General features: G+C 56.3%; 1 protein-coding gene across 3 annotated transcripts; it reads left to right on the plus strand.

Annotated features, from left to right (window-relative positions):
- The first annotated feature begins 835 nt into the window (after nt 1–835).
- On the plus strand, nt 836–33,192 carry NTN3 (netrin 3). 3 transcript variants are annotated; one of them, XM_051780875.1, is made up of 7 exons: nt 836–865; nt 10,079–11,077; nt 17,774–17,962; nt 24,207–24,356; nt 25,304–25,357; nt 31,427–31,501; nt 31,738–33,192. In XM_051780875.1, the coding sequence occupies exons 2-7, from the start codon at nt 10,108–10,110 to the stop codon at nt 32,064–32,066; spliced, it is 1,767 nt and encodes a 588-aa protein (XP_051636835.1). In that variant the 5' UTR covers nt 836–865; nt 10,079–10,107; the 3' UTR covers nt 32,067–33,192. The 3 variants fall into 3 exon arrangements, with proteins under 3 accessions (XP_051636835.1, XP_051636816.1, XP_051636826.1); XM_051780856.1 differs by having other exon boundaries at nt 855–1,376; XM_051780866.1 differs by lacking the exon at nt 836–865 and having other exon boundaries at nt 10,005–11,077.
- The last annotated feature ends 36,718 nt before the right edge of the window (nt 33,193–69,910 follow it).

Genomic DNA, 69,910 nt, shown 5'->3' on the forward strand with positions numbered 1-69,910 from the left:
GGGAGCTTTGAACATAACGGGTGAACACTGTGCTGGCACGTTGCCCTTCTCCCCACCGCCAGTGCTGTCCTCAGTCCTCACATCCACTGCCACAGCATCTACAATGTGGGGGCTGCAGGGCTGTGAACACGACCGCAGTGAAGGAGGGGATCCAGGTCCGGGTTTTCTGCTCTCCTCCATCGCCTCACACAAACTGATTAAATTAGTTTCACCTTTTTCCTGCCCCACTCGCAGGTGGCCTGGGGATGGCGGGGCAGCCCCCCTGGGGCAGCCCAGAGGCAGCTGTGCTGGGCACGGAAGTGCCCCATTTCTCTCCCCCCCCCCCCCCCCGAAAATCAGAGACCAAGGGCGGCCCTGGTGCAGCAGCGCGTGAAAAGCCCCCGCACTACGGGATGGATTGGAGACTCCAGCCTCCTCCATAAGAAGAGCTGCTCCCGCCTGGTAAATCCCTCATTTGCTTTGGGAAACCAAGGGAGGATAACCGGCTGCCTCCCTTGCGGCACCGCTGAGCCTTCGGCGCGGTGGGCTACGCCCCGCAGCCCCCCGCACACCGCAGGGATGGACCCGCGGCGGGCTCGGCGAACTCCCGGGGTGCGGCGGGGCCGCCCGGGCGGCAGGTGGGACCGCGGCCACCGGGACCCCCGCGGTGGTGCCCGGCGGGGAGGGCTTCCCGGCGGTGGGGCGGCCACCGGGGCACCCGCGGGGAGGGCTCCCCGCTCCCCGCCCGGCCCAGCCCTGCCCGCTGGGCTGCCGGCGGGGCGGAGGGCGGAGGCAGGGCTGGCAGCGGCGGCGGGCGGCGCACACGCACACACCTCCCTGCATGTGATTAAATGGCTCGAAATCTGCTTCTGATTTCCTCGGGGAGGTGACTTTTCCCTTCTTTTCAACCCGGGATTTATTGGAGCCTTTTTACTCCGCTTCCAGGCGGCGGTGGGGGCTCAGTTTCTCCAATTCTTGCTTTTCTTTTCTTTTTTCTTTTTTTTCCTAAGGTTTTATTTTTTGTTGTTGTTGTTTTCCCTTTCCTCTCCTCTTCGCCCTCCCCTGCCGCCTCCCCCCTCCCTCCCGCAGCCGAAGCAGCCGCGGGCGGTACGGCGGAGCGGGTGGGAGCGCGGCCGGCTGCGGGCACGGCGCTGGGACCCGCCCGCACCGCCGGGAGCAGCGCTCCCGCTTTCCACTATTTCGCCTTATTTTGCTCACACACACACACTTCCCTGGAAATTTTGTTATTATTGCTTTTTTCCCCCTTTTCTTTACTTTTTTCCTTTCTTCAGCCCCGGGAAGGGGCTGCCCCCGCCCGCTCCGCCGCGGCCCCGGCTCCTCTCGCCGCCGCTCCCGGACCTGCCGCCCGGACCGGCCCCGCTACCTGCCCGGCCGCGGTAAGCTGCGCTCCCAACTTCTCGGCGCTTCCTGCTCCCGCTCTCCTCCTCACCGCTCCCTCCCTCATTGCCTTTTATTCCTCCCTCTCCCCCCCGCACTCGCCCTCCCTTTATTTCCCTTTCCATCCTTTCACTGCCGAGAACGGGACCTCCCCGCAGCGGGGCCGCCCGCCCGCCGCCGAGCCCCGCTCCTGGCCCCGGGCAGCTCCGGCCGCGGCCGCTCCGCGCTCTGGCCCGGTTCGGACCGACCCGGCTCGCCGCGGCCGCCCCGCAGAGCTGGCGGGGCCGTGCGGGTGCTCGGCGCTGTACGAAGCCCCGCGGTGTCGCAGCCCCGGCCCCGCTGGATGCGGGCGCGGTGCGGGCAGCGGCGGGAGCGCTGCCAGGCCGCGCCTGCGATGCCAGCCCCGGCTGAGGGACACGGGGCGCACACGTGCTGCCCTGCCCGCAGCTCCCGCCGCAGGCCCTTCTCAGCCCGGGAGGGCTCCACCGCACAAAGCCACCTTGGCGGCCGGCATCGCCCTTGCCACCATCCCAGGCTTGGGGCTATCGTCGGTCCCTTCCCGGCACACGGAGAGGCCCCGCGGTGGCTCAGAGGGTGGGTTCCCTCTGGAAACAGCCCCTGCGTGATGGGCTCGGCTGCTCTGCAGTGCTGGGCCGAGCTGAGTGAGACCCTCGGCACCCCCAGCCCCCTGCCCTGGGCGACAGCCGGGGTGAGAGCAGCCTGGGCAGGGCACACGTGAGTGGGCGGCGGTGCGGAGAGAAGGGAGGCTGGGCTGCGTTTGGTAGGTTTGCGTTTGCTTTCTTCTCTGGGAGCTGCTGAACCCTCATTTCCTCAAAATGCCGTCCCACCCACAGCTTCCCCAGCCCACTGGAGAGTTGGGTGGGTGGAAATACCTTTCTTGGGATAAGGAGTAACTGGTGTGATGGGGGACGTGGTGCTTGGCAGTCTGCTGCCTCACCAAGCATGGTGGGTGAGGAAGGCCCCGTGGGCAGGGGCAGGAGCTCCTCTGGCAGTGCAGTGGTCCTGCTGGCTTGCTGCTCATCTGGGCAGCACTTGGGCATGGATGCTTCTCTCTCAGGGAGCTCACCCCACGAGTGTATGGGATGTGAGCTGGGCTGAGCATCCCCATCTCCATCTGTGCTGTTTTTGTTGGACTGTAGCTGGGCTGAGATGATACGGAGTGTAGACCAGGATGTGCAAACCCCACATGGCTGGAAATGCCACAGGTCCTTCTTCCCTGGCCAGGTTTTCTGTTGCTTGTCTCTGAGCCAGGAGAGGCTGGAGCTCTCTGTAACCGGTGCAGGGGGATGTGGCTTCAGCTGTGCTCTGAAAACATCCTCCAAGGTGTTTGGGTGGATGGAGGACAACTTTTTTTCCTCTCTTTCTGTAGTATCTCATTTACAAAACAGAGGGAGCTGCTGTGCTGCTCTATTTACCTGGTTGGAGCGGGCTGGTGAGGGGACAGGAGGTCCAGCAGGCCAAGGGTGGGCTTTGGGGATCCCAACACCCCTTCCTCCTCCACCTGTGTGTGGTAGGAGGAGGGCAAGGTGGGTCCCTGCAGAGAAGAGAGCAGGTGTAATGCCAGGTTGGGAAAGAACTGAGGTGTGTCTGCAGCCTGTGGAAAAGAGAAGCCAGGCCTATGGATGCTGAGCATGAGGAGCTCACCAAAAACGCAAGCTGCTAGGCGTCGAGGTTGAGGAGCATTTCCACTGTTCCCTGAGCACCAGAATATGATGCCTTCAGCCTGGGTCAGCCAGGACTGAGCTCCCACCTTGGTTGGCAGAGGTGTGCATCCAAGAGATGTTGCCCAGCCCTGAAGAAGGAGCTGAGCACCAGTGCAGACATTGGGGCACGTGTTGAGATGCCTTCAGCAGGGAAGCAGCCTGCCGTGCCGAGGGTGTCCGCAGCACCTCTGCCTCCTGTTCCCCCACCCTGTTAGTCAGGCCCCGCTCCATAAGGAAGCAATTATTTTGTGCCCCTTCGAGCCCCTCCCTGAGCCTGCGCAGGACACTCGTGCTCGGTATGGAAACGCGACAGATTTTCCATATTCCTCTTTGCCCCGTGATGTTTAAAAACGTACGTGACAGCTTCTTCCAAATGCTGCAGGCTTGGCTGGCACTCAAGTAATAACAGGCTGTGGGACACCAGGGGCATGAAATATCGTACCAATAGCCAGAGAAGAGGTGAAAAAAAACAGAGATGTCAAAGTGCAGCATGTTTCCGGCCCGTTGTCGTGAGCCATCCTCTGCCCAATGTGAGAGATCTTTCAAAGCTGGCCAAATGCTGTCATCTCTGAATACCATTTTAAATATTCATCCAGACTATTTTCAACATCTGTGCCCGGCATGTTGTGAAAAGGCAATGAGGGACATTATGGAAACCAGATCACTTTATTCCCATATGGAGTGGAAAGGGGTTGAAGCAATGAGGACTTCTAGACTGGGACTGCATGACTGGACTGCATGAGTTCCATGCATCTGCTGGAAGCAGTGGGAGGAAAATCCTCTGCACCTTGAAGGATGCTGCTGGGAGCACTCGACAGAGCCAAGCACCGTGGCAGGAGTGGGTGAAGGAGTTCAGAGAGCTGGGCTGCGATTAGAGTTGGGTAAAACAACAGGTCAAGCTGTAGTAGAGGTTAATAAACAGGGTAGAATAAAATCATAGAATACCCCGAGTTAGAAGGGATCCACAAGGATTATTAAGTCCAAATGCATCCAGACAGTGCTTGCTGTTCCTGCAAGGTCAAGGGCTCCAGATGCCTCCTTGAGCTGCTGTTGCACTGGAAGCATGAGATCTCCAGCTTGTACTGGCTGGGGGGGTACAAGTGTTGGAGCAAAATGATTTCAGCTCTGCATCATATGGGTGATACCCTGCTGAAGTCTCTCCTCCTGGCAGCAGGACCACCTCTACCCAGGACCAGTGGTGAGCAGAGAAGGCATGAGGGACTCAGCAGGGCACCCATGCTGGGTGCTGGTCCCTCCTTTCTGTGGTCAGTGTGGCTTATGAGTTAACAAAACTGATGAGCAAGGATGTGTCTGAGCATCCCACCTTTGACAGCTCCATGCACATGGCTGAGTAGCCTGGGGACTGTTTGCTTCATGGTGAAAATCTTTTTTTCTTTTATTTTTTGGTTGTTTTCAATAACCTTGGAAATTTGGGCTCCGTTTCTGCCTTTTGTAACATCAGGCTGCAACTAATTCAAGCCAGGCCAGATCCTGACCACAGGTATGCCAGTGTAAATTTGAATGGAGTCGCTTACGTCTTGGTTTGGCCTGATGTGAATGGAGTTACTTCGGGCCAATGCCAAAGGGCTGAGGTCAGAATCTGGCCCATCCTTTCCTGCAGTGTAATTTGTACACGTCTCCTGGCACCGCCGGGGTATCGTATGGCTTGTGTCATTCTGGCTCCGACCTGCCAGAGTGCGTTTCAGGATCTATCACCCCGAGTGCCTGCTGCAGGAAGACACTGCCGTGTAATTGCCCCTGTGAGCTGTGCCTTCGGGGGGCTGAAAGCCTGAGGGGCTGTGCAGAGAGGCCAGCTCTGTGGATGTGGGTCTGTGAGCGCTCAGGAGCTTCTGATGCTTAAATGTCAGAAGAGAGGAGAGAGTCTGTAAAGGAAAGTGAGGCATCTCCTCAGTGCCATTAGCCATGTCCCAAGTGGGCACTGGTTGCTCCATTAGTGGCTGGGAAGGCGATTAGCACTACCAGCTGCACTACATCCCTCCAGCCTCTCCCTGCCTCCGGAAAGCCGAGCCTGGACCAGCACCTTGGCTGCATGGGGTTTTTCCTTTCACTTTAAATACTTCTCGGTTGTGTTTTTATGTCCCAGAGACACATGGAATGATTTATCCATGACTGAAGCACAGTTTGGTCCTGATGCATTCTGCTTGTTGGGTGAGGGAATGAAGCTTCCCCTAGCTGGCATTGGCATGGTGGGTGAGGGACCTGGGTACCCAGGGCCCCCCCCCCAGCCCCCCAAGATGGGTCTTATTCATGGTCTGGGGCAGATCTGCAGGGGGTCACTCCCACAGCATGTGTGGCAAGGGAGTGCAGATGCCCTCATTAGGAAGGACCCATAATGAGGTGGAAAAGTGCAGAGTGTGGTAGCAGGTACATCCTGGTTAAGGGACATGCTCTCATCATTTTTGCCTGGTTACAGCTGCTCTGAGCACATCATTCCTCTTCTGCTTTGGGTCCCATCCCATTCCCCTAGTGCCCTCTTGCTCAGATGGCACCTGAGGTGCTGGTGGGCTTTACTGGGTACGCCACATCTTAGGGAGGATACAAGCACTTTGGATTTAGTTGTTGGACCCCCTTAAGTAGTCAGGTCCTTTGGTCCTTGCCCAGGAATCTGCCTGCTGCTCCACAGCTCTGCTGTGCAATGAGGAGCATGTTCATGCCCCATGTGGTTGCGTGGCTCTGTCCCTGTCCCATGCTGGTACCCAGGACCTCACCCCTGTGCACAGGGTGATGCAGCACCTTGTGGGGACCAGTTATTCCTATCTCAGCCAGTTCCAAGTAGGGCCACATGCTTTCCTCAGGTGATGCAAGTACCCCATGCACTGTACTGTCCTGGCCCAGAGCAGAAACCCATCCAGCTGGACCGTGTCAGCAGTATTGGTGAGAAAAATTGGGGGGAGCAGTGCAGGTCTCTGGCAGGAAGGAAGCACCATTCCCCTGTCATCCCTTGGGGCGTTCTGCCTCCCCTCCCAGGCAGTGCTGGCTGCTCAGCTTTAGTCACTGCCTGCCCTCTAAGCCCACATTTTCGCAAGGGCAGAGCACCATTCGCCTTCACCTCTGCTTTAATTAGAGAAGGCTGCTCTGGTGCAGAAAAGGTCCTGGGATCAAATCTGGCAAATAACCCCCTTCCCTCCCTGTCTCGTGTTGTTTCACTTAATCCTGTAATTACCTCGGCAAAGCTGCCACGGCCCCTGGTCTGCTGGGTGGTGACCCTGGGCCTGCCGTAAGCACCAGCATCTGTGTTGTGGGAAGTTTACTCTCCTTGCCCTGCCTCACCTGCTGCACTTGTCTTGTGCATTCTATTTTGGGGACCAAGCACCCACCCCATGGCTCAGCATCAAGAGACCTGGAGCTCCAGGCATGCATCTGTGCCCGGCATCACACTCAGCAGCCCTGCCTCCTGGAAAGACGATGGGAAAGGAACCCACAGTGGGCTGGAGCATCGCCCTGACAAGTCTCTCACGAGGCAGGAAAACGCTGCTGGTCGCTCTGGGAAGCGTGTGGCTGTAGGGAGAAGGGGTGTGGAGGCGTTGGATGTGGTAGCTAATTTTTTTTAAAGCACTTCTGAAGCACTCCGGCGGAGTGACTTCCTTCCAAGCCGCACGGCTGTTAGCATTCCCCGAGCAGAGGAGTGAGGAAATCGCCCACCTCAAAAATGCAGGCGCTTCTGGGGAGGAGCTGGGAGGGCGGCCGCTTCCTCGGGAAGGGTGAGCCCTGGCCCGCGGGTGCTGCTGGTGGCAGCGAGCCGACAGCCACAGGAGAGCCTCGCTGGGGACACCTTCGGGATGTTGTCACTGCAAAAGGCACTCCATCACTTATATCCCTCCTCGTGCCAGATCCAGGCGTATGCTAGGCTGGATTTGGCACCGAGGGGTCATCCCATTTCTCTCTGCTTAGTCAGCAGCGTCTCCATTTGAACTGAACCGGGGGCAGCAAAGATGGGAAGTGGAAAAGGGGGCACTTGGGGGCTGGGGAGAGAAATACCCACTCCCAGGCCTCTCTGGCAGCTTGCCGGCACTCCCAGGGTCATGCTGAATATGCATAAAAGGGAGCAGATTGCAGCTTGCCCTCCTCTCCGATACGGAGGTGAGGCCCACGGAGACCACCGGCCCTGGCTCTCTTTCAGTGGGATAATGGGGTGAGCTGAGCACGAAGCGTGCGTGCCTGTGTGTGGTCCTGGGGATGATAATGATTTCCATTCATGCCCTGCCTCTGCAGTGCCGAGGCACTGCTGGGTGAGCCTTGGCTCCCCGAGGGCTGCTCCCTGGCAGCAGAGCCCCCAGAAGTTTGGCATTGAATTGCAGGGACTTGGTAAGACTGGCAGGAGGGACAGAGCATCCCATCAGGGCAGGGAGGATGAGCAGCAGATGCTTGTGCCCCCCACATAACACAAAAACAGGGGTAACCCTGTCCTGGGTCCTAGACCTGCTGCCCCAGTGCTCATAGTTCCTTCACCTCTGGGCTCTCCCCTGGCCACCAAAGGTGCTGCTGCTGTCACTCTCCCCTGGCCAGGGGTTTCCCCACACCTTTGTGTCTTACTAGATAGGGAATTAGAAGGCCTTTACAGGTGGTATGCTTGAGCATGTCCCTAGCCCTGTCACCTTGCTGCCACATAGCAGAGGGGCAAAGGGTGGAGGAGACTCCTCCTTGGCAGGGTTTAGTAGGTGCCTTGTTCTATACATCCCGAGTCCCCCTGAAGTGGATGGATGCAGTTGCTGAGGCACCTCTGGAGGTTTCACCTCTCTCTTCTTGATGCAGATGTTTTCCTACAGGGTTGTCTCACACTACATGCTGCCCTAGGGGTGGTGGGATGGGAGGTGGTGGCAGCAGCACCCGACTGGGTCCCCTCTGTGGGGTGTGCTGTGGGATGGAGATGATGGGGGGGGACTGGCAGCATCACAGGGCTCAAGGTGCTGTGCTGGCCTCTGCAGGAATATGCACGGCCAGGTCTTGCTGGGCACTAAGCAGGGTCCATCAGCACTCTGCAGCCTCCTTTGCTGGGTGTGAGTACAGGAGCAGGACTCTCCTGGTGGGCTGGCAGGGGCTCTGGCTCACTGCCCACTGGTCCAGTTGGGATTGTGCTGTGGGATTAACCAGTTGCAGCCTTTGCTCAACAGTCCCTGGACAGGCAGATACCAGGGAGCTGGCAGCAACCATGGCTTCATCTCCTGCCCAGGAGGCAGCTGCCTGCAGTGGGGCTGAGGGTCCCTGTGGGCTGCCTGCACCAGGGGATGCTCCTCACTGCCTGGTGCTTGTGGCACGATGCCTCCTCTGCTTTGATGACTGCTGTGTCCCTGCAGTCTCCAATCCTGCAGCCACACTCCTCATGTAGGTTGTCAGTGCTCCAGGGACCAAATCCTTTGTCTTGCTGGCTGCCAAGTCACCGAACCATGGGCTGACATGCCCCCGAAAGGCTCTGCAGCACTGCCGTAAAGCGGGGACCACCAAGGGAGCTGACGATTATTCACCAGTGAGCATCAGCTTTTCCAACAACAGAGGATTAATCAGTGAGGAAACAGCATGGAAGTGGCAGAGGCAGGTTTTGTCCTGGGGATGATGTCCTAGGACAGGCCAAGACCCCTGTCCCTCTTGCCCCCTCGGCAGGCTCTGGCTGCTGGGCTGAGTGTGGCTGCGCAGGGAGGAGCTTCCTCTCATTTGTGGTTTGGCAGCCTGGAGAGGCAGCTTTCTTCCACAGTCATAGATCCTTTTTCTTTGCAAAATGGAATAACAAACAAAAAAAAGTCCTGAATCATTTGAAATGGGCTGTCCCTTGCAGCCTCCTTTGGCCAGAATGGGCAGCTGAATGGGCAGGAGCAGCATTGGGGCTGTAGGTGGGGGGCAGAACTGGGGATACTGGGCTGGGTTGTGCTTCTGGCACAGAGCTTCATTCCTCAAAGTGAAACACAAATCCCAAGTCATCCTGTAAGGATTTATTAGTGGAAGAGGGGACAATGAGGGGATTCCCTCCTCCTGCCTGACTATGGCATTGGCTGGTAGAGGCTGAAGAACTTGGCTTTGGCTCAGCACAACCCTATAGGATGGCAGGGCTGATGCCACCCACCCATCTGGGCAGCTCACGTGTCTGCCACCAGCTGCAGTACTCAGGGCCATTCTCTGGTGATTGCATGAGCCGTGGCCACTCACACGATGGGATGTGGCCAGTCTGCATCGTGTGGGATGTTCCTGCTGCAACCAGAGCTGGCAGAAGGGAATGTGACCTCCCATCCCTCTTCCACTCTTTGAGCCAGTGACACAGGAGATGGGGCACATCCCCTAGGATTACACAGGTAGCGTGGCAGAGGAATTTGGTGGGGATCCAGCCCCTGACTTGGAGAAACCACTGTGCCATGGCCAGCAAGGAAAGTGGTGCTGTGCCTAGGAGCCCCAGGCCTTCATCCCAACAAGCTCCTCCTGCCTTTTGCAAAATGTGCCTCCAAGGTGTTTTTACTGCTGTTCCTTTCTCCTGCACTGTCAGGAGTTGTTTTGTGCTGCAGTTGGATAACTTGGAGTTTGCAGCTCCTATTGCAGCTGGAAGGTCTCCCCAGCTATTCTCAACCACCAACCCTTGTCAACTGTGCAGTGACGGGGTCTCTGAAACTGTGTGTGACAGCCAGGGCTGCTGGCAGGCAGGAACATTCCTGTCACCCCAGGATGGTTTGTCAGAGGCCAGAGAAGGGCTGTACCCTGATTCCAACCTCCTCCATCCAAAGCTCACCTCCTTTCGCTGTTTCCCAGGGTATTGCACTCCTGCTGATGAGCAGTGAGAGATTGGTGTAGATAAGGCAGCACAAAGGGATCACCTCCCTGCCCCACTCCCAGCATGATGTATCAGTGAATGTGGGGTGGGAAGGTGGGCACAGGTGAAGGACCAGCCATGGGGGTGTTTCCCATCCCTTACCAGTCCCCCTAACATGGGCTCGTGACACTGCCAGTGCTATTCACTCTTGTTGCTCTTCCTCCAGGGAGGAGCCACTTCCCCCACCCCAGGAGGATGGAGATCCTGCAGCTCCTGCGCCTGCTCCTTACCACCGCCATGCTGGGCCTCTCCCAGACAGTGAACCCCTTTGTGGCCCAGCAGACCCCCCCAGACCCTTGCTACGATGAGAGCGGTGCTCCTCGCCGCTGCATCCCTGAATTTGTCAATGCTGCCTTCGGGAAGGAGGTCCAAGCCTCCAGCACGTGCGGGAAGCCCCCGACACGGCACTGCAATGCCTCAGACCCCCGCCGAGCCCACCCACCCGCCTACCTGACTGACCTCAACACTGCCTCCAACATGACGTGTTGGCGCTCGGAGACCCTCCACCACTCGCCCCAGAACGTCACCCTCACCCTCTCCCTCGGCAAAAAGTTTGAGGTGGTCTACGTTAGCCTCCAGTTCTGCTCGCCTCGGCCCGAGTCCACCGCCATCCTCAAGTCCATGGACTACGGCAAGACCTGGGTGCCGTACCAGTACTACTCCTCCCAGTGCCGCAAGATCTATGGCAAGCCCAGCAAAGCCACTGTCACCAAGCAGAACGAGCAGGAGGCCCTGTGCACCGACGGCCTCACCGACCTGTACCCGCTCACCGGCGGGCTCATCGCCTTCAGCACCCTCGACGGGCGACCCTCTGCCCAGGACTTCGACAGCAGCCCTGTGCTCCAGGACTGGGTGACGGCCACCGACATCCGCGTGGTCTTCAGCCGCCCGCACCTCTTCCGCGACCTGGGCAGCCGGGACGCCGGGGAGGAGGAGGGCGGGGGCACCAGCTCGACCCCTTACTACTACGCGGTGGGGGAGCTGCAGGTGGGCGGGCGCTGCAAGTGCAACGGGCACGCGGCGCGCTGCGTGAAGGACAAGGAGCAGAAGCTGGTGTGCGACTGCAAGCACAACACAGAGGGCCCCGAGTGCGACCGCTGCAAGCCCTTCCACTACGACCGGCCCTGGCAGCGCGCCAGCGCCCGCGAGGCCAATGAGTGTCTGGGTAAGGGGCTTTCAAATATTTTTTGTTTCCTGGGGCTCAAATGCTACAACAGGTCATTGGGGGAGGAATTGATGGGTGCTGAGCCAAAGCGATTGTGCTTGTCTGGAGACACTGGGGAGCATCCCCCTTGCCAGAGGATTGGGAAAGGCTCAGGGAGACCTCATTGCAGTTACAACTTCCTGGGGAGGGGCAGAGGAGGGGCAGGCCCTGAGCTCTGCTCTGGGGAGACCAGGGACAGCACCCAGGGAATGGCTGGAGCTGTGTCAGGGCAGGCTCAGGTTGGATCTCAGGAAAAGATTCTTCCCCCAGAGGGTGGTTGGGCACTGACCAGGCTCCCCAGGGCAGTGGGCACAGCCCCGAGGCTGCCAGAGCTCCAGGAGTGTTTGGATGATCCTCTGGGGCACAGGGTGGGACTCTTAGGGATGGGCCTGTGCAGGACTGAGGGTTGGACTCGATGATGCTGGTGGGTCCCTTCCAACTTGGCATATTCTGTGATTCAGTGAACCATTCACCCTCTCTTTGCTGCAGGTGTGGTTCAGCCATGAACCAAAGCACCAAAACCCTCCCAAAAATCACAGGTGTCTTTCAGCTGGTCAGTAAACCTTAGTTTGGGATGCCCCTCTGCAGTGTTTCCCTTGGGCAGCAAACCAATTGTCCCTGCGCCTGAGAGGCAACTGCAGTGTCCCCTTCAAGATGTGCTTGGGGACAGGGATCAGGCAGAAAAACCTGGCAGGGGGTGAGGAAATACTGGAGATATCCTAATTTGACATTTCATCCTTCATATTCACTCCGGTGTGGTGGTTTTAGCTTGTTTGTCCTTGCAAAGGTTTCCATGGGTTAAAAATATTGTCATCAAAATGAAACACTTCCAAAACATGAAACTGATGTCGCTTGGCTGTCCCACTTATGAATCTTTGTGGGATTTTGGTGGAGATTTTTTGCCTTTTTTTCCCGGTTTGGAATGGGGCAGGGGGATGCCAGAGTCCTGCGAAGGTCTGAGAGAGGGAGGAATAGCCTCTCACTCCTCCTGGACTGGAGCCTAGGTCTCAGGGGGTGGTGGGAGGATGGAGACAAGGGAAAGCTGTACCATTAATCAGCCTCTGAAAGGCTCAGTGATGTGCCAAAGGTCAGAAGGACTTGTTAGTATTTGTGATCGATGCCTTGTTGAGATCCCGGCTGTCTGCTTCAATATATACATGTTACAGCAGATTTCTTCTCAGAATGGCTGAAAAGGCAGTGGATTCAAAGCAAGTGCTAGAGCTGATGCTTTAAACCACCTCACACACTGTGGGAATGTATCAGCCCTTGTGTTTTCCCACTTGTCTCAGATGAGAGCTCGCAAAAATCCCTCCCTTGTGCACCCTGCCCAGGGCTGCTGCAGGTCGGGCAGGGGAGGCCTCCAGCAGGCACGTGAGCCCATGGAAACCCCTGGGACAGAAGGGAGACCTCGACCTTCTGGCTGCCTCCCTTGTGCCATCCCACACAACATCTGCCTCAGCACCACATCCTCCAGTAAAGCAGTGGGACAGCAGTGGAGGTTGCTCTGCCGGTACATATGGGGTTAAACCAGAGAGGGCTTGTTTTGGGGGAGCATCTGCAGGTTTTCTGTCCATCTCGTCCATGGCGAGGTGAGAGTCCCGCGTTGCAGAGTGTTTCTCTGAGCATCCTGCCCCCAGCTGCAGATCCCGTCCCCCCTCTGGCAGATGGGGCTGAAAAGATAAACGAGGGAGGGAAGAGGAGGCGGGAGCGCCGCGTGGTCCCTTCAGCCCTCCCCCCCCCGACAGCCCCGCACACAAAGAGCCTTCCCCGAGCTGCGTGTGAAAGTAGTTTTTTCCTGTTGATTCGCTCCCCTCTTTCTCCCTTTCCCCTCTCGGGCTTTGTACCCTCTCTGAAGGGACCTGAAAGAGTTTCTCCATCACCCGCCTCCGAAGGGCTTAGCGGCTGAAAGCTGGATTAGCTCCCCAAGCCTTCCCCTCTGTGCCTTTCAACAATGACATCTCCCCAGCCAGCACGAACAGACGCAGCAATTAGCACCAATTAAAAGGAGAGGCTGCCCGGGAAGTTCCCTTTGCTCAGCCTGGAGGCTGTTCCGGACTCTGTCCTGCGGTCGGGCATCGGTGATGTTGGCTCACGGTGGTGGAAGTCAGGCGTGGCTGGGGAGTGGGGAGGAGGAGGAGAAGGAGGGTGGGTGGATGCAGGAGCTTGGCAGCTGAGGGGCAGGATAGGGAGTTGCAGCACCCTGAAAGTGAGTGAGAATGGAGCCGTGGAGCTGGTACAGCTTCAGGTCATGTTGGGATGTGTCACCTCTCGACTCTGTGCTCCCCAGCACCCTGCCTGGGGGTTTGTCTCCCTCCAGGGCATGGGAGTCTGCCTGCTACAGCATGGGGACAAACAGATGTCCTATAGCATGGCACGATGCTAGGACATCCATTTCTTATTTCATCGGAATTTGTCTCTGGGAAATGCAGATATGAAACAGCCCAGTGCCACCTGAGGCCTGAGCATCGGCACAGGACACAACTCCACTGTGGCTGTGGCAGTTGTGGGGACATGGCTGTGTTAAGGGGGTCAGCGGGAGTTTGGCAAGCAGGCAGGTTTGGGAATGTCACAGCCAGGACAGTGGCAGTGGATTTGCCATGCTGCAGGCTTGGCAAGAGGGCACAGTGCTGCAGGGTGCATGGCCCTGTGCCTGGTGGTTACAGGGTGTGGCCATTGGGCCAAAGGCACTGGGGTTCTCCTGATACCCTGTAAGGGCTGCATGTCCCACAGGGAGCTTGTCCTGCTAATATTGGGATGCTCTGTGTGCCCTCTGGTGTACCCAGGGCAGGGAAAGAGGGACATGTGTCCCCCTCTGTGTGTCCCCCCCAGCTTTTAGCCCAGGACAGGCTCAGTGAAGGATAATCCAAGCAGGGAGGCTGGCAGGAGCAGGATCGCCAAATCCCGGGGACCCCCACGTGATGTAGCAGCTTTATCCTTGCAGACTCTCACCTCCTCCTCCCGGCCACCACTGCCGGTCCCGGCCTGCACCCGTGAGCTGCTGGGGACAGCCCTGTCACCCCCTCGACAGCCCGGCCCCCAAACACCCGGCCTGGGGAAGGAGGGGAAGCGGATTAGCACAAGGCAGCCACTGGAAGTAATTGATGCACTCGCTGGTGATGCGGGAGCTCTTGTTCCCTTTGTGGCCACCGCGGCGGGAGCACTCCCCGGAGCACCAGAATAATGCCTGGGCCTTGCTTTGATCCGGAGCCCCGGCGGGGAAGGGGCTGCGCTCTCCTGGGAAGACCTCGCTGGCTAGTGCTCCCTCCACTTTGGGCCGGGGGAATGTGGTGGTCCAGCCAGGATGCCAGTGCCTGAAAACACCAAACCCCAGAGCAGTGGTAGGATTTGGAGGATCACATGTAATTCCCCTGTGTCCTCTGCCCCTTCCTGTATGTGTTTGCCCCTTCCTTTGTGAGTTCCCCCAACGAGGTTCTCCATACCTGCTCCCCAGCAGACGTACTGGAAAGCCAGTGTGTTCCCAGCACCACCAGCCATGGTCCTTCCCTGGGGAGAGCAAGGGGAAGGCGATAGCTTTAGGAGGTGGGCAAGCAGACAGCATTCCTCTGCTGCCCCTGCCTGGGCACCTGCGTCCCATGGGGTGCGGTATCCCAGCAGATCTTGGGTGCAGGGGAAGGCAGCCACCCTGGCAGATGGGATTAACACTTCTTTAACCATCCTGAGTCCTGCTCCTCCCGGGATGGGGCAGGAGTGGCTCAGCCTTGCCCCTCGCAGCCCCTTGGGTAGGGCTCTCTCCTTCTGCTTCTCCTCCTGCTTCCTGGCAGCAGCAGAGTGAGCCCCGGGCCTTCTCTCCCAACACCTTCCCCAGGATGGAGGGGCAGTGTGGGTGGGAGGGAAGGGGCTCCTCTGGTCTGGGCTCCCATGCACAGAGTGGAGATGCAGCCTCAACCTGCCCTGTGTCCCAGCCAGGCTCTCCTCCAGCCAAAGCAGGGGCGTAGCTCGAATCTGCTGCGGGTTGGCAGCGGCAGCCAGTTTAGGGTTTCGCTGATCCAGCTGCCTTCCCTAATTATTCCCAGGGAACTTGTAGGGGCGGTGAGCCCCACTCCTGCCCTGTGGGCTCCATCGGCTGCCACACGTGTGGCGTGGTGAATGGCACTGCCTGTCCCGTGCCAGGGTCCGTCCCAAAGCGCCTCATGCCATCATTCCAGGCTCTCCATCCACAGCAGCCCAGAGGAGGAGAGGTTTTGGGGTGGCTGTGGCCTGGGCAGGGGTTCAGACATTATCAAAAGGGAGACAGAAGGTTGCTCCATTGCAAGGTGTCAACATTTAATTAGTCTATTATTGCAAATTATTAGATCTTGTGATTGTTTAATTGATCATATGATTGTTTAATTGGGCATACTGTACAAGGGCGGAAGCGAGCTGCCACATAATTAGCCCCAAACTGTGTAATTAAATTCTTATTAATACCCCAAACAGCAGGGAACATTCAAGCCTTTAATTAGTGATTAACGGGAGACAGACAGAGCTTGCAAATGCCTCAGCTTGAGGAACAGTGAGAGTATTTAGCCGGGTAAGGGGGACCCGTCTGCCCGATTAGCGCTGGATGGCTGCGCTGGGGGGTGAGGAGACGGTCACGCATGCTGCTGTGACCCTGTCCCTGGGTGGGGACAGCCACCCAATCCTGTATGGCCAAGCCCAGCCAGGTCCCCGTGTTGGCTGGCCAGTATGGCTCCAGAATCCTGCTAAGGTGGTGGCAGTTTGCCGACACCCGACCCACAGCTGCCTGAAGGAGAGGGGACGATGCTGGGCAGCAAGGGGAGGTTTCTTCTCTGAAACCCAGCTCCTGGTATGATCAGAGGATCTGCAGCATGTTCCCAGGGAAAGGTGGTCCTGGGGCTGCCCAGGACGTGCTGGGATCAGCGATGCCAGGAAAAGGCCCCAGCCAGTTACTCCCTCACCAATTAAACTGGAGGCAGAGAGGGACCTGCACCAAGGGTGGTGAATCATTTACCCAACTCTTCTCCTCCACTGCCCATCGCCTCCCTCTGGGCTGCCAGCCCCTCTCCTTCCCCAGAGGATGCTGGGGGCATTCCCAGAGGGACACAAAGCTGCCTTTTGGTGTGACCCAACTTGCCTTTCAGTGCTGCAAAGGGATAATATGGACCCTCTACTCCCAAAAATTGCTCCTTTGCCACAGTTCTGTGCAGCTGCCTCAGTTCAGCAGCAAAAACCACCTTGGCTTGTCCCTGTCCTGTTATCTGGAGGGTGCAAGAGCATCATGGATGTCAGGATACTTCATTGTGTCTCTTTTGGCCCTGACAAAGCCCGGCTGAGTGTCAGCATCCCCCGCTCAGCAGCATCCTGAACTGCCTGAGACTTTGGGCTGCATTTGCTTCTCTCCCTCAACGTACCACAACCCAGAATTTACCTCAAAAATCTTTGTTTTCCTCTAGCACCAGGGAAAAAAAAATAACTCAAAAGGCACAAGCCCCCAAAGGCACCTACAGCTGCACCCGGTGTTATTTTGATGCCTGCCATGTGATTTGTCACTAATCTCATACCACGGGGGGAGCTCCAGGGGCAGCCGAGGTTTGAGCGCGTGGTGCTGGCACCAACCTTCCGCTCCACTCAAGCCTCCAGAAAAGCTCTTTTTTACAGTTGGGGTTTGCTCCGGCTCTCTTCCCTTGGCATCTCTGTGGCCCGAGTGCCAAAGTGGGCAAGGGAGTGTTTGATCTGTGTGGGGTGAAGCTCCCACTGGCACTGCCGGCCGTGGGGAGGCAACTTCACACGGCCGCCAAGCCAGGCCTGGACAGTTAAATCCGGGCTGACACGTTAATGAATTTCACAGTACGCCTGGAAAAACTCTCACCCAACCTCAATTTACCGGCATGGGGAGGGGGCCGGGGCGGGGGGAGCAGCGCGCCGCGTTTTGCCGAAGGAAATCTTGTTCCCATTATCTTTTTGCAAGAGTGTTAAGTGGGAACGGGCAGTGCTTTGCCTTTTTATCTCGCACACGTGGAATCGGCTGGGGGGACCCTGTGCTTCCTGGGGCTAATTTGTGTGTGCACATGTAACAGTGTGCAGATGTTTCTGTGCACAGCTATACGTGTGGATGGCTGGGACTGTTTTGGTGCACGTCCATGTGCATGCACGTTCACATGTGCACGTTTGTGTGCACACACGTGTGTGTGAGCACACATGGCTTGCTAGGTGAGTTTCTTTGTGTATGTGCTCATGCACACAGGGCAGAGCCTTAAACACAGAGAATTCGGGGAGATGCTGTCACACACCCTGGCATGAGGTGGGTGGTCCTGCTGGAAGGCCGGGTGAGCTCTATCACCAAAGCCAGCTGCCAGGGAAGGGGCAGGGGGAACGGCGGGGCTGCAGGTGCCCAGCTGGCACTGCCAAACCCCCTGACTGCACCCCTCAATCCCACACTTGCCTGCCTTCAGCCAAATGGTGCCCTGTCCCTGCAGGTGCCCTTTCTGCTCTGCCCTGACCTCCTGGCACCGACCCTGTGGGGCGGTGGATGCTGCACATCGGGACGGCACTCTGGGACTGTGCTGTGCTGTGCTGTGCCCATCCTGCTCCCCAGCACAGCCTCCAGTTGCCATGGGGGGCACCAGGGCAGCTCCAGCCCACCCAGGGGGTCCCGGGTTTCACCTCCAGCCCTCACTCTCTGCCCTTCCCTTGCAGCCTGCAACTGCAACCTGCACGCCCGGCGCTGCCGCTTCAACATGGAGCTGTACAAGCTGTCGGGGCGCAAGAGCGGCGGCGTCTGCCTCAACTGCCGGCACAACACGGCGGGGCGGCACTGCCACTACTGCAAGGAGGGCTTCTACCGAGACCTCAGCAAGTCCATCACAGACCGCAAGGCCTGCAAAGGTGAGCTGGAGGGTCTCCATGTGGGCAGCAAGGGTGAGAGAATCTCTCTTGGCCTCCTTGTTCTCCCTGCCCATCCTTGGGATATCCCTTTGCTTGTAGCCCGGCAGATCACCTCCAGCTTCCACCACCCTGATGACCTCTGCCACCCCAAGGGCACCAGGGAGGGATGTTGCTTTGAGCCCAGCATGTTCTCGAGGGGTGGGGAGGATGACAGGCAGGGAGCTGCCAGGAGCCCATCCATCCCGGGAGGGTCCTGATGTAGTGGCAGTTTCCATCTCCATGGTCAGTGTTTGGAGAGATGCTGGGCAGGTGCTGAAGTCAGCATCTGACTAAATGTGCTGGAATCCTGTCTCTGATATGGATGTTGTCTGGGACATAGCCATGCTTGGAATGTGAGTTCCCTGCTCTGAAGGCCTGGGGATGTTGGCGGAGGTTCCATTGGACCACACAGGGTGCATTTCAGCTATGGGGTGGCTCTTGGGACCTGTTTGGGGGGGGATGCTGAACACCATGGTTCCTGGTAGCTGTCCTTGACCTGGCCAGGAGCCATGCTGGCTCCAAGCCATCAAGCTGCAGCTTGACCTCACAAGGTTCCCAGCCGGTGCCAAACATCATGGGACCTGCACTTCTCCTCTCTCTCCTCTAACTCCTGGCCAAGCCTGCCTGGTTCCTCTTCCCTGTCCCTGCTCAGCTCATCTGCAGAGCCTTTTTCAAAACAGTAGTTTCACCAAAGAATTTGAGGTAAGGAGATACCTTGCCTGTCCCCAAGGACTGGCAGGATCCAGACTGGAACATCAGAGTCGGCAGGAAGTCAGCCACAGCTGTTTAGATGCTGGGATTTCATCCCTGATCCCTATTTTTCCATCTTAGATTGCTAGTCCCTCCTGGAAGGGAGCACAGTGTCCCCTTCTGATTCCTCTCCGATGCGTTTTGCAGCTGTGTGGGCACTGGGCACCTTCGCTGCTGCAAGAACATGATGCTCATGTGTTTATGTAGGGCCTACAGGAAGTACTGGAGCTGGTTTCAGACCATTAACACTGTGGCTGCAGACCTGAATGGAAGGATTTGACTTTTGGGGTTCCCCTGTCACGTGCAGTAGTGCTGTTGGAGGTCTGGCTCAGCTGGGTTGGGATGCAATAGGTAAAGTCCTTCTGTCGCTTGTGCTGTGTGAGCCGCCCCAGGCTCTGCATCCTTGCTCATCCCAGGAGTGCTTGAGCTCGTCCCAGGGAGCGGGGCTGAGCAGCCACTGGTGGGAGGGGCCCTGCCTGCAGCCAGCTCCTTAGCAAACATTGAGCTAATCATTTCCAATCACCTGAGCAGCTGACCTGACAGGTCCCACCTCACAGCCCATGTCCCCAGGGACCACGTGCTGTTTCCACCCGGTGGCCTCAGCCAAGCCATGCCACAGGGGCATGGCAACCCCTGGAAGCACCGAGGGTTTCCCCTTGATGAAGCTTGTGTCAGGTGGCAGCCAGGCCAGGTGCCAGCATTCTTGGGGTGACACTTGAAGGGACTGGGAGAGAGGAAGAGGAGGAGGCAGGACAGGGCATGCATCCTGGCAATCTATGGAACAGCATCCAAGATCGTGTCCCATTCCTGGGAGGGGTCCTGGCTCTGGCTGAGGCCAGGGACGGATGGCAGAAGCCCTCAGCTCCTGCTGCAGCACCACCAGACTGGGGCAGCTGCAGCAAAACTCCCTTTTCCATGAGTGCTCAAGTGCTGGGGACTTGTGAGCTCACCCCCAATGGCACCGGGGCTTGGGAGGCACTGGGGTGGCTGTGCCTCACCCTTCAGCTTCTGTGGGCAGCACCTAACCTCCCACTCTTCCCCAAGGAGGAGTCTCTGCTCCTCTTTGGATTAGGGAGGTTTAGGCTGGATATTAGGAAAAGGTTCTTCCCTCAGAGGGTGGTTGGGCACTGAACAGGCTCCCCAGGGCAGTGGTGATGGCCCCAAAGGCTGCCAGAACTCAAGGAGCACTTGGACAATGCTCTCAGGCACATGGGGAGGTTGTTGAGGCTTTCCTGTGTAGGGTTAGGAGTTGTATTCAATGATCCTATTGGGTCCCTTCCAGCTCAGGATATTCTGTGATTTCTCCTACTTGTGCTCCAAAACTACCTGATACAATACTGACCAAAGTGGAAGCCCTGCAGGCATTTGCCTCCCCAGGGGCCCTGGGGACCCTGGTGCCACCTCCCTGGTCATTGAGGGCTCAGTTTCTGTTCCATACAGAAAAGAGAGCACTTACCAAAAAGTAATAATAGAAAAAAAAAACCAAAATTAATAAAGCAAGCTGGATTTGTCTGGGAGCAGGGAGGACTACTGGATACAGCACAAGTATAGGGGACCAGGGACACTGCAGGCACAGCATTTCCTACTCGGCTGTGGCTCAGGTCCCTCTGCTTGCAGGGCTGAGGATGGAGGAAGCATCCTCCATCCATGGCTGCTTCCGTCTGCCTGTATCCACCATTTGTCAGCACAAGGCCTGCTCCACCCCCCTCAGGGCAGGAATTGTGTAGCATTAAGGTGATGGAAAGCACCTCTGAACCGAGGTGGCTCCTCTGGATGGGACAGGGCAGGCAAAGCATCCCAGGATGCCCAGGAGTTAATGGGATGGGGTGAGGACAGATGCCACAGTGCAGGAGAAATGCCAACTGCCTGGGCTGAGGAGGGGCAGGGGAGTGGGGTGCTGTGGCAGGTCCCCCCTCCCAGACAAGCCTCCATCCCTGTGCCAAGCCACAGGCAGGTCTCTGCCAGCCTGGGCAGGGGGTGCTGTTTCCGGAGGGCTAGCAGGGTTTGCCCATGGTTTGGAAGTGCTGCAAAGGCTCAGCCGAGCCAGATGAACATGTGCACGGGGCCGACCCCCGCCACGGTGCATATGTTGAGGAGGATCTGGCAGTGAAGACGGTACCCTGGATCTGGGGAGCCAATTCCTGGCTCTGCCTCAGGGAACAAAGTTAATAATAAAATCCCTGATGCTTCTGCTACTTTGGCTGCCTCTCCTTCAGTAAAGCAGAGAGCATTTCCACCTCTTCCTTGTACTTATCCAGTGGTGGATCTGTTGGGATTTGGAGCTCTTTGGAGCAGGGTCCCAGGTGCTGGGAAGGGAGAGCTGTCACTGAGAGATATAGAAGTACACAGTGACAGAGATGTGACAACACAATTTGGGCTTGGTTTCTCCAAAGATGTGTCCCATACCTACAACTCAGGTATCTACACTCCTGCAAGAAAAAAAGAAAGAAAAGAAACAGCAAGGATCCTGACAACAGATGTTTAAAGCAGATGTGGAGCAGGTTGATGGGAATGGGGGGCTGTGGCTTTGAATGAAGGCTTTTGCACCTACCACAGCACTGGTCCAAGGCAGAAGCTGAGCATCACTGCAAAGGTGGATGCTCGTAGAATCACAGACTGGTTTGGGTTGGAAGGGACCTTGAAGATCATCTGGTTCCAACTCCCTGCCATGGGCAGGGACACCTTCCACTAGACCAGGTTGCAGATGGTCAGCTCATAACCAGGAGGCAAATCCCTAGCCCAGAGGCTATGAACCATTGCATCTTATTTCAGCAAACCCCAACTCATGTTACTAAATCCCTCTCCAATTGTGGTTTGTCTCTCCTGGGATGCAGCATCTTTGAAATAGGCACAAAAATACCAACTGCAGCTTGCCCAAGCCTGAGTCTAACTGAGCTGAGCCCTCAACCACCAGCGAGTGCTTCCCTCCCACCACTGGATGCTGCAAGACGGAAAAACTGGGAGGGTGGAAAAGGCAGAACAACCTACAGGATTAATTCAATGACGGTAATTGAAAAGTCAAATAAAGAATGCCTGTGCATTAATCCCAGTAATTTAAACAAAGCTGTAAACCGTGAGCTTTCTCCAATGAAAACCGGTGAAGCAGTAGCAGCTAAGCCTCAAGATGCAGAAATACCCTGAATATGAGGTGCAAGACATGCTTTCTGGCAAGCACGGCTCGATGAGTTAAGCTCCAAGCTAGTGACTTAATCCACCATTCAAGCTCCACGGGCCAGATCCTGGCAGCCGGAGGGCTGGGAGCAGCAGGGCTCGGTGTGTGGGCAGTGGTGTGGAGCTGCACCATGCCCCCGGTACCTGCCTTCCCTGGGGCCAGGAGGGGGTCCCTGGGCTGGCCCCCCTGCACAGGTCATGTCAGGATGAGGAAGGATGGAGATGCTCCAGCTGGAGCAGTGGGATGGGCCACACTGCAATGTAGGACTGCTGTGTTTTCACCCTGCCAACCCCCATGCCCCAGCAGCAGGACTGGGGAGAAAACTGGAAGGGTAAAAGCTGGAAAACTTGTGGGTTGAGATGAAAACAATTTAATAGGGAAAGCAAAAGAGGCACACACAAGCAAAGAAAAACAAGGAATTCTGCTTCGCACAGGCAGCAGGTGTTCAACCATCCCCAGGAGGGCAGGGCCTCATCCTGCATAGCAGTGACTTGGGAAGACAAACACCATCACTCCAAACCTCTCCTTCTGCCTTCTTCCCCCCCAGCCTCCTTCTTTTTCCCCTGACCATGATGTCATATGGTCTGGAATATCCCTTTGGTCAGTTTGGGTCACCTGTCCTGGCTATGTCTCCTCCCAGCCTCCCAGGCATTCCCAACTTCCTTGCCAGTGTGGCAGTATGAGAAGCAGAAAAGGCCTCGGCTCTGTGTAAACTCTGCCCAGCAATAACAAAAACATCTCAACCCCATTATCAACCCCATGTTCAGCACAAATCTAAAACTTTCTTCACAGGCACTGTGAAGAAAGTTAACTCTACCCCAGCCAAAACCAACACAGGGACCCACTGCTGCCTGGGACGCTCTTCCCATAGGAGCAGGAAGGAGCAGTGTATTTTTCTGGGACTATGGGAAATCTCTCCTCTACGGCAGGGCTAAGGGGCAGAGATTGGTCTGGCAGAAACCAAACTCATCCCCCAATGACACTGATCTGTTGTGGACTTAGAATGAGCAAAGCTGCCTTAATTACTAATCCAGGTAAAACATCCAGAGTCACTGAAATCCTCCTTCCACTGCATGAAGAGAGATGGGCTTAGATGAACTGGATCCTGATTGGGCTGAGATTTATGTCCCATCCATAAGCTTTGCACCAGGAACACACTGCTGGGGCCCAAGAAAACCCCTGTGTTTCCAACGGCCCCGCGTCATGCCAAGACTCCCTCGCTCGCTGCCATTTGTTATCACAGCTGAGCCCCAAAATATCCCTGTCAGAAAGACGTCCGCTTCCAGTCCCAGCCAAGATCTGATAAGGATGGAGCATCTGGTCCCCATTAGAGGCTGCTCGCTCTGGTTTCTGGCTGTGCAGGAGGGGGCCCGAGTGCCATGGTGCTCCCACCAATCCCATCTGGTGAAAATTAGAGAAACGATAACATCAGGGGGCTGCGGGGGCGGGTGGGGGAGATGTTTTTGTTTTGCTTTGAAATCACGTTCAACTCTTACACTGATGGAAGCTGAGATAACCTCCTCCAGCTTGTAGCCAGCCCAGCTCCAAGCAAACAGATGGGAAGGTCCTCTCCTGAGGGAGCATCTCCTTCCCACGTCCCTCCATGTAGACAACCTCAGTGTGTCTGTCCTCCAGTGTGGTGTGATGGAGAGCCACTTCGGCATTCTTCTGAGCGTGGAAACCCAACTTTCACCCACCTCAGGCATGGCTTGTCCCTAGAAAGGCTGTGTTAGAAAGACATGGGGTAATCCTTTGCCCAGGGTCTCCAGGAGTCAGGTGGGCATTGAGGCTCATGAGCTTGGGAAGCATTGAGAAGACCCACTTCATCCTAAACCCAAGACAAGGTCAATGTTTGTGTAAAAGCTCAGCGTTGGTTTAGCTCTATGGACTGAATAGCTCAGAGGTTGGGGAGCAAGTGGAGAAAATAGCTTTTACTGCTGCAATAGGAGCATTTCCCTGGGGTTGAGGTGAGAGAGCTGGTGGCTGCAGGCCCCTGTGGGAGTTGCAGTGTCTCCAGGGACTCATCCTGAGCATCCCTGTCAACAGGGCCATACCCTGGCCAACTGCTTTGTCTGCTCACACTCCTGCCTGTGCTGCTCACAGCACGTGGGGCCATGGTTGGTTCAGACCCACGGGTCAGTGCCAGCTCCAGCAGCTGCTTTCCAGTGGTGCACTGGAAGGGCCTCATTCTCCTCACCTCTCTCAGGGTTGCACCTTGGGTCCAGTTTGGGGTTTGTGTTTTGCATCCCCTCTCACATAATCTTTTCTCTCTCTCCCACCCAGCTTGTGACTGCCACCCTGTTGGTGCAGCCGGCAAGACCTGCAACCAGACCACGGGGCAGTGCCCCTGCAAGGATGGCGTGACTGGCCTCACCTGCAACCGCTGTGCCAAGGGCTACCAGCAGAGCCGCTCGCCCGTGGCCCCCTGCATCAGTGAGTACCCCGCACCCTGCCTAGCACTCGGGGACCCCCACAAGCACCAGGAGATGCTCCTTGGTCCCCCACCCCCATTGGATGGCTTGCAGTGGGTAGAGGCTCAGATAAGAGAGGGTCTGTCCTTATGGGTGTTCTCCAGGAGGTGGTTGAGGAGGATGGTGGGTCACTTTGTGGAGTGGCCTGTGCTTCACATTCCCTAGTGCAAGAGGCTCTGGAAGACCCCTTGGGTCAGTGCTTCCAGCCGGCTGAAACAGCTCTGCTGGGTCCCATCCTCTGCCACAGCAAGTGCTCTCCTCATGCGGCTGCGCCCGGAGCGCGGTCACGTCTGGGGCAGGGCCAGGGCCTGTGGGCAGCACAAAACCTTGTTTATAGTTGCAGTGGGTTTGAATTTGGCCCAAGTGGCAGAGGAACAACTTCCCACCCTGCTGCATTCACCGGGGCTGCTGGAGCAGTGACAGTGCGGGTGAGCTGGTGGAGTTGGCTCCTCTCCCTCTCTTCTTCCCCAGATTTAGGGTTAGGACAGAATTTCCACCAGTTTTTATTGCCAAGACTTCTCAGAAAGTGTTGTCTTTGCCCACATTTATCCCTGTGCTGGGCAGCCTGGAGCATGCTGAGATCAGCCAAGCATCTCTCCAATGTCTAAACTGAGTTCAGATGAGCTGAGCATCTGAGGAACATCCATCCCTGGAGCACACACCTCCACACAGCAACTTAGGGCTCATGAGGGTTGCAGCATCTCAGCCTGTCCCAGTTTACTGAACTCACTTTGGACATCTCCAGGTCTATTAGATGGCCTCTGATATTCAGGTCAGACTCATCCCATCATCTTTCATTTGTGACCCCCAAAACCCCCTTCTAGTCCATTTTCAGAGGGCTTTTTCCCAGTTGTCACCCCTAGAGTTGTGGACCTCTTTCCTTAAGACACCTCTTCCTTTCTTTTCCAGAGATCCCTGCCATCAACCCCACCTCCCTAGTCACCAGCACAGAGGCACCTGCAGGTAAGTGCTCCATGTCCCTGGCCAAGTCCATGGCCCCAGCCCTGCCCAGAGATCTGGGGACCCATCCCAACTCCTGTCCCTGGCACACCAGGGGGAAGGGCTGAGCTCTGGCAAACCATTTGGCAAAACATGAATAGTGAAAAATTTCAGTGAAACTAGCGACTGAGATTTGAAATCCTATGTATTTCTGGAAAAGAGACAACTAAGATTGATGGACTTTCTTTCGGCCTTCTCCATCCTCTCCAAAGAGGAGGGCAGAGATGCAACCCACTGGGGCCTTGCCATCCCTTGGCAGGTTACAGCAGGGGTTGTGGCACATGGCACCAGTGGCTTTATTCAACCTCCTTTTATTGGTGCCAGTGCCCTTTGCCTCTGCAGGGCCCCGGTGCTCTAGGAGGTGCTGGGGCACTGGATGTCTGGCAGGTTATCAGCTGCAGGCAGACTGCTGGGCCCATGTGCTGGGGCACAGGCTGCCAGGTCTCCCCTGGGACATGGGTGACATGGAACTCACCTCACCTGGGTCTGCAGGAGTGAGGGGTCTGGGTATAAGCTGCTCATCCTGGCTGCACAGGGTGATGGGACCATGGGGTGCTGGGGCAATGGGAGGATCAATGTCACTGCTGTGATCACCCAGTGAGAAGGGACAGCTCCACTGAGGGGTTCAGGCTTTGCACAGGCGAGGGAAGCACTGCTGCCATGGTCCTTAGAGCTCCTGAAGAGCTTCTCTGGCCCCCCAGGCTGGAGCAAGGTTGGCATCTCCCTGCATGCTGCAGGTTTATTCATGCTCCTGCAGAGGCTCAGCTGGGGCCAGGCACTGCTGGGTGTGCATGGATGCTACCTGAACTGGTGGATTAGTGTCCCTCTTCCAGCCCAGCCATGGCCCAAGGTCCCACCAAAGTGCCCTGAGCTCCCTCGTGTCTCAGCACATGCCAGTAGAAGTGCTGTGCTGGCCCCTGGACCCTGTGCCACCATGGCAGGATGCATCCAGCAGAGTAAGGAGGGCCGTAGCAGGGATTTTCTCTCTCCCCTCCTCTCCTTTCACAGTCCCATCAACACTGCAGTGTGGCTGTTCTCAACCATCCCAATTCTATCCCTCTGTAGGGATTTCAAGCCAGTGGAGGGGGAGAATCTATGGAAAGAAGCTGCCCCCTCCCTCCTCAGGCCACCCTTCTTCCTGCTGTCCCCATGACCTCAGTCTTCTCCCACATACCAGTGTGGTGGAATAGACATCCTGAACCATCCTCCACTCCGTCCCATGGCACATGGTCCTATGAAGAGAGCAGGGGCACCCCCATCTCCCCACACCCATATTTAATGAGCAGCTTCCCCCTGCCTTGGTCAGGATACGTCTATCCCAGGGAAGCCTATGTGCTTCTCAGAGAGCCAGTGCTCTGTTTGTGACCTTCTCTCCAGCTCCCCTTCCCATGGCCACCTTGCCTTGGTGGTGGAAAACACCAACAGCCTCTTCCCAGGCTGGTGTGTGCCTGGGATGTACTCCCCAGGCTTCTGGGAACATCTCCCAGCACGGCCCCTGCAGTCCTATGCATGCCCTCGGTGGCTGTAGGAGAGGGGCAGGGACAAGGTGTGTTGAAGGTGTGGAGTTCTGGGCCCCTCACTCAACTAGACCAACACTGAGGGGCTGGAGCGTGTCCAGAGGAGAGAACGGAGCTGGGAAGGGGCTGGAGCACCAGGAGGGGCTGAGGGAACTGGGGGGGCTCGGCCTGGAGAAAAGGAGGCTCAGGGGGGACCTTCTGGCTCTGCAACCCCCTGACAAGAGGAGAGAGTCGGGGAGGGAGGTCGGGCTCTGCTCCCAGGGAACAAGGGACAGGACAAGAGGAAAAGGCCTCAAGTTGTGCCAGGGAAGATTTATATTGGATATTGGGGAAAATTTCTTCCCTGAAATGGTAGACAGGCCCTGGCACAGCTGCCCAGGGCAGTGGTGGAGTCCCCATCCCTGGAAGTGTTCAAAAAGCAAGTAGATGTGACACTTCACGTATGGTTTAGTGGGCATGAGGGTATTTGGTCGAAGCTTGGACTTGATGATTTGGAGGTCTCTTCCAGCCTTAACAATTCTGTGATTCTATGGCAGGAGTAAAGCCTGTCAATGGGGGTGGAGAGGGGAGATGCACAGGAGGAGGTTGATAGCTCAGCTCCTTGCACATGGCTCAGACTGGGAGCACTGCACAGCCCAGCGCCCACCCACCGCCCATGGGCACTGCCCAGCCCTCACAGTTCTACTCCACAGAGGCTCTGGAAAACAGGAGGTGTTTTCAGGACACAAGTTGAGCAGCCCTGCCTGGACCTGGCAGAGGTTTCACTCCACGCTGTGGCAGCGGAGGAGAGCTGGGACTTGGAGTGCACGTCTTGCCCAACAGGAAGATGGTACCACTGCTGAGGGTGCTGGGTACCACTGCTGGGGGGGCTGTGTGGGACAGGGCAGACCACCACCACCTCTGCTCCTGCCTGCCCTGCCTACCCTGCCTGCTGTGAGGAGGGAGCTGGGAACACCAGGCTTTGGGAAAAGGAAAACACTGTGGAGAGGGAAAGGGGGATTTGAACAGTTTTATTGCCAACAGAGAGTTGTGTGGACCAGAGTTAATCAAGGTGATTCCCCTCCAGTGCTTTATAAATAGGAACAGTCTCACAGTGATGTCTGAGCTGTTCAGCTGCGCAAAAATAAACTGTGCTGGTGAAGAGCTGGGTTGTTTGCTTTGTTTTAGAGGAGCAGGTCTGCCTCAAACTGCCTCCAGTTTATCTGTGGGTTTGTTGGTTTAATATTTCTGGCTTCTAGCTCAAATATCTTTAATGCAAAGTATTTACCTCTGCCCAGGGCCTGTGCCACTGGGGGAGCAGGGCACAGGGATCATACTGCCCCTTCACTGGGGGGGTCAGAGGTGGGGGGTGATGCTGCCCTGCCCCACACTGCCTGGGTTACCCAACTCCAGTGTGCTTGTGCCATGGGCAGGGCTGGCCACAGCAGTGCATCCTGCCTGCTGCCTGCACCCTGCCTGCTTCCAGGACCTTGCCTGTACCCTGCACCCTGCCTACTGCCAGCATCTTGCTAGCACCCTGCCTATTGCCTGCACCCTGATGCCCCTCTGCCCCAGGAGCCCTCAGCTCCCCCTAAGCAGGGCACTCCCCAAGGGGCCCTCAGCCCCTCAATGCCACGCAGTCCTCCCACCCCAGGCAGCATCCAAGCCCCTTCTCCCCCCATTTCTCCACCTCCCACCCTGCCTCTGGCAGCAGGTGCCGGCTGCAGGAACAGGGGGACATTGTTTGGGGCTGCCGTGCTCAGGTGCTGGGCTTCCCCCTTCTCCCCATCCTCCTCCCTGCGGGGGTCCCATCCCCGGGTGTGTCCGGGCTTTTCACTGACATTGCCATCTTCTGCATCACTGTTCCCAGCCTTCTCCTGCCTTTCCGATCTTCCAAAGCCTTTGAGGTCCAGCTTTGATCTCTGTGCCTGAGTAGCTCACTGGCTTGGTGATGAAACGTCCTGGGTCCACTTTTCATAATTTTTATTATTATTATCTCAAAATATTTTCCACTTAATGGAAAAAAATAAATCCATGTTCCCTGTTAGCAGAATTAACAAAACTCATGGAGCGCAAAACAGGGCTTTAAAGGAATTCAAAGTAAGCAGTAAAAGATTTGCAACCATAACACCTAATTAAGTTACATCTCTCTTAAAACAAAATATTCCTTTTTTTTTCCCAAGGAGAGGAGAAGTAAACCAGATGTGCAGACTTGCCACCTCTCACACACACTCCCCCCGCAGGGAGCCAGCCCAGTGGCTCTGGTTGCCAGCAGCCTCCTCCCACTCTGTCCCTGTAGCATCTCCCAGGGACGCAGCAGTGTCAGGAATGGGGTTGTACCCCATCCCAGGGGTGTCTCAGTCTCAGAGATCAGTCTGTAGCTTATTCCGAGGATCCATCAGTACCTGAGATGGGGTTGTAGCATATTCCAGGGATACAGCAGTGTCGGGGGTAGGGCTGTAGTGGATCCCAGGGATGCAGCAGCATTCTGGGCTTTGCAGGTGCACTTTCACACCCTGGGACTGGGTCAGGTCTCTGCTGTCCCCCAGCCCTTCCGTGGGGCTCAGCTGCCCCATCCAGCTGCACAGACAATTCCCAGCCACAGCATCCATGTCTGCCCCACACCCAGTGATGGAGGCCATGTTCTCAGGGGCAAGGAAGGGAAATGCTTCCAGTTAATGGACTTTTTTTTTCTCTTCCCAAGTTTCTTACATAAACGGAGCAGGAATTGATTTTACATTTGAGTAATATTCCTCAGCACAAAGCCATGGTTAAAAAAATCCCCAAACTAATCCCAAATTGTTAATTCCCAACCCCCATTTTCTGCCTCTTTTGGATCCCAGTGTTATGTTGGTAATCATCAGCAGGAGCCCAGGGCAGTTACTGGATTTCTTTCTGTTTTCCTTTTGTCCCCATCACCAAGGGGGGGAATGGCAGGTTGGCTGAGGCTGCCCCACAGCCTGGTCCCACCACCCATCACCCTGCCAGCTGCAGGATGGGTTTTGTGCCCCTTTACTTGGGGAGGAAAAGGTCTCCTGTCCTGACAGATGCTCCCCAAAATAAGGTGGGAGCTCTCTTTTAGAGTCCCTTTCATGTAGCAGGAAGGGACGGAGCAGTGTGTCAGGGGGTGGGCCTGTGGCACGTCTCGGAGGGATGCAACAGAGTCTGGGATGGGGCTGCAGCATATCCCAGGGAATATAGCAATGTCCAGGCTGAGGCTTTAGCACATCCCAGGGATGCAGTGGTGTCTGGAATGGGGCTGTAGCATATCCCAGGGGATATAGCAGGCTGAGGCTGTAGCACTTCCCATGGATGCAGTGGATGAGGGCACCAAGCACTCCAGTGTGCTCAGCAGTCACCCTGCATGGGGAGGGCCTGAGTCCCTCTGCAGCTACCACTGCTCTCCCAGAGGATCCTGTGTCCCCTCCACAGCCACCACCGCTGTCCCAGGGGATGCAACAGGGCCAAGGCAGCTCTGTCAGCCCAGGCAGAGGGGCAGTGTGGCAGCACGGGGGGAGTTGAGCTGCAAATCAGAGCTCACCCCCCTCTGCCAAGAATTAGCTTCGTGCTGTGCTGCTTCTGTCGCTGACAAATTTGGAACAGGCGGCACGAAGTCCCAGATAAAAAGGAGCTGGGCAGAGAGGAGAACAGCAGAGCCCAGGGGGAATTTGTGCTCCCGGGCTTCTTCCTTTCTTCATTTCTCCTCCTCCCCTTGGCACGGGGTGCTGTTATTCCCTGTCTTCCTCCAGACCCTCGCCTCCATCCCCAGTGATTGCTGTGGCAACCCACAAACAAAGACAGCTTCAGAGGCTGCTGGCTCCATCCCGGGACACAGGGCCAAGCCAGAGGGAGAACCTGAAAAAGGGAGAGAAAAGAAGAAAGATGGGTTTAGAAAAAACATACCATTTGGAAAGAGACAAATTGAGATGTTCAAAGGAAGATGGCAGGGGAAAGAAAGGAGAAGAACAGGGCTGCTTGGGGCAATTGTTGGGATCAAAGCCTTTGGGGAGAAGGAAAGAGGCATTCCCTGCCCTCCCTCTGCTTGAGATGCAAATCTGGAGGCTTTAGAAATGCACAGAAAAAAACCTCCCAGAGGACAGGAGCCTTGGGGGACAACAGCAAGGGATGTGTGTGTGATGGGGGGCAGCCTGATGGCCTCCCCAACCCTTCTGGAGCAGCCTGAGCAGGGGATGCCTGAGCAGCAGGAGTGACCTGGTGGAGCAGAGCCACTTCCCTCTCCTGCCTCCTTCCCCCAGCCTGAGTCCCCTTCCTTGCTTATAGGAACCAAGGAGGCACAGGTCTCTGAAGGGGCTGCCCCTGAGGGTGCTTCTCACCACTCTGGCCCCTGAGGACTGAATTGCCCTGAGGATCACAACCCCCTTGGTCTGCTGTCAGAGCTGTGGCATTGGTGCCATATCCTCTCTTCCCACTCTCCTTGTCCATGGCCCCTGCCTGCTCTCCACGGTGGCCACCCTCACCTCACTTGCATTCCTCTCATCCATTCCTTTCTGCTCAACCCTCTTTTCTTCCCCTGCAGACTGTGACTCCTACTGCAAGCCAGCCAAGGGCAACTACAAGATTAACATGAAGAAGTACTGCAAGAAGGACTATGGTAAGGACCTCCAGCCTCCCTGGGTCATGCTGGGCTTTGCCCCAGAGGCAGACGAGGGCTGGCTGTGGGTGGGGAACACTCTGTATGGAGAGGGGTCCGCAAATTAACCCTCCCAAAGTCATGGTGGATGAGACGGGGGGGGCTGCTGGGGACAGGCAGTTCCCACCACCAAAGCTTCCTTTGTGGAGCAAGGCAAAGTATCCCCCATCACCACGCCTCCCCCTTTTTTCCCTCAGTGGTCCAGGTGAACATCCTAGAAATGGAGACGGTGGCCAACTGGGCCAAGTTCACCATCAACATCCTCTCTGTCTACAAGTGCCGCGACGAGCGGGTCAAGCGTGGCGACAACTTCTTGTGGATTCACCTGAAAGACCTGTCCTGCAAGTGCCCCAAGATCCAGATTAGCAAGAAGTACTTGGTCATGGGGATCAGTGAAAACTCCACCGACCGGCCTGGACTGATGGCCGACAAGAACAGCCTGGTCATCCAGTGGCGGGACGCCTGGACACGCCGCCTTCGGAAACTGCAACGGCGGGAGAAGAAGGGGAAGTGTGTGAAGCCCTGAGGTGTTTCCACCCATCCTGTCCCCACCCCGTGCTCAGCCCCAGCCCGGCTGGGCACTGTCAGACTGCACCCACAGACTCTGTACATATATATAGTGTGAACAGACTCTCTGTCTATAGTGTATATTTTGGCAATGGTTTCCCTTTGTGTGTGCGTGTCGGTCTTTTTCTCTAAGTGTGTATTAAAAATAACGCAGTAATGACAAACCTTTAATGAGGAGCAAAGTGGAGCAAGGTCCTGTGGGTGCCAGTCTCTGGAAGGAGCTCGGAGGGGATTGGTGTCCATAGCACTCATTTTATAGGCTTTTATACTACCTTTAACACAGTTGTCTTTGACCCAGTGTTGACATCTGAGTTGACAGCTCTCCCTTCTCCAGCATCCAGGGTATGACTCTTCCTCACTCTGAAAATGTGCTGCTGTCAGACCTCTGTCTGCCTTTCTCCTTGCCCAGGAGGAACAGGAGGTTGGAGTCTCCTGTCCTTCACCCAGATGTGCGTGCAGGGAGGCTGAGAGGAAACTATCCAGCCCTGCAGAGCCACCAGCCCCAGGAGCTCCACCAGGAAGGACAAATGAACTTTTGCAAGGCCTGACTCCTCAGTGACCTTGGATTCACATGGACCAGCACTGCTGGCTGGGGCTGGACCCATGCTGTGCTGCAGTGCCACAGGGAGGAGCCAGGCCCTGGCAGTGTGCTGCTGGCCACCAGGGAGAAAGGGACAGACTTCTCAATCCCTCATTTTTACCTGTCCTGGGGCATAGTCCAGACAACCCAGTGGGAAAGACCTGAAGACACCCATTTTCCCCTCCCACATCCACTTGCTCCCCCTGAACCTGGGCTGAGCAGAGCCATCCTGTATCATCGGCCAGCCAGCCAGGTCTACACCCCTATATTCTCACCTGGTGCCAACTGACATAATTTCACCTGCTTCTGTTGAGATGACACCAAGTGATCATATGCCTTGGTGTGCATCCTTCAGAGCTGGCCGGACTGTGTGCTCTCCTGGGAAGTATTTCTCTGGCCAAGGTTGTCCAAGGAGATGCACAAGGCAGAGGTGGCAGGAAGAGAGAAGAGCTTTCATTGATCCACCTCTAGTCTCTTATATCTTTTTCACCATGTATAAGTCTCTGGTTAAACAGACACCAGTATCTTCCCATGTTGAGATTGTAGCAGTCTTGGCTTAATAAATATGAATAGAAATAGTAGGTGCTCTGACAATAGATATTCCTTTCCCTACAAACCTTGCCTCGGTTATTGAATGGCTCAGTGAGGTGTTGTAGCCCACATCACAGTCTTCCAGTTCTTTAGGATGAAGCTTTGCCCTTTTGAGACCATGGCAGCTTGTGTGGACTCCCCATCCCATGGGGAGGTCTGGTGCTTCTGGGCTTCCCAGAGTGGTGCTGGAGCCTCCAGCTGAAGAGACCGGTGGAGCACTGCTGGGTTTCAGGACAAGGAAGTTTGGGGAGTGAGGATTTAGGTCCTGGGAGATGTCTGTGTGGGCATGCAGGTGCACTGGTGAAGCTGCTGGAGATTCTGGAGGTGACCTTTCAGAGACATGGAGGGCCTGCAGTGCCATCATTCAGGTCCTGTGGGTGCTGGGGTGCCTACATAGGGCACGGGCAGGTCAGAAACTGAGGGGCAATGGGTATGTGGGACCACATGGGCTTGGATGAGCTGGTCCTATCCACATTCCTGACACAGACCCTCCCATCCCTGGCTCCTCTTCTTTTGGTTGTCACAGACTATTGGCCTATGCCATGAGATGGCTCTCCAAGTAGTTGGGTCACCCAGTTCTCTTCTTCCTCCCACCAGATTTGCCCTTGCCCCAGGCTCACTTCAACTCCATGCACCCAACAGTCAAAGAATCACAAAATGGTTTGGGTTGGAAGGGACCTTAAAACTCATCTCATTCTAACCCTCTGTCATGGGCAGGGACACCTTCCACTACATCAGGTTGCTCCAAGTCCCGTCCAACTTGGCCTTGAACACTTCCAGTGATGAAGCAGCCACAGCTTCTCTGGATAAGCACAAGAGTGCTCACACAGGAGTCAGTGGTGGAGCACCCTTTGGGTGTGCAAGGACAGGACTCTCATCGGCATCATCCCCATCAACCCAGGGGCTGCTCAGCATCACCCCATGGGCTGTGGGCACTCTCTGTCTGGCCCCTCTACTCAGCAGCCACAGCCCAGGAAAGAGCAGGGCAGCAGCACTGTTCCATGGGCATGGATACTCATCAGGGCAGGGCTTCAGCAGCACGTGCCCTCTAAAAGGAAGTACAACCTTCAGGAGAGGCACAATGTGTCTGTGTTCCCCAAGAGTGCTGTGCACAGCCTTCTGGGGTAGGTGACTCCAGGCTTTCCTTTGGCACCTGATTTCTCCTCCACTGAACTGGGGCACCTAAAACTGGAGTTGAGGAACTTGGTGATTGACGTTCTCCATTTATCCTCCTAGGTGGCTCTTCCCTCTTGTTTCAGCTCTGCCATCTGGGATTGCTGAGAAGGGATGGCTCCCAGCTGGCATCCCAGTGTCCTGCTGGGGAGGATCAGAGACCACCACATACCCCATAGTCTGTGCTGAGAAGAGCTCCCCACCTTTGGCTGGGGAATGTCCTAAAATCCTGGATAAAGGCCTGGAGGCCACTCTGCAACTTCACTGAGGCTAATGCCTGGAGAACTTTTCCTGACTTCACTTGCTTGTGTCACCTCAGCATCCAAAGCAAGAATTCACCTTTGTTATTCCTCTCCCTCTGCCTGGCACAGCCAGCTGGAGACCAGGGGCTGCACATGGGTTCTGCTGTCCCTGGGACGCTGCAGCTGGGCCACCCCGAGCTGGTGCCAGGGCACCAAGGGGCAGTGGAGGCACCACGGGGTTGCTCATCCCACCCTGCAGCTCTGGGCAGGGCTTGGTGCCATAGGCATAGTTTGGGGAAGGGCTGCAAATCCAGGAGCACTGCCACGTCCACCCACACACACCCAGCCCTGGCCACCCTTTTGGAAGTGGGGAGCGCTTTACACCACCGGGTGCTGCCATGGCCCATGGGTGACACAGGGCAGGGGGACTCAGGTGGCAGTAGGGGATGTCCTGGTGGCTACAGCCAACAGCTTTGCAAGGGCAAGAAAGAGATCCTGCAGTGCAAACTCGCCTTGCCACTGCAAAGGCATATGTTTTCCAAAATAGCTCTTCAAGGAAAAAATATTAATTCAGCAAAGGGTCTGAAAGGACTTTGGCACACTGCAGCGCACTCCCGTTTCCTAGAGCACAGCTCTCACCCCGTGCAGCAGCTGGATGAGCCCAGAGAGCTGGGAAACACCGTGCTGGGACCGGCTGCTGCAGGCAGCGGATGCCTCGTCCCCACGCAGGAAGGGCCAAAAAGACCACGCACATTTCCATGGGTGTTTTTTAATTCAACAGGCCTTTTCCCAGTATTCAGCTGGGCCAAAATGTTTGAGACTAAACGGCAGCTGAGAGAGAGGCCAGGCTTGCAAGTTCCACCCCCCGCTTTGGGACTGAATTTTGCAGCTGGTTGAAATTTTTCTCATTTCAATACACCAGTGGACGTTTTTCATGGAAACCCAGAATGTGGCCAAGGAAAGACACAAAATGTGAGAATACTACAGAAAACTATTCTGCTATTTTTCTGTGTTGTCCAGCCAGTTCCACTCAAGAGAGACCACAGGAGCTTGGAGAGCTGAACCCCAACCTCAGTGGACAGACAGATAGATTCATATGTAGATTATTTTCCATCGTTTTGCTCTTGGTAACCAAAGCCCACATAAATAAAAGTTGACTGAATCCCACAGGAGAACACCTCCCTCAGGTGCAGCATAGTCAAGGAAAAAGCATTCTGCTTGGCCAGTGGGGCACAGCTCAGTGCTGGGCTCTGGGAACAAGGTGCCTGGTGAGGAGCTGAGCCTCTAAGAAGGGGCAACATCTGCTTAAAGAGACCAAGACCTAGTTGTGTGGCCCCTTGTCATGGTCTGACCTGGTGTCCTGGCTCTCCTTATTCCCCTGATGCTCCCTGGTACACAGAGAAACTTCTCTCCATTCTGCAGTGCAGATCCATGTGGCTCTTAGCAGTGGCTCCAGCTGTTGGGGAGCAGTGATGGTGGCCCTGCCAGCCCGTACTTTCCATGCTTCTGTGCTTAATAACATGGAAAAGTCGTACTTCACCTCCTGTGGACAGGGTGTACTAGGGAACAGTGGCCTGTTGTCACTCCTCAAGGTGTGGTGACCTGTTCAACCAACCTGCTCAGTGCCCCATCCTCTGTGCCCCATGGCTCTGCCATGCTCTTGGTTCTCCAGCACTCTGTCCACCACCCTTTGCCCAAGCATAGTGTTTTACTTGGCACTTACAACCCCCACAAGCCCTGTTAACATCCTAAATTTTGCTTCCTAAGCAAAGTTCGGCCTCTGCATTTCCCAGCCCTTCTCCTGCTCTCCCAGTCCCAACCAGGGCTCTTCCACCCACTCAGAGAGGCCGCAGGACTAGGGCAGCATGCACTTTTCCCACTCATGACCATGTCAAACAAGTGTTTAGGGAGTGTAGCTGCTCCAACCCCTCTTGTCCTTGCAAAGCAGTGAGAAACGTGCTGTTCTTCAAAATGCCAAGTGTATTTTTACAAGCCAAGGGGGCACTTATTACTTCAGAGTTAATCACCGTGTCATTCATTCATTTGTTCATTTATTTCTTCATCCAACCTGTCTATCTCCCTGTTCATCTTTACGAGGGCACCGTTCCCTGGTTAAACACGTGCTCCCCCTGTGCGCGGGATATCCGGCACCTGCGCAGGGTGCGGGGCCGTGGGGAGGGGGGGCCTCGATTCAGCAGGGCCTGGGGAACAGGGAGACAGCTTCCCACGTCAGCTGTGTGGGGGGAACATGAGGAAACCATTAATTGATGGGCTGGCCCGCGCCGTGTTTTCCTAAGGAAGAGCCGAAGACGGGGAACGGCTGGGGTCAGCGGGGCACCATCTGGAGAAACCTGTCAGCTCCCTCCTGCTGGGTTTTTCCCACCTCTGCGGTGATGGAGAGGATGAGGCAGAAGGGAAGAGCGATCCCCACCAGCGCCTTGGGGATGGGGGGACCCTGCCCTAGCCCATGACCTGCACATGCACCGTGTTGGCTCTAAGGCATGTGCCAGGAGCTTTGCCCATGGCACAGGAGCCATGACACAAAGAGAATATCCTGCCTAGGGATGCTGCTGCCCTGGCAAAGCTGTGTTGGTCCCCCTGCAATGGGCTCAGGCTTTACTGCTCAGCTGCCACCACAGCCTCACCCTTCCCAGTTCTTCCTCTCCCCGTTGTGTCCCAACACATGGGGCACAGGACCCACTGGGATTGCTTTTTCAGAGGAATGCTACATTTCCCTAAATCAAAGATTTCTCTGTGTGGGGCAGGATCAGTCCCTCAGCATCCACTCAGCATCCATCAAAGCCAGTCCTCTGTTTACACAGCCACTGTGAGACTCAATAAACGGACAATGTTTTCATCTTGGACAAGATGCTCTGCCCCAAAAGCTTGGACAACCAGCCTCTCCACTGTCAAAATAAACAGCAGACGTTGCTTCCCCCCCGGCACACCCACACGATGGGAAATAGTTGGCTGTAGTTTACTGGGAGGAGCAGGGAGATGTGGCACTCCCAGAAGATGGCTGGCACTGGGGGAGCTCCAAGGAGGGACTGCCTGTCAGAGAGCAGGCAGTGGCCAGCCTGGGCACACACAACCACCAGCTGATCCCTGGGTTGGCCACAGCAGGGACCAGGGTCCCGCTCACAGCACAAGGAGAGAGGGGATGGAGATTGGGCAGCTCAGTATATCCGAGGGGTCTGGAGAAGCCTGGGTTGGGTCTCTCCCTGGCACCGGCATCCCCATAGAGATCTCTGCAGCAGCAGTGGTTAAAGCCAAGTGCTGCATCCTGCCTGTCCTCTGCCTGTGTCCTGCCTGTGTCCTGCCAGACAGCAGGACCAAAGCTTCTCCAATGCTTAAAGCTTCGGACTGTGCAATGGGTCACTAACCCGACCTCGTGGCCATGTGAGGCTTTTGGTATGTGGTGACTCTCGAGTGTCCCTTCCCAGCCCCACTGGCCACCCATGCTGTGATCCCTGTGGCCCTGGACAGGGCTGGGGCTGCTCAGGTCAGTGCCCTGGGAACCCTGGGTGCTGCCTACGCTGTGGCAGCCGGGGTTTGCTCATCCGTCAGGAAATCCAACAGACCTTGGCAGGCTCTGGCTGGCATCTTGAGTCAGAAATCAGGTGGCTTTGGCCAGTTCACACATATGGAGTGTCCCACTATCCCTCTTCTAGGAAAACCAGACAGTACCTGGAGCTGAGAGAGAAGTAGGGTGGCCAAAGGGGGCCTGTGGGGTGGCCGGGCAGTGCTATCCCCAGCACCAGCAGGGCTCAGCCATTCCCCTGCCCTGCCCGGGCCTGAGCCATTGGCAGCAGCTCCCAGGATGTTGGTCCCTACCTCCACCTCCATTCCCCATCTGTTGCTCCAGTGCTCAGCTCCTCACTTCCTGAGCAATCCCTTCCCATCAACCTGCTGGCTGTGCAGGGAAATTCCTGGTCCTGGCCGTTCTGCAAAATTAGCTCTCAGGGAACGCCTGGTGAAATCGTGGGGCCTTCGTCTGCTCCGGGTGCATTCAGACTTTTCCCTGGCATCCAGTGGGACGGCCATAAATCTCCGCTACTGCCTCCGAGTCGAACATTTCCTCCGAGCCCCATTATTAATTTTCTGAAAGATCCCATAAACCCCCAGATGGAAAAATATGGAGATATTTGCACATGTGCTGTAAAATACATTGCCCATCTATTTCAAATGGATGTGGCAATATATAAAACATACTTAGGGCATGAGCCAGGTTTCACGGTATTTAAACAAGGCAGCATGATGTAATTGGAATTTACAGTGTAAGAGCAGATTGAAGCTGGGCCGCGGGTGTGTACCATATATCTTGGATCTCCTGAAGATTTGGCCTGCTTTAGAATGCCAAATGCCTTTTGTACTTGTCACCTATATTTTAAGTGGATGAACAGCTCCTTTCGTGAAACATAATGGTTGGAAAATATATTTTTTTTTCCATCTGAATTTCGCAGCCTCTCTGGGGAGGAGAGACCTGCCCTGTTCCCTGCAAACAGCGTGGTTCCCAGGGATGCAGGTGTCTCAGGGCTTTGCTTCCCTCGTGCCCCTGCCTGGATGGCTCCTGTCCCTGAGAAGAACAGTACCACCACCTCTCCCACTATATGGCCTCAATGGTGGAGGTGAGGACTGCAGAGGCTCCATGGGGTGGGGTGGGTGTGAGGACCTGGTGCCAAGTTCAATGCCAGGTCAGATGAGGCTCTGAGCAATGTGGTCTAGTGGAAGGTGTCCCTGCCCATGGCAGGGGGTTGGAATGAGATGCTCTTTAGGGTACCTTCCAACCCAAACCATTCTATGATTCTATGATTCCCTGGAGCAGGAGAAGGTGGTAAACCTCCAGCATTGCTCCCTAATGCTGGGAAGAGCAGTCGAAGCTGCAAGTGCTGCTGGCAGAGGCACAGGCAGGAGCTGCTATGGGAGAGAGCAGCCCATGGGAGAGATGTCACCATTAGGTCCCCAGAAGAGATGTTCTGGGGAAGCCTGTCAGATGTCTCCACACCCCCCCGTAGCCCCCAAACCAGCATCATGGGGAGAGGTGGGCATCACTCCACAGCCAGGCAATGGGAACAGGGAATGTTCAGAGGCCTCCATCAACAAGGCTGTCCTCAAGCTGTCCCCATGACCAGTGCAAGCACCCCTCTGCCACCGGGAACTTTCCAGTTCCAGCATTCCAATTCCTCCAAGCAAGGTCCTGATTTCTCACCTCTCCCCACACTGCTCAGACCCTGTGGTGCTTGCCAGTGTTGGGAATTTTGGGAAGGCGAGGGTCACCAGGGGGGCTGCAGACAAGCCAGTCATTGCCTGCTGCTCCCCTTCTGCTTCACCTGTGCCCTTCCCATGATGCCCATCCAGCCTGGGGGACCCACCAGCACAGACCCACCACCTATGCACCTTGGCATAGGAAGATGGTGCAGCCCCGTGGTTGAGGGCAGGGAGAGAGTTATGTGCCCTGGCTGAGGGATAGGTGTACCCCATGGCCTGGAAATCTCCCAGAGCTCCCCCAGCCAAAGGGAAAAGCAAAAAAATGGAAAGACAAAAGACACCAATGCATAAAAACCTAAATTTTACTCATAGAAGGACTGGCAGCTCCATCATAGCCAGTGCCACTGGTGGGTTATGGGCACAGAGCTGAGGGCACCCTGATCCCCAGGAGTGGCAGGGTGCTGCAGGGAACTGAGGTGGCTGTGGGCACTCAGGTGTAGCCCATCTGCAAGCCTGGGACAGTGAGGAGGAGCCAGGAGCTAGAGCCCCCCATGCCTGCCAGCTTCAGGCAGGGCTGGTGCACCCGGTCTGCCCAAACCCACTGTTCCCTCTCTCCACCCTCGTCTGAGCATCCAGGAGGTTTGCATAAAGAAATTTTTGAAAAATTATTAAATCAAGTCCTTCCCTTCCGGCAGGAGGAAAATCCCTCCAAAAAATGTCAGTTAGAAATAATCCAAGTGATTTGTTTGGAAAATTTTGAAGTGCAGGTCCTCCCGAGAGCCAGAACGGTCTCTCAGCCTCGCTCTGCAGAGCCAGGAACCAAGAGCCAAGAGCCAGCTCCAGGGCAGGAAGCCTGGACGCTCTCATAGCCACAGCTCAAGCTGGAGCCCAAAGGAACTGCAGGCCACCTGCAGCCAGGACAGGACTAGGACCCCACAAGCCCACCTGGAGCCTCCCCAGGGCTCTTTGGATGCAGGGGTTCAGACTCCAGGGGACTGGGCCAGATGCTGAGGAGGGGGACAGTCAACTGGCTCAGTTCAGGCAAACTGGCTTTTTCAGAGGGTAAAACCAGTTGGATTGGGGATTTTCTAACCAGCTCTTTGACCATCAAGCATTGTGCTGATCATGGATGAGACATGGGACTGATGCATGCCAACTGCTTGTATGGAAAACAGGTTCCGGCTACTTGGCAGCCCCAGAGCTGTCATCCCTTGGGATCTTCTCCTGCTCCAAAGCTCCAGACTTAATTCTGGCTCATGAATGAGCTGAACTGCTCTGCAGAACTGTGTGAGCAGCCATTATTAGCTGGACAGTACTTGTGGTTTCTCAAGACTTCCTCTATCATTTTTTGAAGAGCTCTTACTGTCAGACAGAAGGTCTCTGAGGGTTTCTCGTGAGATTCAAGTGTGTACAGAACAGAGGAAACTCCTCAGCAAGATTGTACATGTGTGTGTACCTCCAACCCTCAGACCTCTTGGAGATCCAGACATCAGAGGTTGTTGACCATTAGCCCTCTGAAAGCTGGGAGCCTTTCCATCATTGCCACAAGGGAGGCATCTGGAACCACTTCCCAGGTGGAGAGCTTGGACCTCACCAGGCCAAAGCATCAGCCTCACCTACTGCTGAATTTTTGGCCTTCATCTAATAGTGGGATGTGTCCTGTGAAGGGCTCTGCCGGCACCATGTGCTGAGTGCTGGTGGAGGCGTTTGGCTCCTCGGGTGCTCTGGAGCCACTGACAGGTTTCTGGAGTGGGTTTAAATGACTTTGAGCTGCGTTCTGCCATCCAAACTGCCGCTCTCTGAGGTGAGCTCTCTCAGGCTTGTTGGTGGCCATATACAGGTTGTGATCAGGTTTTTCTCTAGGCTGACTGCAGTGGTTACCCCTGTTTTGGCTTGTTAACTAGAAGAGGAATGGAAACACAACAAAATGAGCTTTTCCTGTGCTACCCTTGTGGAGCTATTTCTCAGGGTACCATCAGAGATGCAGGAAGAGAAGAAAGCAAAGGGTTTAAGTCTTAGGCTTTACCTAAGGAGTCAACAAACTACCCTCCCACCACAGGAAGGGTGGGATTGCCAGAGGCTGGGAGCATTCAAATCCAGGCAAAGCAGCTCTGACAAATGGATGGAGCTGGAGGTGATGACTCAGGCGGGCACAGTGTAGGTAATGGGGCACAGGCACTGTGCTGGTCATTCTCTGCCTGAAGAGACTGCAGAGGTGGCACCTCTAGGACATCAGAGATCTGTGAGGCCCTTGCCTCACATGGAGGGCACTGAGGCTGCAGGCCTGACCAGAATAGACAGATCTTCAGCAGGAGCCAAGGAACACAACAGAGAAACCACATTTCCTTATCTCTGGATCTTCCTTTCACGTTCTCACCACCCTCCTCCATCTTTGTCTCATTCATCTCTCTCGTCTTTGACCTCTCCCCTCCTCCTGCCAAACTTTCTCTTTTCCCAAGTTCTTGCTGTTTGGCTGCTCATTCTCCCACTCCTGTCAAGGATGATAAATCACCTCTACAGATGAGCATCATCAACATACCAGACTCATCCTTCTTTTGACCTCCTCGGCTCTGAGCCACTTCCAGGAGGTAAGAACTGGACCCAATTACCCCGAAGAGGAGATCACCATCAACCCACTGAAGCAGGAACTGGTGCATTTCCCTTTTTTCATCCAGTCACAAATCCTGCCCTCTCCAGTCCTGCATGAGCAGTGAAGACTGCCCATCCCTCCAGCCATCATGCTGTGCATCCAGCTGGGGCACCTCACGCTGAAGAGATGTCCATGTACACATGTCCCTCTCTTTCCCTTGATCTCCCTCACCTTTCTCCCCCTTTCCCTCCCCCCTACACACATCTGCTCACACAGTTCCAGAGAATTCATTTCATATCACCATTGAGCCGTTTATTTCTTTCCAGAGAGTTAAAAGCTTGTCTCCATTGATTTAGTGAGTCAAGAGTGGCTGGGAGGGAGGGGGGAGAAGAAAAGAATGAAAGAAAGAAATAAAATAATGAAAAAAAGGTTTTGGGAACATCTGGAGCTGCTCTTAAGCAAGACGCAATATTCTTGGCCAGATGTTGAGTGACTGGCTTCTACTTGGGAAACGTCAACATGTCAGGCATTGAAATCCCCACCCGACACCACCTTCCTTCCCACTCTGCCCCTCTTCACCTCCTCCTTGTCCTGCTCTGGTTGTGCTGCCCACACAGGAGGAAGGTGCAGTTTGTCGGGGATCTTGGTGGGTGTCACCACGAGGCATCAACGGGACAAGCTTGTGACTTGGAAAACACTGAATCACCAAGCAGAGGGCTATGGAGAGGCTGGGAGAGCTCATGGTGGTGCTGCTTGTTGTTGGATGAGGCAGAGCCCGGCAGCAGAGGATGTTTCTAGAAGAGGGTCCAAAGAGCTGGGAATAGGGCTGCAGAAGGACAATCTGAGTGGGGGAGCTACCTAGGATCTCTGGCAGCAAGGCTTTCCCAGTGAGGCAAAGAAAGATCTTTCAATCTCTTGGTGAACACAGCTGAGCAGACAGGCAGGGAGAGCACTGGCATGCTGCAGGCCTTGGAGCTTCTTCCCTGGGGAAAGGAGCTCCTTGACACACCAGTCCCACTGAATCATCAGTGTCAGTGCAAATGAACCATGAGGATTTATACCAGCTTCAGGGCTGGTTGGGAGAGCAGTGGGAGCACGTCAACAAGGGCTGGCATAGCCAAGGGGGTGACATCCATCCTGAGCCGGACATGCTCCATGTACCGCGACATCCCACTGCCACAGCTGGAGGTGTCATCCCTCACGGGCTGGACATGGCACATCTGCTCGAGCTCTTGGGGGGTGCCCCTCTGTGGCACCCTGGACATGGTCCATTGCTCCCCACCCTGTGGTGCCCATCCATCACTGAACCAGTGCATCCAGGGATGCTTGGGAGTTAAATATTCCTTCTGCCCATGAGTGGTATATAAATTATGAGCCATGATGTGAAAAAGCAGAATGGGGAGTTGATCAGAGGAAAATGCCCAGAGGCTGCTCAGAAGGAGGACTGGCACCCCAGGACAATAGTGGTGCCATGCCAGGACAGCTCCTTCACCATGCTGGATGTCCTGCAGAGGCTGAGACCCATCCATCTGAGCCTGACCAGCTCTTTGACACCTCCAGCCTCAGCTCCCAGTGCTGTTACTGCAGGGCCAAGCCATGGCCTCTTCTAACCTGCTGCTCTTCAGATCCTACAACCCAGGGTGCGGGTCCAGGGAAGTCACCACAGAATCACAGAATGTGCTGAGTTGGAAGGGACCCACAAGGATCATCAGGTCCAACTCAGCCCTGCACAGGATACCCCAAGAGTCACCCCATGTGCCTGAGAGCATTGCCCAAACAACCAGAGCCTTGTCCAAATGCCTCTTGAACTCAGATGGCCTTGGTGCTGTGACCTGGGGAGCCTGTTCAGTGCCCAACCACCCTCTGGGGGAAGAACCTTTCTCTAATATCCAACATAAACCTCCCCTGACACAACTATGTTCAGAACTATCCTCCTCCCTCATTCGTATTGTCATGAGAATCGGCAAGGAAAGAGAAGCTGTGGCTGCCTCATCCTTAGAAGCGTTCAGCCCAGGTTGGATGGGGTTCTGAGGAACCTGGTCTAGTGAAAGATGTCCATGCCCATGGTCTTTAAGGCTCCTTCAACCTAAACCATTCCATGATTTGACCATACTGCTGTCAGTCCAACCCCAGTGCTGTCTAGGGTCTTGTAGATGGCTTTCTGCTCCCACATCGCCTTATGGTGGGTACCAGGAACCCAGGGTTTATGGCCAAGTGTATGGTTTTTTTGGGAGCTGGAATCCGTCCTCATGCTTCAGCAGTGCCCAAGAACAGGAGAAGCTCTGCAGGGCTCACCCAGGGTCCCCCACATCAGCACTTACACTTGGTGCAAAAAGCACCACCGATGTTTTCCTACTGAGCTGGACTGGGTTAAACAGAGACCCCCCTCGCTCCCAGTGAGAGTGGGAAATGAAGGGTGAAGGAGAAAGCACAGGTGACCCAACCCTCCCACTGCCAGACTACCCGCATGTGGTCACCTCACAGGCAGTGCACAATGATGGTCAAGTTCTGCCCCTGAGACTCTCTAAGTCACAGCAGCAGTGCCCATTCCCAGGCAAACACACCTGCTCTCCCCAACTTCCTGCTAGTGGAGGGTCCCAAAGCTCAATCAGGCTCTTCATTAATGCCTGAAGAAGCTGAGGAACCACAGCCAGAAGGAGCTTCTCTTCAGAGCTAGGGACACCTTAACCAGCAGATCAAGGCACGTGTCCAGGTCTGCCTGAAGCCTTCCCTGCACTTGTTTCCTTTTCCTGGACCAAAAAAATAATAGCTGGAAGGCTGAGAGCACAGTCACAATCCACTCTTGACATGTGGCCCACTCCATCTCCCCATGGCCCAACAGCCCCCGCTCCCCCAGCACAGGCAGCAAAAGGACACACAGTCCTCCCATCTCTGCTGGTCCCAGCCCTGTGTGTCCCAGGCTGGGCTCCCCATGGCCAGGAGAGCAGGAACCTGCCAAGGAGGTGTCAGCTGTCCCAGTTGACCAGTAGAGGTCTGCAGCAGGAGGGCTTGGTCCTCACCATGACCTGGTGCACCAGCAGGGAAACTGGGGGAGAAGGGATGGCCACTGCTCAGGGGTCACTTTCTCTGGGTGCCCAGAGCCTTCAGCCCCACATGACAGCAAAGCTTTGTGCTCCCTCCTGCTGTTCAGGGGGACATTTACAGTCCTTAATCCAGGGGAGGATGACCAGGACACAATCTGTATGGAAACAGAAGTACCTCTGAGGAGTAAATCAAGTCCCCTTTCTGGAGGAGCATTCTCCCCACTGCCTGGAGAAGCCTCTGACCCTCCACCCCTGCACAGGGATGGAACTAGCGGGATCCGGCCCCACTTCACATAGTGGTCCCTCTCCCTTGGAGAAAGCTGCCCTCCAGAGATGAGGAGAGGTGGGGTGGGGTGACAGTGCCAAGAACGAGCACCAGACAAGAAGGATCCTCCGTGAAACCCGCTCTCCCAGCCCAGGGCAGAGGGACGGGGTGCCCGGTGGGATGGGGGGCAGTGCCTGGAATCAGGTGGCCGTAGCGGGGGCGCAGGGCCGGGGCCGTGGTAATGACAACCAGGTGAGTGGGTGGCGATAAGCCCCCAGGAATGCGGCGGCGGCAGCTGCCGGCCCGCGGCTCACTCAGCTCTTGGATGGGCCAATTAAGTAAATAGAAAATTTGGAGCGCGGGATCAAAGCCGGAGCGCGCGGGCTTTATTTATATGGAAAAGGTCAGATTATATTGGCAGATGTGTTAAAGGAGCGAGGAGGGAAAAACCCTTTCAAAAATATTGGCCCTGATTTGAGGTTTCCTGACGGGCGGGACGGGTTTTTTTTCTTTCTTTTCGGTGCGTTGGAGTGCTGGCAGCGCGCAGGGGGCGGCTGGGAAGGGCACGGCCGGCGCCGGGCTCGCTGCCTCTGCCCGCCCACCTCCTGGTCCCCTCTGCCAGCAGCATCGGCCCTAGAAACGGGGTCCCTCTGGCTCAGAGCCCGCGCCCCACCACGTCATTTTCTGTGGTCCCCTGAGCGGCCGGGGAGATGGTCTCCAAAGTGGACCTAGTGGGCTCTGGCCACTGCTTCCTTCTCCTATTCCCCCCAGCATGTCCATCAGTGCCGGACTCTGCACTCCGACGTGATGTCCCCATCCACCGGTGCCACCCTGGCTGTCCCTGGCTATCCCAGGTCACTGTCCCACCACTGCTCTGCTGCCCTTTTGGTTTTCCCAGCTTTCAGAGGTCGGAGCCCACTTGTGTAGTGCCCCCAGGCAGGGACAGGAAAGTGCCTGGTATCACCTTGCTCTCTGCTCGTCCTGCTCCTGGGGGGAAGGGGTGACCCCAGGGGCAGCTCTCGTTGGTGAGTTTGGGGACATTCCCACTGCCACCAGCACTGTCAGCAGTGTTTCGGAGCTGATGGCCAGGCTGCAGCTGGAATGGGTCCCCCAGGCTCCCACTTCAGATCACCACCTCTCCACTGGTGCTTGTCCAGCCCCCCAGCACTGCACATGGGGACAAACATCACCTCCTTTAGCACTCCAAAACTGTGGAAGCGTCATGCAAACCTCAGCATCCGGCATCCCCAGCCTTTGCTCTGCTTCCCAGAAGCAGCGTGGGGGTCCCAGCTGGGGAAACTGAGGCAGGGGGAGTGGGAGGGGAGAGGGGGGATATGGTGCGGGCAGTGGAGGGCGGCAGCATCCAGCACCAAGGTGGGGAGGCGGCAGGAGAGACCTGTGATGGGGGAATAGAGGAATGTGTTCGCCTGGGCAGGAAATTGTTGGGCTCGGCGAGCACGGGACCCGCCTGCTAAGAAAACAAGCGGAGACCGAAAGGCAGCGGGGGCGCAGCGCCGGCGGGGGGGGCAGGAAGGGGGCTCCGGGGGCAGGAATGCCGGCTATGCTCGCTCTGGGCAGGTGTGCTGGACGCGCTGTTGGACCTGCTGCCGGACCCTCTGCCGGCCGTGCCAAAGCTGCAGCTCGGCCGTGGGACCCCGATTTCCTCTGCGGGGCAGGCGTGGAGCAGAGCAGCAGCCCCGAGGTGCAGTCACTGCATCTCCGACTCTGCCTCAGTTTCCCCAACCTTAAAATCCCTCCGTGCATCGGTCAGGTGGTGGTGAGCCCCATCCTGGGGTTGCCCGAGCGTGCACGAGCTGTCAGTGGGGTTGAGAGCTGCAAGGCTCTGCTGTGCCGTGTCCATGGTTATGGAGAAGGAAACCCCTGCAACACCACTGATCACCCTGCCGGGTCTCCACCTGCACACTGGGTGCCACGGAGGTGAGCAGAGCCCACGGGGGAGGGGGGGCGGGCAGGTCAGACCAGAAGCAGAGGGAAAAGCCTGGAATGGTTCTGCTGAACAGGGCTGGTGTGAGAGCCTAAAGCCACAGTGGTGTCTAGAGACAGAGGGTCCCTCGTGTTGGCAGCTGCCATTGCCTGGTCCCCCACCCCGACCACCTGCCCCACCTCGTCCACAGCAAGGGATCCCCAGGGCAGTCCTTGGGTAAGGACATCTCTGAGTACTCTCTGTTCCCTTTATGGGACCGCAGGGCACAAAATGCCACCTGGATCACGGCACCGTTTGGAAAGTCTGCTGGAGTGTAACACAATATCTGGCAGGGGCGTCTACAGCTTTATCTGCAACAGATCAGGTTGGAGCAAAACCTTCTGAGACAGCATCTGGAAGTGGTTTAACCTTCGCCAAGTTTTGCATGAAATACCAATTTTCCACCCCTTTCATTTAGTTTATTGAAATTAGGAGGGGAAACTCCCCCTCCTCCCTTCTCCTGCTCCCCCAGCCCCACGTTGTCCTCTGGGGCTGTTCAGCTTCTCACAGCTCTTCTGGAAAAGCTGAAGACATCACAGAGCTGCAAGTCCAGCCGGGAGCACCTCCCCATGCTGTGCCAGGCAGAGAGGCTGCGCCTGCACGGCGTCATCGGATGGGCCTGAGGTGAAGGCAGTTGCACTGGGCCAAAGGCAGGGGGCAGGCAGGGGGCAGGCAGCAACCACAGTAGGACAGTGTGGAGGAAGTCCATGGTGGCCAGCACGGAGAGTGTCGGAGCAGGGATGGGTGCAGCACCCCAGAGCAGTGAGCTGGGGGAAGGTCTCAGTGTGCTGAGTGAGGACACAACTCATCACACGGGAGCTGGGCAGGAGCCGTGCAGAGCAGCCGGTGGCACCACAAGCTGCCAAGCTGCTCCCACTGCTGAGGTTTCAGAGAAAGGATGTTTTAACCAAATCTGTCGTTTTAACCAAATCTGTTGTATCCCAAGCTCCATCTGCAGGGCCTCACTGCAGAGCAGGGAGACTTGAGCTGCTGATAAACCATCGCACACAGTGGAAAATCAGCCAAGTTCTGTACTTGACTTCAAACTACTCCAGCAGCTCCACAACCTCTCCCTGAAACTTTCCTTTGAACTTTTATCACCAGAGACAGCAGTAGAGAAAGGGACAGCTTTAGGAAGGGCAGTGTCGGCCTTGCCATGGGCTCTGCCTGCCAGGAGCTGCCAGCCGGGTCGCGGGGTGTCCGGAGGGGCTGGCTAGCACATGAGCCATGTTTGCAGGATCCCAGCAGGTGTATTTAGGATGGAGCTGGCACCTTGGCTTTTGGGACAGATTTGCATGCGTTTGCCCATGCAAGGTGGGGGCTCGCAGAGGGATTGTGTCGCTTCTGGCACAGGGCAGCAGCAGTATGTTGTCCCAGGGGAGAGCTGGCAGGGGACAGGGAACTGGCTCTCCTCCCACTGTGGGGATGAGGGGCACGGGATAGGGACATGCCAGACCCCTGGCCAGAGAGGATGTGCTGGAAAACTAGGAGCTGCACTGCCTCAGAAAGAGAGTTGGGCATTAAGATAACTTCCATCTTCCAGGCTGGAAGCACATCCCAGATCTTGCCTGGCAGGAGGCGATGCGGGCAGATGCCCAGCTGCCTGCAGCTCCCTCTGGCACAGGTCCATCATGCCGCGGGGACAGTCCTTGCAAGCTCTGTCTTGGACATCTGAGGAGCATGGGGAGTGTGTCTGGAGGCGGCACTGACCCAGGCTGTGTTACACAGCCTGGACATCCCCCTCCAGGAATGGGATGAGGGGTTATGAGGCTGCTCATCCCCTTGCTGGTCCTGGGGTGGAAGTGGGCAGCACAGCACGGCTCTGTGAGCCAGACTGGGGGTTTGTCCCACTGAGGCAGGGGGTCTACACTGGTTGCCCCTCACTGCACAGCTCCAGCTCTGGCTGTGCTGCAGGTCCCACAGGGCTCCAGGGCCGATGGGACCACATGTCTCTGCAATGCCACCACAGTGCTGTCAAGGCAGAGCATTGCTCCCCACCACTCTTGCTCCTGCAAAAGGGGGGTGGAGGAAGAGGGGCCCAGTGTGCACATCCCTAGGGTGCAGTGGGGCAGGAAGTGGGGGCTTTAGCTCCCCCATGGCCCAAGGACCTGCTGCAAGAGGGGTGGAGGAGTCCTCTCCTGCACTATGGTGGGAGCTTCTGGGATCCTCCTGTCCTGCACAGGGCCCCAAATCCTAGTCCCCCGCCCTCACACTTCACTGCCCCCCATGAGGGGCTGGAAGGGCATTTGTTTTGTGCTGGCATCAGTCCACGTGGCTCCCGGCTGCCAGGCGGGGAGTGGAGCAAGGCCAAACCAAAAGCTGTAGAGTGAGGCATGTGAAGCTCAAGGTTTATCTGTCCTCGTCCCTGTCCTTCTCCTCCCACCCGAATCCCCAGAGGACTCTGCCTTCCCCATATGGTGGGAGCAGGGCCACAGCACAGCAGTGCCTGCAGCAGCCTCTGACTTAGGAGCTGCACCAAAGCCCCTCTGCTGTTGGGGACTCCAGGAGCCTTCCCAAGCCCAGGCACAGCCTCAGCATCCAGCTGTGTCCCCATCCAGACCCAGGCTGGGGCTGGGCCATGGTGCAGGACATCACCTGTGGGGGCAAGACCCAAGGTAGCCACCCTGGGCTCCATGCTGGGCACTGTGACCACGGGTCACAGGACATGGCTGTCACTGCTGCTGGTGTCAGAGGGATGGCACCCATCCCCACTTGCAAGGTGGGGGCAGCAGAACCTTTAGGGGCCCCTGGGAAACCCATGCTGCATTTGGGGACGGGGAGAGGTGGGGAAGGAGAGTTTATAAGAAAGCCAGATCCTCCATCCAGCTGGATTTCAGCTTCTCCATCTGCCTCCTCCCAGTGTGTCTCAGGGGTCCCAGCCTGCATGCCATAGCTGAGGAAACTGGGGTCACCAGCCTCCCCCCAGGGATCTGGGGATCTCCTGCCCTCACTGGGAACTGTCCATCCCTGCTGCATGCCAGCTTGGAGGTGGGATGTGACAGTCCTTTACACACAAACAGCCCCTCTGGGATTACTTCCATGCACTTGATGATGGCTCCATTTCCCAAAGCCAGAGCCAGCAAATGCATCCACAGCAACCAGCCCTTCTCCTCCATCCCAGCTCCTCCATCCTGCAGGGCCCACAGCCTCCTCCCTGCACAGAGTTGCACCTATTCAATTAAAGGTGTGAAATGATCTCATTAAACCCATGCTGGGCTCTTTGTCCAAAGGGCTCCCACAGCTCACAAATGGCTTGATTCCACTCTGCTTCATCCTTTCTTTTTTCATTTTTTCCTTTCTTTTTTGGCTTGGTTTCCAAAGCACTTGAGGTTCCTGCAGTCATGGTATGTGTGGATATGTCTCTCTGTCCAGCTCTATAACTGTCAAAGTCACCAGCCAATTTCAACCAGAGTCAGTGGAGGGATGGAGAGTTCAGGGTTGCTCCATCCCCACATGTCCTGTGGGAAGGGAAGGAGGTGGTGCATCCCCAGCCCTGTTTTCACTGGACTCAGCAGGAGCCAGATGGGAAGAGCCTTAAGATACAAATCCCAAAGTCAGGGCTCGCCCCCATCAGTCCCAAGGATAATTTGCTCTTTCTTACTGGAAATTTTGCCTTTATACTGCTGAAGTTAATTCACTGCAGAAGTCATTTTGACTGAAACTTCAGTTTTAAAACACTCTTCCCATCAAAATATCCTGAGTTGGAAAGGACCCACAAGGATCATCCAGTCCAACTCCTGGCCCTGCACAGGACACCCCAAACAATCCCACCTCTGCTCTGTGGGACCAGTGACAGGACCCCAGGGAATGGCCTGCAGTTGTGTCAGGGTGGGGTTAAGTTGGATCTTAGAAACAGATTCTTTCCCCAGAGGGTGGTTGGGCACTGAACAGGCTCCCTAGGGCAGTGGGCACAGCACCACAGAGCTCAAGAAACATTTGGATGATCCTCTGGGGCACAGGGTGGGGATGGGCCTGTGCAGGGCCAGGAGTTGGACTGGGTGATCCTTGTGGATCCCTTCCAACTCAGCACATTCTGTGATTGTGGGATTGCAGGGGGGTGAAGGCAACCTGAGCACAGCTGCAAAGGTTGTGCCCTGACCACCACGGTGGGACCAGGCAGGGTCTGCCTGGCACAACTGGCTGGCAGCAGCAATGCCGCAGAGTCGAGGAGGTGGTGACCCATCCCAGTCCTTGCTCTTCTGCCACTGCCCTCCCCTGCAGTCCCTTCACCCCCTCCTCGCTCCCTCTCCCCGCTCGGGCCCTCACTCCCCCCTTTCTTGGCCGGGTGTTTGCCGGCACAGGTGCACTTCGGTCCCCCCACCACTGCCCTTTTTTAATTAGCCGATAAAGAAAGCGTCCTTTTGAAGCAGGCAGGGGATTCCTCGCATCCCTGGCATTGCTGGGCTGCCTGGCTGTAACCCTATTCCAGTTAAAAGCTTTCTGCACCCATCCACGGCCCCACAGCTGCAGTCAGATCCTCGCGGGCTGCCCGCTCGGCCACTCGTGCAATTACCCAACGTGATGATTAACTGAGGGAGCAACGAGGATTTCGCCCTGCCAGCCTCCACTGCCCTCACCCCTGATGGGGGCAGGTGGGTCCCCTCCAGCCTGGCCAGCCCAGCTCTCCAGTGCTGCCTCTGGAGAGATGTGCTGATGATGGGTGCTGGGGGGACCTGGGACTCAGGATAATTGTCCCCTTGCCAGCATCCCCGTACCCATCTCAGGGACCAGGTGCCTTAGGCATATGTTTGGATGGGTGTTTTTTGTGCTGTGCATGTTTGGCACAAAGCCCAAAGCTGGGCTGCTGTCTCTGCTCTTCCCAGCCCTCAGGCAAGGAGGTGGGTGACTTGGAGAGAGAAAACCAGGCGATGGGGCTTGGAGTCCTCTTCTGGGCAGGGACAGCTCTCCCTGGCCTCAGGCAGCCTGGAGCCCTCAGGAGCACATCCTCCTGCACCCTACACATCACCTCCCTAATGAGTGTTCTCACTGCCACCCCATGAATGGCCTCCTGCAGCCCAATGCCCATCCCCCACAATGCACACTCCCCCAGCCCATGTCTCCCAGTGCGTGTCCCCCCAGTGCATGTCCTCCCAGTGAATGTCCCCTCAGTGCATGTCCCCCCTGCCCCCAGCAGGCCCCAGAATGTGCCGAGACCGCCCGTCAGCACCGCCCGGCTCCCAGTCCCGTGTGCTGCCCGTTATATTGCGGAACCAGTAAAAATCACTCCGGCGTGTGCCTGTGTGGTCTGCAGCAGTGCCCCAGCTGGAGATAACCCAAGCAGAGGGAGCCCCAGGCTGGGCTTTAAATCTTCCTGCCCTTTGCCAGCCAGCCCCAGGTGCCCGGCCCCCTGTCCCCTGGCCAACATTTTCACTCCATGTTGGAAAAGCGGCTCTGGGACCCCAGCGTCCATCCCGTGGGGTGAGCCCGCGCTCCGGGCAGTGACGGCATTCAGACCCTGCTGTAAATCAATTGCTGCGCCCTGGCAGCCCTATTTCCACGCTCCCATGTTATTCTTTCACTCAGTCATGGGGAGAATGACTCTGTTTTCCTTCGGCAGTTTTGGTTCTTTTTCCTCTTTTCTTTCTTTATTTCTTGCTTCCTTTCTTTCTCAGGGCGAAGGATGGGGTCGGAGCGAATATTCATTTCCACGGTTCCAGCTCATTGAGAACAATAAGGGCAGTAAACAGAGGGCAGCATTGCTCAGGAATGTGAAGCATTCGCCTGCGGTTTAAAATTACTAATTTTTTTACAGGCGAGAATATATATATATTTTTAAAGACCTATAAGGACAGGCCACATTCTGCTCCCCCACATCGGTTCCCCTCAGCACCCCTAAATCTCCCCCCCTCGCTGGGTTTTTTGCAAATTGGCACTAAGTGTGAGAGGTGATGGAGGGCTGTGTGAGCTGGGGGTCCCAGGGCAGCCTGGCTATGGAGCAGAAGTGCAGGGGAGAGACACAAATTCACCGTTTGAAGCTGCAGAAGTTCCACCTGGAGTCTGAAGGTTTTGGGAATGGGCACCAAACAAAAGTGCTGCTGCATGTGCAGAAACGAAAATGAAATGTGTCTGGTGGTGGCACTGGGGAGAGGATGCCACCCTAGGCATCACTGGTGGCAGTGTGTGCTGAGGGCAGGGGAAACTATGGCACACGTGCCCTTCCCAGGGTGCTGCAGGGCAAGGCCACACTGTGCCCACACAGGGGTCACGCTGCTCTCAGGGCTGTTGTGCCTATCAGGAGAGAGGGCAGGGGACAGTAGGGACTGGCTGCAGGGAGGGAGTGGGGATGCCCCGAGGTGCCCTCAGGACAGCCACAGTCAGCTGCTCCTCTGCCTGGCACCCAACACCTTCCCAGTGCAACTGCGACAATTCCAATCTCCAGGAGTGGAGCAGGCACTCAGAAAGGCTGTGCCCCACCACTGCCCCCAGCCCAGAGCCACTGCCCATCCACCCCCAGTGCCATCCCATCCCTGACCCCTCACCGTGATGCAAGCACTGCTCCTCTTGAAACAGGAGCTGGTCTGGGAAGGGCAAAGGGAAGGGATGTCTACACTTCCGAACCTCAGAGGGACCATTGCACCTGAGAGGCCCCAGCTTTAGACCTGCTCAGCTGCCCAGAGCCACAGTCAGCAACCCAGAGCTGTGGGGCTTGGCCTGGGGGCAGTGCACTGGGCGATGTGACAGCACAGGTGCTCCAGCTCAGCTGCACCGGTCCCCACATCTCCATCAATTCCTCCCCTCCGCAGGAGGCCAAAGGACCAGGAGAGTCAGCTGAGGACGTTTGGGCTCACAGCTTCACTTCCGAACGGAACAGAGGAGGGAAGCATTGTTTTATTGAGAGCAATTGCTTTCATAGCCCGGCCCCAACAGACACCCTTGCATCCTGTCTCAGGCTGATTAGCTCCAGATCCGCGCACACTGGCTGTGTGGGGATAGCTGCCTCCCACTCCCTGCCCCCCCAGCCCCAGGGCTGCCCCCCGCCAACCTTCCACCCCACATCCCCAAAGACATCCAGGCTCTGCTCGCAGGGAGCATCTGCGGTTCTCCCCATCTGGATCCTCTTTGCAGATCCAGCTCCCAAACATTTTGCTGCTCACCCGGAGGTTGAATGGAAACATTTGGGCCCTTTCTCTTTACTCGCCTTTTCCTCTTTGTGGCCACAAAACCCTCCCTGTGGCTTCTGCCAGGGCATTGGGGCTCACCCCAAATTTCTCTACCCTGTGGGACATCAGGCAAAGGCCATTGCAGACCCCAAGCTGGACCCTACAATAGGATCATCCCGGACTAAGGGATGGATTTGCAGTCCCCCAGCTGATGCAGTTTGCTTCCACAGGCCTTTTACAACAGCTGAACAACTTGAAGAGTCACAAAGCATGAAGGATTATAGCAAAAAGCCCATAAATCAAGTAAAAAGGCATGGGCATAAAGCTCGGAAGACATTTGCCTTTTATTGTTTCTTTGGACAGGCTTAGCATTTAAAGGCTTTTATCTCCTTCCTATGGCTTTTCAGGTGGGCTACAAGCCAATAGGTATCTCGTGTCCTTATTCTGCATTAAATTTCATCAGGAGGAAGGACCCTGGGAAGCAGAGCCTGGAGGATGCAGCCAATGCATCCATGCCTGCTACCTGGAGGACTTACCTCTGCCTGGACTCTCCTGCCTATGGCTATGGCAGCTCTCCTGCCCTACCCTCCTCAGCCTGTTGTCCAGCCTCAGCTGGTGGGAGGAACTACCCTATCCAGGACTTAGGTGATGCTTTGGAACAAGCCATAGGGACTGCAACCCATCTGGAATTAGCCTGGATCAGAGAAATGACCACACTAAAAGCCTGGATTCCAGTGCTCAGATGATGGAGAGAAGTTCCAAAACCTCGAGGCCTTGTGCAAACAGCTGGGGAAATCCCATCTTCCTTCCTAACAGATATTCTCCCTGCTCCCACCCGCCAGCAGAGCCCCCAGACCTCAGTGAGCCCGAGGCACCCAGCTGACAGGACTATGGGAGCCCCTGATACCCCCAGGATCCCTGACCACTAGGTATGGTCAGGAGAGGGCAAGCTGCCAGAGTGAAGGAATGGACTTATTGAAGGAGAATCCCCGGGAAAACCCTGCCTTGGCCAAATCACCCCCAAACCAGCTGAGAGGCAGGAGTGGCGGTGAGCTCGCAGCAGAGGGGAGGACGGTGATGGAGATGGGGCACAACCTCCCCAGCCTGGCAAGCAGACCCCTCAGCGGGGTGACTGGCCCAGCTGTGGTGACCCACAGTTTCAGGACAGGCTGTTCGTGCCACAGAGCTGGGTTTGCTTAATAACAGGCATTGAATTTAATGTGCTTTTAGCACAGTTCCCTGCTGACACCAGACATTGGCTGTGTGATGAAAGACCTCTGCTCCCCCAGGCCAGCACCCCACGACTTCCTCCCCAGACCTTCTCCTGGAAACATTATTGTCCCCCATAGAATTTCTGGGGGAGTATCAGGGCACAGGGAGAGTGAAGGTGCCTGTTGGACCCCTGTCTCACCCATCCCTGAAAGAGTTCTCCCCAAAACAGGGTCCTGGTCCCCAGAGGATCATGGCACTGTGGATGGAGTCATGAGTGGGATGTGTAGCAGGGAGTTACCGTTCCAGGAGTGGGGCTGTGGGTGCTTGGTGGGCTGTGTCCCAGCAAATCCCTGCTCCTGCATCCCCTGGGGCCAGGCTGGGTGGGGGATGGACAGAGACCTCTGCATCTTCAGGTGGCTGATCCCTGAAGAGCCACACATACCTGCACCCTACCACCCTCTGTTCCCCCAGCCCTCCATCACCTGGGCTCTCTCCCACCACACCTGACAGCCCTGGGGATGGGCTGTCGGTGGGCCAAAGCTCCTTCTTCAGGACTCACATCTCCCAGGGACATGGGGGAAAAAGACATGTGGCCAGCACCTCTGTCCCCTCCCTGCTCAGCCTCCTTTCCCAGTCTGAGTGTTTGGCAGTAACTGGGTACCCTGGTTTTCCTCTGCCACGGATCTGCAACGTCTGCTGAAACCCAGAGGCTGCTGGGGCTGCAAGACACTCACTTAGATACCCAAGCAGGGTTCTTTTCTTCCCAAAGCTTGTCCTGTGCCTGTGGCAGCAGGTCACTGTGCAGGCAGGGGTGTAGGGATCCAGGCAGTAGGTCAGGATGGGGGATCCCAGCAGAGCTGAGCTCCCAGTGCCCCCAGAGCAAGGACCACAAGGTCAGGTGGAAGAACAAGCCTCACAAACCAAACATCTGGCTGGAGGGACAGCCCTGGGCTGGCGAAGAGATGCTGCATGGAGGACACACAGAGAGGAGCAAAGGGAAAGGACACGGCACACAAAGGGTTAAAGGTGTCCTTCCCACCCAGCATACGCTGTGTGCCAATACTCCCAGCCATGTGTTTGAAATCCTTTCTGCTATCTCCTGAAAATATTTACAGTACATGCAGATAAATTAGCTGTAGCGCTTATTACGTCTCCCTGGAAATATATACAGCAGTTAAAGATGTTTAAAAAAAATAGCCGAAAGCCGTCTCTTTACTATATCTGGAAGATATTTCACAGTGCGGGGAATTTACAGGGCTGGGTGGTGGGGAAAGCGCATTTATTTTCACTCGAGTAGAGAAAGTTAAAGGACCCTTCACTGGAGTTTATTTTCATCTCTAGTTGTGAGACAAGGAGCCAAGGTTGGCTCGGGAGCGAGCCAGCATGCCGAGGCGAGGGCGCAGGGCAGGTTGGGGTAGAGTGGGGATGGAGACCAGGAGCCTGGTGGCACCACGAGCTGCCTGACACACGTGGGGAGGGACCTGCCAGACCTCCGGCTGTGCCTCCAGGACAAACTGGTGACGTGGAGGTTGGGGACACCAGCGCCAGGTACTCATGGAGGTTCAGAGGATGGGACACTTCTGGTAGTCTGGGCTGCCTGGTCCAGGTGAAGGGTTGTCCTCCTGCCAGGGGGACCTCAGCCACTCTCACACCTCACAGACCTCCTCCCACAAAAGCCATGCCTGTCCCCTCACCCTGAGCACACATTTCTGAGAGCACTGAAAGTGTCCAGAGCCCTCGCATTGCCATCAGAAGAGCAACATCCCCCATGCACACATCTCCTCAGCCAAACTAGCCTCAGAGGTTGCTCCCATTCCCAGTGCCAGCCCAAGTCAAGCAGCAATGTCAGGACAAGGTGATGGGACATTGTCACACCTGATGGCTGCTTTGTGGGTTCTTGTCTGACAGAGGAAAGTGATAAATGGAATATTGTCCATGCATGACTTTCTTAATAGCTTCCAGGTGAAAAACAAAGCGGTCTTCAAACCCACAGCAGAGGCACCAACTCTCACAGACTCTCCCCATCTTCAGGCTTCAAGGCTGACTCTCCTCAAATGTCCTTTCCAGAAGCTCCCAGATCTCCATGCCGGGGTGAAAGAGCTCTGGTGGAATATCACTTCTCTGTCAGCTCCTGCAGCTGATGCCTTTGTGTCCAGTGAAAGCTCATTGACTGAATCCTTCTCCTCCCGTCTTTTCTGGATTCTCCCTTGACTGAGGTTTCCCATGGTGAAGACACCTGCCAGCTCAGAGTCAAGGACCAAGGTCCTCAAATGCACTGGTCAACTCGTGGTCACTGACCCAGCATTAGATGACAATGTCTTCTGGGCCACTGGCATAGAGATCTGGAATAAAGCTGCTGTCCTTGACGTAAAAGTCTTTGAGAAGCCACTTGCTAATTCCCCTGAGTCACCCACTCCCTCTGGCTGTTTTGAAATTCATATCTAATGAGTGGTTTGGGTGAAGGAATTCTGCAAAGATGCAAACAATTCCTTTGCCAAAATAAATGGAGCCAGAGCCGGGCTTATAAACATATAAATCATTTCTAGTTTTTAGCTTGGAGACAATATACTTGTTTCTTCCTACAGATTTGGGGGAGAGCAGGAGGCAGGAGGAGAAGTGGGGGGAGCCAACTGAAGCTCCCTCTCAAAGGAAGCCCATGCCTTCCTTGGGGCACAACACAAGACAACAGCCACCCTCCAGAAAGCCTCCAGGAGGAAGGAGCTCCAAAAAGTCCTTCAGAAAGTCTCCAAGAGTCTCTAGGAGGGAGGAAAGTTGGGCTTTCCAGCAGCTTTTTTGGATATTGGCTCCTCAAAGAACAATCTGCAGCAAATTAACTCAACCAATTCCTAATTTTCTCTCCAAGCGAGGGATGACACGTCCTGGGAGGAGGAACATCCTTGGGGCTGCAGGACACTGCACAGGGAACAACGTGACCGTGCTGGCTAAACATGTGTGCTCTGCTTCCCAGGGGATTGCTGTGGGACATGAGGAGAAGGGTGTAAATCACCAGGACACTACCAGGCAGAGCATGGCCTGGCACCGCCTCCACGGGGTGGAACCCACCGGGCCCAGCTCCCTCGTGCCATTCCTCTGAGCCCCGTGCCACTGGTGGGGACACAGGTGGCCCTTGGCTTTGGCAGCCATTGGCCCAGGAGCTGGGAGGTGGCAAACGTGTGCCTTGGGATGGGAGCTGCTCCCATGGAAGAGGTTTGCACCAAGTTCGTGCTAACCGCATTTTTTCCCAAATAAAGTGTTCTAGCGTGGTCAAATGTGAGCATATTCCAGGGACACAAGATGAAGCTCAGCCTCTCTTCCCTCTCTACTTGCCAAATTGCTTCAAAGGCAGAATTCTAAAACAAAATAAGGACAAATCATTTATTTTTCCCTTATCCCCATTCATGGAAAGAGCCGTGGTCTGCATCTGAAATTTTCCCCAAAATTTAAGTGCTGGCTGCAACTTGCCCTGTACAAAATTGCCACCCACCCTGGGATGGCTTGGCAAAGTTGGCAGCAACTGCAGGCAGGGTTCTCCAGCAGGAAGCAACGTTTTAAGTATCGTTAAAAGTCGGCGACACCTCCAGCTACCCTGAGCACATGGAGCCCGTCTGAGGCACACTCGGAGCACAGTCGCTTTATTTATAGGAGGCTGAGGATGTGCCTCAGTCTTCCAGGGGCTCTTTCCATGTTTTTTTCCCAAGCCTTCGGAAGCCAGGCAGATATCCAAAGCCGTTCCTCACTTTCACAGCAGATAAGCTAATTGTCGGATGTGCCCTTTGAGATAAGCAGAGCCCGGGTTTACGAGGGAACATGTGTTCCTGGGAAAGCCGTCACCCAGCTGCAATGTGGGGGATAACCCAAGGTCGGGCAGGCTCCCTCCCTGGGGAATCAGGGTGTCTCTCAGCCACGGGGGCTCGGGGGCAGTTGCCTTGGGCCTCGGTGGTGTGTTTTTTGGGAGGGGCTCCTCTCCTGCTTCCCTGCTCCGTTGCTGCTGAGCAGGGAAATTTTTCAGTGCAGAGCAGCACCAAGTCCTTGCAGGGAGAGACCTGGCTCTTCATATGCTTTGCAATTCAGTCAAAAGTCTAATGTTATTGAAAACCACAAAAAAATCACAGTGAGGTTGGTCCAAGCTGGTGGTAATGGGGAGGATTCCCTGGCAGCACTGGTAGGTGCTGAGTCCCTGCCCGAAGCATGAGTGGAAGCAGGAGGGTATGTCCCCCTAGTCCCTGAATACCCACGTGGCTCCCTCACTACTGTGGCACTGGTGTGACACTGGTCTGCACTGGGGGAAGCCAAGGCACTGGAGCTGAGGCTCAGTCAAGACAGAGCTGAGCCAGGGGAAACTGTGGGTGACACTGCAGACGGGTCACTGTGGGCTCCTCTCCTCTAGCCAAAAATCTCCACAGGCCCATGCAGAGCCTCCAGAACAAGTTTGGGGGCATATTTCCCAAATTTCACAGAAATATCAAGGCCAGGGGACCCCTTAGAGGCTATTTCACGTACCCCAGCTTGCCAGGACTGCAGCCAGCCTGTCTGGGGGTGGCCAAATCCTTGACTCTCTGCTGACAGAGATGGCAGAGCCTTCCATGGCACAGCAAGGCTCACCCCAATGCCATGCTGAGCTGGGCAGGCTGTACTGCCCATGGTAATTGCACCAAAATCTCCCGCACACAGAGGCCCCGGTGTTCCCTGTCATGAGCTGCCATGCTCCTCCAGGGCCACAGTCACATGCCAGGCGTGAAAGGCACCAGGGTGGTGTGAGCCAGCACATCCTCAGCCCTAGAGAAGATGCTCAGAGCATATGTGGGACAGGGCTGTGGGAGCAGACCTGTTTCTCTGTCCTGCAGGGAGTCTCTGGCATTGACCACCTGCCTGGCCCCTGACCAGGACCTCCCAACCTGACTGTGGGGGAGTCAGTGTGGATGGTCCAGCCTCAGCGTGGCCCCCAGCACTGAAGATGTGCTGATGTTCTGTCCCATCTTGCTTCCAGCGCTGGGGATAGTCCATCCAGTCCAGCTCCCAGCACTGGGGATGCTCAGCCCAGTATGGCCCCAGCACTGGGGCTGCTCCATCCAGACCAGCTCCCAGCACTGGGAGTGCTCCATCTGGTCCAGTTCACAGCACTGGGGATGCTCTGGTCAGGCCAGCTCCCAGATGCTCCCTCCAGCTCAGAACTGAGCAGTAGGGATGCTCCCTCCAGCCCAGATCCCAGCACCAGGGATGCTCAGTCAGTATGGCTCCATCCAGCGCAGCTCCCCAAGCCACCACCCGCAGCCACACCTGCAGGATCTGCCCAGCAAAGGCCCCCACACCCTGTGATCCCACCATCCCCATCCCAGCTGGTCCCCAAGGCCATGGCCAGGCCGTGCTCCCTCACCCCCACAGCAGGCGAGCCACCCTCTCTCCGCTGTCCCTTCCCTCCCTCCCCCCAAGCAGCCATCACTCACCACGCTTTGATTACGGCCACAAAGGAGCCTTGGAGGAGCCACGGGAAGCTGGAGGAAGGCAGGCAGATGATGAAAGAGCTGTCAAATGGGATTAAACAGTAACCGTCTCCTCCACGGCTGGGCAGCGGGAAGGGGGACAGATTGTACCGGATTGTAATGCAGGAGCCCTCCCACTGCCAGAGCCTGCCTGCAGGAGCCCTCCCACTGCCAGAGCCTGCCTGTCCCCACGGGCTGCGGCTCCCGTGCCCACCAGTGGCCAGGACAGCCGGGCAGCGTCCCTGCAAAGCACCCTGGGGAGCACCCACAGCATCACCCTAAGCCCTGGGTGAGACCCCCTCCGTGTCCTCCTGTGGGCCAGGAAACCCACACTTGGAGTTCCCAGGCACTGAGAGCCCCCCGGCATTTTGGATGGAGGCTCTGCCCACCCCCAGCCTGAAGCTGGTGATGTCCCCTTGTCCCCACTGGCACCTGTTATTGCCAGCATGGCCCTGGCCTCCCACGCCAGCCAGTCCCCAAGGGGAGATGGTCTGGAAGGTGACACCTCCCTTGTGTCCTTCTTGCCAGCCCTTGGGTAGAAACTCCCTTTTTCCTTGCCTGGTCTTCACGCTGAGGATCCCAGAGGTGGGGAATGGGTAGGCAGATGCTTTTTTCAAGAACAGGGACACACCAGAGCTGTCCAGGGACCTTCTGCAGCTCCTCGGGGTCGTGGGTGCTGCTGATCCCACCACGCAGAGCCCTGTGGGCAGGATGGGCATCAGGGATTCTGCCACACATCCACACATCCACACCTGCCAACCACGAGTAGCACGGTGAGCAGGTCACAGGTCACCACCAACCCTGGAGCTATCCTGTGCATGGCACAGGTCTCTCCTGGCTTTTCCAGGAGTGCATGGAATCAGCACTTGGTTGATGAAACACTGGGGTGCTGCCAGGTCCCCTGGGACACTGAGCCACACTGCTGCCAGTGTCCTGGTGCTCCCACCCCTCCATTCCCTGCTGCTGCTCCAGCTCTACCGTCACCCTGAGACCAAGTGGCATGTGTGGGCCTCGGGGTGCTGGGAGCTTGGTGGGGTCCAAGATCTCAAACAGCCACCTATCCAGGATCTACAGACCAGCATTTCTGGGGCTGTCCCAGCAGGGGAACAGGTCAGGGGTCCAGCAAACCACACTCCTCACCAAAACCAGGCTGCCCTGGCCTGAACAGGCATGTTCTTATTCCTTCTGCATCTCCCAGTTTTTGGGTGCTCCATCCCCAGGGCTGCTTTTCACCCCCAGTGGAGTGACCTGGGTGACCTCCAGGGCAGACCTTTCCCTCTTCTGCATGGAGCCCATGCTGGGTGTGCCAGGATGGGGACTGCAAGGGTGTCTCCCCACAGGCAGGGAACAGGAAGGAGAACCCGATCCTTGGCTTTCCAAGCACCCAGGCAGCAAGGTCCTTGGGATCCCACATCACCCCATTGGTTCCCCATCCCAGGTTCATGTGGGAGCCCCAGCCGGGCACTCGCAGGCAGACCCCCCACCAGCCCCCCGAGCACCAAGTCCTCACCACCCACTCTGCCAGCGGCAGCTCCAGTTTCTCACAGCACCCTCTTTTCTGAGCCATTCGTCACGGCCCCTGGCACAAAAGCCAGGGAGAGAAAGAAACAAGGAGTAGGAAAAGGAAGGAAGATAAAAAAAAAAAAAAAAAAAAAAAATTAGAGAAAGGGAGCAAGAAGGAAAGAAAGAGGGAGGACAAGGCATGAAAGAGCCAGGTCTGTCACCGAGAGGGGAGGAGGGGAAATTATGAAATAAATGAAGCACCTCGGCAGTTCGGGGGGCACTGGAAGACAGCCCGACCGCGGCTGAATTTTAAATGCCTGCTGCACAATCGGTCCCATTTTGCGAAGAGAGGAAGCTGCGTCCAAAGACCTTCATGTTTATTCATGAGGAGCCTCGCTGGCCCCTCCCACCCTATTGTCTGGGGGTATTTATTTGGGGGCATCTGTCTGGCCCGATGAATGGCAGAGGGGTAATAAATGGGCTGGTGGGGCCGGGGAGGGGAACTGGCGCAGCCGAGCTGGGCGGTGAGCTGCCCTGTCTCCCAACCCCCTTCCCACTTCTCCTCTCGGCCCCGTGCCACCTGGGGGGTGTTCCTGCCCCCCATGCTGTCCCCAGGCCCCAGGGACAGCAGGCAGAGCTGCCCACAGACCCATGGCTGTCCAGGGGTGGCAGGTCTGGAAGGGCAAAGTTGGGTGGTGCTGGAGCCATGGGCTGCTGGAAGCCAGGGGAGTGAAGGGTGGACATCTCCGGGGTGCCCAGCAAAGGCACAAGGGCATATCGTGTCACTGAGAGTGGCTGCGTGGGATGGGGCTCACCTGGCTGGGGGCAGCGACTGGCAGTGCCATGGGCAGCAAGGAAGGGCAGGCAGCCCCCAGGGGTAGGCATTGATGGTTCCAGGAAAGTAGGTTCTGATTCATCCACACAGAATGGCAGGGGAATCATCGTGGACAGTGGGAAGACCTGCATCCCATGTCTGCAGGGCCAGACCATCCTCTCCCACCTCTCCTGCTGGTAAGGAGCAGTTTCCTCCAATGGAAAATCCTCATCTTCCCATGGTTGGACTTGGTCCTCATGGGGAGCAAGGAGGAGTTCAGCATTCAAGCTGGCTTTGGTCATGTCAAGGGGCTCAGGCACTTCACAGCCCAGAAGCAAGACACCGGGATGTGCTGGGGATGTGGGCATCTGTGGGGCACAGCAGATGCTGACCACCCTGGCTCAGTGGGAAGCACAACAGACCAGAGGAACCCAGCAGCTCTCCTGCCAGTGGGACTGGTGAAGTGTGAGGACAGGGTGGCTGAGCTAGTGCAGGCAGCTTAGCTTTATCCATCCCAGCCTTTCTTTCACCTTGTGCTCGAGGGAACTGTGTCCAGCCTGACCCTCACCCAGGGAATGCCTGCGGGATGCAGGAGTGAAGCTCGTTTGTAGACAAAGTCATTACAAGATCATCCAGCTGGAAACTGGAGCTCATCAAATTCAACCTTGGAATAGAAGCTACAGCCTGGCAGCTGCCAAGAAGAGGGGCAAGGAAAGGAGGTGGCTCTTGATGGCACAAGAGACTGCACGCTGTCACCCAGCTGCTGGCAGAGGTGACACGATGCCAGGAGCAGAGCGGGGCTGCGGGGTCACCTCCACCTCATCAGGGAGAGCCCACATGGATCCTCCAACCCAGACTGGATGGGAGGAGGCTGGGCAGGGAGAGCAGCCAGGAAGAGTGAGCCTGGCTGGCAGCTCAGGGAGCAGATGGTGCCATCGGTGGGGGAGCACAGACCCCTCCCCACACGGGCTGGGAGCCAGGGCGATGGTGCAACTCCCTGACAGAACCCATGGACGCTGCTGGGACAGGGAGGCAGCTGGAGAATGGGCTCCCTACACCCTACCATCCCCCTGGAAACACAGGTATCCTCACCCCTGTGGTGGCCACACACCCCCCAAGCACTGCTGGCAGAAGGAAGGGGCCAAAGCTGTGCCTGCCTCCGTCCCGGTCTCTGGCAGAAGCTGGCTCAGCAGTTTGCTTTCAAGCTCTGTCCAGGGAAGTATTTTTGGAAGGGTATTAAGTCATTGGCATAGGAGTCACCTCGTAGCCATGTAAGCCCAGGTACAGCTGCCAGCTGCACTTCCCCGATCTCTCTCATCCCAAAGTCTTGGCAGAAAACCCCTCTGCAGTCGCAGCTGGTAGTCACCAGATCCCTTTGGATCCTGTCTTGTCTCCTACCCACATCTTGACCCCTGTGCTAGCTCGTATTCCACCTGAGACAAAGTGTCCAGCAAGTTTTGGGACCGTACAAGCTCCACACAGGTCCCTCTGGCATAAAGTCCCACTGTGAGAGCCACAACAGGGAGCAGATCTGCATGAGGCCGGCTGAGGGATGTCCCGTGGCCACAAGGCTCTTGGGACAGCACCAGAGACAGATCAGCCCAGTGATGGTGCCGAGGATCCTACTTTCACTAAGGTTATTAAACACTTGTAACCTCCATCTCCAGGACTCTGCTACTAGACCTTCACCTCCTGTCTGGGGGGACACCACATGGCCTGGGAGGAAGGGCAGGAGGAGGTGGTGGGGAAAGAAATGGATTGGAATACCAGCCTCTGCTTCAACCCAGCAAAGTCAAACACCTCTCGAGCCAAACAGGGAATGGGGAGGTGATGTGATGAGCTAGCAGCCTCCAAAATCCCATCTCCTCTTGGCTCAGGCGCCACAGGAGAGGGCAGATGGGGAAAATTACCACGGGTGAGAGGAGATGGTGAGCAGATAAGCTCCTCACCCTCTTGCAAGCCAGCCAGCCCATATCCCTGCGCCTCTGGCAGAGTGTTCTCCACGCCCTCTGTGTTTTGGAGACCTCACTTCCCGCTAATGAGATGCTTCCTAGGTTGTAATTCGGACAAGTTGGCTTTGGTTTTGAGAAAACCAGAAGCAAAATCCTCCCAGTCTTCTGGCTTCTGTAATTGGATGCAAATTGCTCGGTAAATATCTGCAGCCAAACACCCCTCGGATCAAGAGGGAATGCCGAGCTCCAGAGGGGATGGATGGATGGATGGCACCTACCATGGGGTGAGCTTTCTGGCACACAGGCTTGGCTCTTCATGACAAAGGGGCAGAGCTGGGGGGCACATCCCCAGCCAGCATCAGCTTTGCTTTACAGAGGTGACGACAGGCCAGACAGCACATGTGTGGGAGGCTGTGATCCTCCTGCTGCCCGTGGCTGCCAGCCCTCTCTGCCTGCCAGGCCTGTGTCCTGGAGGGCCTGTGGGGAGGGCTGAGACAGGACAATGCCCCAGCCAGGAGGGATGCTCCTCAGGATGGAGCTGGCTAGAGGCAGGGAGAGCAGGAGGGAAGAGATGAGGGAACAGAAAGTGTCATATGGGCACTCCTTTGTCTGTTGTGAGCTGTTGGTTCAGCAGTGGGATCTGTTGAACACCAGAGCCACTCAAGACAGCACCTCCCTGCCCAGAGCCATAGCAGCTGCCAGCAGCCCCTCACAGGGCACCTCACTGCTACATCCAAGTCTCAGGGATGCCCTGTTCCTCCTCCATGGCCTTGGGATGCAAGTCAGTGACCAAGTTGGGCTCCATCTGCCCTTGGGGAGAGAGAATGGCCCCAGCACTGGTCCCCACTCTCATCTACCACACATGGGGAAAACCTCCCTGTTCTGCACTGACCCAGCTAGTCCTTGGCCACCCACCCATCCCTCATCACTCAGCACATGCTGACAATGGAAGAAGCACCTTCGACAGCCCGGCGTGACCCACAGACACTGTGCAAACTCATGGAGAGCTGTGAACACCTCCCTGTGCAGACACCGACACATGAGATAAGATCCACAGCTACACAAACACGCTCCTGGGGAGATATTTAATCAGGCAAGGGGAATGGCCCCAGATGCCCAAACCTGCTAACAGACAGATGCAAACACTGAGTGAGACACCCAGAGCCCACGACATGTGCATACACACAGCCAGACACATCCGTACACAATACCTCATTAAACATGGGCAGTGTACAGCCCCAGATTAGGGCTGCCTGGGCTGTGGGCACCCGGCCAGCCTGGGATCAAGGTTCAACTTCAGCTTTGAGAAGTCCTGAAGTCTCACAAGCTGTTCTCATGGGATTCTTGACACCCTGGGCCATCAGCAGGCACAGAGGGGCAGCCCCGGACTGGAGAAAGGGGGCAGAAATGCTGAAGCTCATATGGTCCAAAAGCAGGTTCTGATCCCTGAGCCTGGTACGGGTGTCCCTGGGGAATGCCCCGTTCCTGAGAGTGCTCAAGGTCGGGTTGGACAGAGCTAGGAAAAGGTTTCCAGGATGTTCTTAAAGGTCTCTCCCGACAAAATCACTTCCTGATGTTACAATCTAGAGATGGATTTGGCTCATGGGAACACGGTGGGAGCAGGACCCGAGGCGGAGGGACGTGCATCCCTCCCGGGCCGGGCCCCGGCACCCACGGCTGCGGCGGCAGGTCCCGCGACCCCCGTCCCAGGGCCTTTGCTGCCACCTCTCCGCGCTGCGAGGAAGGACAGCCCGGCCCCGGGGATGCACAGCCCGGCCCCGGGGATGCACAGCCCGGCCCCGGGGATGCACAGCCCCCAGGCATGCACAGTTCGGCCCCGGCCCGGGGGGGATGCACAACCCTGCCCCGGGGGATGCAAAGCCCTGCAGGGGTCCCAAAGCTTCCTGCTCCCAAAGGTCCCTCCTTGCCCTCACATCGAGACGCCTCCAAGTCAGACACATCAGCCTCGTGGGCATGTGGAACCTGTGAGGTTCCCCCCTGCTCCTGCTCGCCATGTGCCCAACACCAGCTGCACTCCCACTCCCCCATATGCCCTCCTGCCCCACACCAGCTGTGCTCCCGCTCCCACATGCTCCTCATAGACCATGCCATCCATGCTCCTTCTCCCACTCCCAGCCCTGCTCTGGCAATATGCCTGAGACCCCCATGCCTGACCCATCTTCCCAGTGCAATGAAATGTCCCACCTCAAACTGGGAGAGCTGCTGTGCTGCCCTGAGCCCAGTGCCACAGGGAGGTTGCTCTTGCTGTGCCAGGCTTCCGATCTCGAAGGGCTGGTGGGTGCACAACAAGGGGCAGGTCTCACAGAAGACGGGGCAGGAGAGGCTGAGAATGAGTGATGTACCACAGGGGTGCAGCTGCCAGAAGCAGCCTCTGTCCACAGTGCAGCTCTCCACACTCCCATGTGGAACACCATGGCTTGCCCAGCCAGCAGCTGGTGGGATGGGACTGGGTCAGGCCATGAGGTGGTTTTTTGGGGTCTGGAGACCAACAGGCCTAGCAGAATGATCAAACAGAGGTGCTGGGCATACTCATGGACGGGGTCAGGCCACCCTCCATGACCATGGGTGATTGCCCACCCTTTCCTTTTGGAACAGACAAGTGATCCTCAGAGATACGGTAGGCACAGAACAGCACTTCCTTCTCCACATCACTCTGAGCACGACCATCAGCTTTAAGCAATGTCTCTCCTGCCAAATGCCAGACGACCTTCAAACACCATATGGGCATCCTGGACAGAGGGGAGGCCAGAGCGTCACCAAAACCAAACCCCCAGAGCCAGGCCTGGGAAAGAGGAACATTTCACATCTTCATAGTGTCACCAAGTCCTCGGCAGTACATAGCAACAGGGAAACACAATTATCGAGACAAATGCAGCTGCCTCCCACATGAAGGAAACAGAACTGGTCAAAGCCGGGGAGCTCGGGAGGAGGGAAGGAGAAAATTTTCATAAAATACTCATTTTTAATGACAGCAGGGCTGAACGCACATCACACACACACACACACAAAACAAACAAACAAACAAAAGCCCTGACACACACTGAGGTCCTCCAGTGACACCTTGAACTGGTTGGGGGGGTGGGAGAGTCTCCCTGCAATGCCACCACCTCAATAGATGCCCCTCTGCTGTGTTGACAAAAGGGCAGCGTCACACATGCCTGGAGAAGTGGGTCCCAGAGCCCTTTTGCTGTTCTTTCCATTGTTTCACTTTAATGAGTTGCTAGTGAGGGATGACCTTTCCTTCTCCCTCCTCAACAAAGAAACAAATACAATTCTCAAAATCACAGGGGAAAAGAAAACATGTCAGGAAGCACGATGGCCACAGAGCTCCCAAACGTGCTGCTGACAAAGACCAAGAGAACTGCAGTGAGCTGGGGCGGCTGAAGGGCCGTGGAGACCACGAGGCATCAAGGGGCTTCAAGAGAAGGGGACAAGCCTGGGGCTGCAGGTGCAAAGCACTCTGGGGGCTTGGGCTTTCACCAAGACCTGCACAAAGCAGGTTTCCAAGAGCTCCTCTGGGGTGGGATTCCATCTCCCAGACAGCAAGGGGATTCATACCCATCCTGAAGAGCTGCCAGGAAGGAGCAAGACCTGCCAGTACCCACCCACCAGAGCTTATGGGCTCCAGGTTTACAGAGACCCCCTCAGCCCCTGTGTCCCCATCACCCCAACAACTCCTCCGGGTACAGCAGCAGGGCTTGGACCTCATTGCCCCTGGCCAATTGGGCTTTACCAAGTCTGTGCCCATCCCTGTGACAGGGATAAGGCAAAATCATTAAACATTGAGGTCAGCACAGCCCTAAATGTGCCTTTCAGCCTGGATTTATCCTGCTTGAGTCTACACAGACCTCCAGAGATGTCTTTATCACTGTAGGGGCAATTCTGCTCCTCACTTTGGCACAGCATGCACCACTACTCTGCTCTGGGATGACAGTCCTGAAGCCCCATTTTCTGCTGACCAAGTGAGACCAAAACAGGCCTGTGACCCATGCCCAGCATCAGCTAGGCAGGCCATTGCTTAACCAAGTTGTTGTCTCTGTGGCT

The sequence above is a fragment of the Manacus candei genome, unplaced genomic scaffold, assembly GCF_025592945.1.
Source record: "Manacus candei isolate 608988 ecotype Guabito, Panama unplaced genomic scaffold, ASM2559294v1 h1tg000002l, whole genome shotgun sequence".
NCBI lineage: Eukaryota > Metazoa > Chordata > Aves > Passeriformes > Pipridae > Manacus > Manacus candei.

Coding starts and splice junctions, on each gene's coding strand:
- NTN3 (XM_051780875.1), top strand. CDS start 10,108: ATGGAGATCCTGCAGCTCCTGCGCCTGCTCCTTACCACCGCCATGCTG. Junction 24,357..25,303: donor GCCCGTGGCCCCCTGCATCA/GTGAGTACCCCG, acceptor TTTCTTTTCCAG/AGATCCCTGCCATCAACCCC. Junction 31,502..31,737: donor GTACTGCAAGAAGGACTATG/GTAAGGACCTCC, acceptor TTTTTCCCTCAG/TGGTCCAGGTGAACATCCTA.